Source organism: Pongo abelii, chromosome 5 (assembly GCF_028885655.2).
Source record: "Pongo abelii isolate AG06213 chromosome 5, NHGRI_mPonAbe1-v2.0_pri, whole genome shotgun sequence".
Taxonomy (NCBI): domain Eukaryota; kingdom Metazoa; phylum Chordata; class Mammalia; order Primates; family Hominidae; genus Pongo; species Pongo abelii.
The window spans coordinates 58,426,457-58,498,545 of NC_071990.2; the positions used below are offsets into that span (position 1 = coordinate 58,426,457).

The 72,089-nt window shown below is 37.3% G+C and overlaps 1 long non-coding RNA gene across 1 annotated transcript; it reads left to right on the forward strand.

The window, feature by feature from the left end:
• Window positions 1-24,251: 24,251 nt before the first annotated feature.
• LOC129059965 (uncharacterized) lies at window positions 24,252-45,905 on the forward strand. The gene is made up of 4 exons (XR_008526223.2): window positions 24,252-24,364; window positions 29,251-29,343; window positions 36,598-36,698; window positions 45,798-45,905. It is a non-coding gene; the product is annotated as an uncharacterized LOC129059965 (long non-coding RNA).
• Window positions 45,906-72,089: the final 26,184 nt, after the last annotated feature.

Here is a 72,089-nt window from a genome sequence, read left to right on the forward strand (position 1 = left end):
GAAATTTTCCATAGGCATTCATGCCAAGCTTATCACAGTTCCATGATGCTTGGTCAATAATGCAATGAGAATGGATGACACCAGGATGCCATGGCCCTTGGTGTGTGGTGAATTGAAGGAATGTAATTGTATGTGAAATGGACAGAAAAAATGCTTCAAGGGTACACTGGCACCTTAACTTGAAGTAGCAAAGCAGCCCTGTTGAGAGGCAGGAATTCACAGCAATAAGCCTCATATCCTGCCATGGATCAAATTGGAAAAGAGGAAAGGCTAGTTATTTGTAGACTGTGAGATTAATGTGACTCACAAACGATTTCAATCGTGGATGTCCAAACTGCTTGGAAGAACTGCTCAGCCATCCACAATTATAGATTGCTTCTTCTGTGTACAGCACTGTGAAAGCAGCCGAGGAACAAAAAGAAGTATAAAACCTAGGTCCTTTCCGCCAAAGAACTTACAATATATACACATCTACGTGAAAGAAAATAAAATTTAGCAGAGGTAAGTTGAAGGCTCTAAACAAATTGGAAGGGAAGATTCTTCTCTTTAGAGGGGCTGAGACAGCATGAGTGATGGATGGCTGCATGCATTTTTTGATACTTTACTGCTAACTTGGACAGAATTGTCTATCTAATCACTGGAAGAGCTGGACAACCACAGGCCATTCCACAAAGACAGGGCCTTACTGCATGGCAAAGAGCAGAACAAATGCACCCTGTCTGTAGGCAGGCATCTAGGAAAGTGAACATAGAAAGTCCGGTGGACATTAGATTACTTCATGCTGGCTTAGCACTTTCTTCAAAGCTCACCAGTCAGAAAAGCCATTTCTCCTCCCTGGAAATACATCCTCTTCCCATCTGCCTACCTGCTATCATTGCCTGGAGTTTATGCTATTTTTAATTGACTCTGTAAATTGAAAATCTGTGCAAGAAACCAAATGAACAAATAAACACTGCCACCATTATTTATCTTTCTTTAAATCTGTGTTTTTGTGATGACAATGTGTATATATATTGAATGTCTATCTAGTGTTTTCTTCTCATTAAACTAGTTTTTCTGTGTTTGATATAGCATTGTAACGATAAAATAAAGCTTTAGAATAAAGATTGTATGATGTAAAAGTTGTGACCTCTTTCTCTAAGAAATATATTATATCCTTATATTTCATTGTGGTGATTGTCTTGAAGGTCTTAATATAGATGACTGTTGGAAAGCTCCTTTCTCATCAGCCTCATTGAGAACTGTTAAAGAAACACTTATAATAAGACAAGAGAAGGCTCGGGAGAAACAAGAAAACTACAGTGTTTGGACTGTTATGTGGAAGGCAGATAAGATTTACTCTGTGGCCTCGTTTCATGTAACTAAGGGCAAAGACTAGAAGTTATGTGGAGATATTTTACTTACATAGGAGGAAAATTTTTCCAACAATGTGAACCAATTAAATATTGAAAAGGCTTGTCTTGGAAGATTGTGAATTTTCCATGCCTAGAAATGTATCAACCAAATCACTTTTTTTTTTAAAGTTTATTTTAAGCATCAGATTGCTGGTGGCTAGATCAGAAGCTCCTAAAAGCCTCTTCTAAAACTAGTGGCCTCATTGACTGTTAGATTAAACCAGGGAATGTATAAAATATAAAGATTACTGGATAGAGATTATGATCCAGTGAGATTTGGGAGAGCCCCATAATGTGGATCAGTTTCCCAACAGGTATAGTATGCCATGGATGGGCCTGTGTTGAGAGTGATGGAGTTCAGGATACTCTACCCCAAAATGTGATGCCTTGGCATTTGAGAAAACAGTGAAAGCAGGAAAGTCTCTCTGACCTCCTGCCATTCCTCTCTGAAGCAGGCCATAAAACCCCGAAAGGTCATTCACTGGCCTTCTTCCCTTCTCTCCTGAAGACCCTCATGAAAATGTACCCTGCCCTATACCTGGAGGAAAGGAACAAAGACACAGAGATGCCAAGAAGAATCTGAACAGAAGGGCTTTGCTAAATTCTTCCCAGTTTATTACCATTAGATCATACCTCCTTTTGTCCAATCATACTTTTATATAACTGTCTACTCGCCATCAAACCTAAGCATAAAAATACATAGTTTTCTCTGTTTCATGGAACTACCTTTGGGTGTTCAATTCTGAAGGCTCTCGTGTCATGTAAAATTTATACTAAATAAATGTATATGATTTTCTCTTGCTAATCTGACTTTTATTATATGTGCTTCCACCATGAACCTAATAATGAGTGAGGGAAAGATCATTACTTTTTCTCCTCTACAGGTGTCCTCAAGAGCTCTATGACTCACTAGAAGGACCCACAGGACTCAGGAAAGCTCTTAGAATTATGGTTGTGCTTTATTGTGAAAGGATACAAATTAATATCAACAAAGGAAAAAGGACATCAGGTGCAAGCTTCCAGGTGTCCCCTCTCAGTTGAAGTTGCATGGGAATGAATTTAATTCTTCCAGCAACAATGTGTGACAACACGTGCAAAGTATTGCCAACCAGATAAACTCACTCAAGCGTTCGTGTCTAGGGTTTTCACTGGGGGTCAGTCACTTAGGCAATCAGCACCCGAGTGACTGATCTTAGTTATTCAATCTCTAGCACTCCAGAGATCATACAGAGTACATAGCATGGTCCACAGCTTTAGGCACACAAAACAACTGCTCTTATCAGACAGGATATTTTGAGGGCTGAAAGGTTACCACCCAGGAGTCCCAGGAGTCTGTCAAGGGCCAGTCCTTTTTTTTTTGAAAATGCAGTGTTTGAGTAATCGTAGCCTGCTGAATTAACCCTTCAGTGTACACATCGATACAACTGTGGCTGGAGATATTGATCCTGTCCGTTCTCAGTAGGCCAGTGACCCCAGGCCTGGCATCTTAGCCATGAGCAGCCTCTTCTGGGCTTCTTTAGGGTCTGATGTAGGTGGAGTAGGAAAATGTTGGGAAGTACTGACAGATATTTAAATACCTCTCCAGGTGATTCTAATGAACACTGAAGGTTGGGACCTTTGTGAGTAGATAATTTTTAAGAATTTTGAAACTGTTGTTTCTATGAATATTGAAGTTATAATTCCTAGCAGATGTCTTTCACTTTATCTGGATTCTTATTTGCTTAAGTTTAGTTTCTGGCCAAAGATAGTACATTTTGGAGAAGTATTTCAAACAAATGCTACGGCCCCTGTTAAGTTGAAGAGAAAACATTCCAAGTGCATTCCCAGATGAGGAGGCATCAGGAAACCCTCAGGTTAGAGGGCATTTATACTAACAGGGAGATGGGTGGGGTAGGTCCTCTAGTAGGCTTTATAAAGACCTTAGGACAAAAGACTCTTGTCATTGAAAAATGATGTAATGAAAAGATGTGTAACATATGATTGAACGATGGGGTTTTCAATTTTGTGGAATTTCTATTTTGCGGGAACTCTGGCATGTCATGTCTCTCTAGGTCCCATTTTCTTATTAGCTAGTTAGAATTAAATGAAACTACATCTGCGTGATTATAGTGCTAAATGTAAAGAGTATTTCTGAGAAATTTGCAAATGTAAATTTTAAATTAATTACCAGCCTAAAATTTTGTAGTCTCTAAAGTTAGTTTATAGCACATGATATGCCCACTTAGGTTATATGTTCTAAAAATGAATTAATTTGCATTTTGGTATAAGCTTTCTTCTTTGTAATTTGCTTTGAGCACAAACACTAGGTCTCTTTTATTTTCTTCCCTACATATTACTGTGCTCTCTGTGCTTCTAAGATGATTTTCATTCCTCCGTTTCTCTCTCTTCTTTGATGTTCTCTCATTCTCCTTTTTCTTAGAACCTCATTCCTGTCCCTTAAATATAGTTGTGCCCAATTATATTTATAAGGTCCTATTCTCAGTGCTTTATTTACTTATTTTGCTAATTCCTACAGAAAGGTAATTAAATAACAAATGTGTACTGAGTGCCTACTCTGTGCCAAATAATGTACAAGGCACTAGGGGCAGGCAGGGACTTGAAGGTCAAAGAAAGACCCTGGCCTCAAAAGCTCAGACTTTAGCCTCTCACAAATTTGATGAGATTAATAATTTGTATTCAGTTCCCCTCCTCTGCAGTTCCAACCTCAAATTGCAAACAAAACCACTCTTTTTGGAAGTCCTGTTGGCAGTGCATCTCCAATGCAGAAAAATACCAAAGTCACTATTTTTCCCTGTAAACCTACTCCTTTTTTTGTGTGTGTTCCTTTTCTCTATTAGTATTTCTCTATTAGTTCTCCCATATTAGTAAGCTTGTTATCCTCTGTGTAGCTACTCAGTCACTAATTCCAGTTTATTTTGCCTGTGATATGCCTCTCAAGTACATATCCTTTTCTCCATTTCCACTGTCTTAGTATAGGCCCCTATCAGCTCTTGCTGGCACAGGTACAGCAGCCTCCTAATTGTGTTTATGCTTCCAGGTTATCACATGGCCCCAGAATTGTCTTTCTACTCACACACTTTTCTGCATGTTGTTTTTTGCTTACTTTCAGTGTAGCACATAACCCTTCCTGATGTGGTCCTAACTATTCTTTCATCCTCCATCACTTTCACTTGTGCCCTTGTGCCCAGGCAACACTGAACTACACAGAATTCCCTGCACAATCCCATGTCTTTCCATGCCTCAGTGCCTCTGATGACCCATGAGCCTGGATGCCCTTTCTCCCCATCTTTGCTTGATAGACTTCAATGGTCAAGGGCTAGTTCAGGTCCTTCTTCAGTGAAGCTGTCTCCATATTTCCCAGGCAGTTGTTTCCACATCTTCCAGTTATTTGGTTATATTTCTCTTATGACACTTTTCATGCAGTAGTTTGTATTCTCCGGATCTTGTTTCATATCTGGAACAGAATAGATGATCAATTCTTTTTCTTTGTCTTTCTTTTTTTGATGGCTGTTGGATGAGCAAAATAAAATTTGTCATACTTTTCTATCTAAGGTTCGTATCTATGTAATCCTTCACAACTTATTTTAGCCTTAGTAAAAGACTGAGTTGTTGAACAGTAGATATATTTAATTTTTAATATTTAATTAATTAAGTGCCATTGTGAGATGTGAGTTTTGACTTGCTGGGTTTACATTTAGCTGAGAATTACATCTTAGTACAAAAATAGAATTCTTTTTTTTATATCTCTAACTTTCCTTTCTTAAAATATATTCCAATAGAGGAGTTGTACCTGAAAAATTAAGATAGTCCACTTTGCCTAACATATTTTCGGCAGGTAGTTTGAAGGAACTGAAAACATTCTGAGATTTTGCAAAGCATAATTGCTTTCGATTCTATGCCTATATAGTTCTTAATATTGTACTTTACACTTTAATGAAGTGTAAAGTACTGAATAATAATATGACTTCTTTTTCTTCCTTCATGGGTTAGTAGGGATATAAATGATAGGAAGGCATATAGTTAATTCCATTTATTCTATTTATTCATTCATAAATGGGTCATGTACCTATTATCACCATTTTCCATGGTAGGATTATTGAGTCCAGTTATTATGTGAATCTTTGGGTTTTCCTTTCAATTCCAGGTATTGTAACCTGATATGTGATAAGTTTATTATTGTTGCAGTGTGCTCCAGGAATACATTCCTACTAATCTGATTGTCTCCACAGGGTAGATTTTGCAGATACACTTCAACTCATTTACAGTTCAGGACAGCATGAGAGCAGGGGGATAATAAAGATTTAGTAATGTTATTGGTGTATTTGGCAGCATATGGATATTTGTATTTTTCCAGATTCTTCTTGGATTTAGTGTTATTTCTGAGGGATTTTTCTTTTCAGTGAGTTTCATCTGAGATTGTTAAGAAGCATAGAAAGAATAGACAAGGTTCTCCTTGACTAAACATTTAAACATAAAAGCACTCAGGATACAGTATAGAATGGAAATAAAAATTGGGGAAAATGTTAAACTGACCCCAAACATTAACTGTTTATAGTGGATTGAGTGATTCCAAGGTGTAGAGGGACCTATCCAAAATGGTACAATTAAAACAAAAATGAATTTTAAATACTCATTCCCCCAATTAAGTGTGTGCTGTTATGACACTTCAGCTATTACTCATTAATTACTGCATAATTTCTGAGGCAAATTAAACAGATCTATAGCCATTGGATAAATGATCCACTCTCCAGCAGCTTGCAACTGTCTGTGGTTCCTTGCACATACTAGGTATTTTTATTCCTGTTTTGTCTTTACTGATTCAGTCCCATCTGCTGGAGTGTACATAACTTCTGCTCAGTTGTTAAGGCTCATAGCAGGTGACACTGATTGCAGGATGTTTTCTTGTTACTCTCAAGCTGGGATAGGTGCCTCTATTTTACATATGTCTATCACTGTATTTTTCCATCCCATTTTTACAATTACCTTTTCACATGTCAGTTTCTACTATTAGACTATGAGGTCCTTGAAAGTAGAGGTTGTTCTTTATTCAACAATGCTTCACTCTATGTTTTCAGTCTAGTAGTAAATACTGTACAAGTGTTTGTAGAGGGAATACATGAAGCCAACTCTCAAAAACTAGAATTTTCATTGCTGTGAAGCACTATTGAAAACTCTTATTTTGAAAGCTGAATTAAACATATTATCACCTACATTTTATGGACACATCTGAATCCCTCCATTAAATTACTGCGTTTAATTTAGTTCTAAAATAAAAGGAATATCTTTGTCCTCTAGTTTTTTAAGGGATATATTTTTAAAACAGAAAGGGAAAAGTCGTAAGTGTAAATTGCTTCCCAATATAATCTCTTGAGCTCATATTTAATAAAGATAAGTTAATCAACAATTATTCCATTTGTGAGGGTATTTGTACATAAATCACTTAGTCTGGCTTGGATTTAACATTGATAGGACATAATTGATCTTTAAAAGTTTTATGAAGAATCACAGACTGTGAAATTAAAGGCGGTTGAATCATTTAACTTTGCCTTTCCATCAAGCAGACACCTGTTTTCTTGGTAGTGGAAACCTTGTTTTATATGTATTATTGACCAGTCCATTAATTAACTGTCTCACAATAATTAACATCATGTTACCATTTAGTTTATATCAGGAAAACCTACCAGAGTTTTCTAATCTGATAAACTGCTGATAAACTGCCAGCTAGAGTTTTTTCCCACTCCCCGAAAATGTTTAAAGGTGTCGTGAATGAGGTATATTATGTTTTCTGGCTCATGATTTGGCAATCCAGTTTGTCGTTACATATTACACAGAGTTGTCATGGATAAGAAGAGGTGGAAAATGTCCAGTAAGCCAGTTTTACTCTGCTTCTGTCAATTTATAACAAGCTGCCCCTTGAAATTTACTTTCTGATTATTCATAAGTATTGTCACTGTTCTTGGAAAAGGGAAAATGAAAAGTGCACAATAGGCCAGGCATGGTGGCTCACACCTGTAATTCCAGCACTTTGGAAGGCCAAGGCGGGTGGATCACCTGAGGTCAGGAGTTCAAGACCAGCCTGACCAACATGGTGAAACTGTGTCTCTACTAAAAATACAAAAAATTAGTCAGGCAAGGTGGTGGGTGCCTGTAATCCCAAGCTACTTGGGAGGCCGAGGCAGGAGAATTGCTTGAACCCAGGAGGCGGTGGTTGCAGTGAGCTGAGATTGCACCACTGCACTCCAGCCTGGGTGACAAAACAAAACTCCATCTCAAAAAAAAAAAAAAAAAAAAGAAAGAAAAGAAAAATACACAACAGTCAAAGTTTGTCACTGAAATCTTTGGAAAGTATTGCATGTTTATCTATTTTTCTCATCCCCAAAATTAATGGTTCATTAGGTCACCTAGATTACTTTCCTATTGCTACTATAAGAAATTACCACAGTCCAGGAGCAGTGGCTCATGCCCATAGTCCCAGCACTTTGGGAGGCCAAGGCAGGAGGATCATTTGAGTCCAGGAATTTGTGACCAGCTTGGGTTACATAGTGATATCTCATCTCCACAAAAAATTAAAAAATCAGTGGAGTGTGGTGGCACGCATCTGTAATCCTAACTACTCAGGAGGTTCATGCGGGAAGATCGCTTGAGCCCAGGAGTTAGAGGTTGCAGTGAACTATTATTGCACTGCTGCACTCCAGCCTGAGTGATAGAACAAATCCTGTTGCTAAGAAAAATAAAAAAGAAAGAAATTACCACAAACTTAGTGTCTTAAAATACCACAAATTTACTAGCTTACCTCAGTCCAAAATGGGTTTCACTAAGCTATAATCATAGTGTCAGCAGGATTCATTCTGTAGGCTTGAGCAAAGAATCTATCTTCTTAGCTTTTCCAGCTTATAGAGGCCACCTGCAACCCTTGGCTCATGACATAGTCCTCCATCTTCAAAATCAGCAACCACATCACTCCGACCTTTACTTTGATTACATTGGGCTGCCCACATAATCCAAGATAATCTCTCCATCTCAAGGCATTTAATCATGTCTGCAAAATCCCTTTTGCTCTGTGTGTTAGGGATCCCCAAGAACACTCCCAAGTTTAATTCTTGTTTTCTTTTTTAATTATACTTTAAGTTCTAGGGTACATGTGCACAACGTGCAGGTTTGTTACATATGTATACATGTGCCATGTTGGTGTGCTGCACCCATTAACTCGTCATTTACATTAGGTATATCTCCTAATGCTATCCCTCCCCCATCCCCCCACCCCATGGCAGGTGCCAGTGTGTGGTATTCCCCACCCTGTGTGCAAGTGTTCTCATTGTTCAATTCCCACCTATGAGTGAGAACATGCAGTGTTTGGTTTTCTGTCCTTGCGATAGTTTGCTCAGAATGATTGTTTCCAGCTTCATCCATGTCCCTACAAAGGACATGAACTCATTCTTTTTTATGGCTGCATAGTATTCCATGGTGAATATGTGCCACATTTTCTTAATCCAGTCTATCATTGTTGGACATTTGGGTTGGTTCCAAGTCTTTGCTATTGTGAATAGTGCCACAATAAACACACATGTGCATGTGTCTTTATAGCAGCATGATTTATAATCCTTTGGGTATATACCCAGTAATGGGATGGCTGGGTCAAATGATATTTGTAGTTCTAGATCCTTGAGGAATCGCCACACTGTCTTCCACAATTGTTGAACTAGTTTACAGTCCCACCAACAGTGTAAGAGGAACACTCCCAAGTTTAATTCTTTGCTAGGAGGACTCACAGGATTCAGCATATAGTCATACTCACAGCTATGATTTATTATGGCAGAAAACACCCAAAACAAATCAAAGCCAGTCAAGAGAAAGGCTCTTGGGCAAAGTTGAAGAAATTGCGCACAAAGTTTCCAGGGTTCTCTCTCGATGGAGTCACCAAGGATGTGCTTAATTCTCCCAGCAATGGGTTGTGACAACACATGTAAAATGTTACTAACTGAAGCAAGTCATTAGAGACAGTGTCTACAGTTTTTACTGGGGCTGGTCATATAGGCAACTTCTACCTATCACGTTCTAAAATTCCAGACTCCCAAAAGCAAAGGAGGCATTCAGCATAAACTATATTGTTTGCCAAAACATTTTAGGCACAGCGAGCAACCCTTATCAGTTAACAGTGAGAACCCTCTAAAGTCTAAATTCCCAGATACTATCTAAGGGCCAATCCTAGAGGTAGGCCTTTTCAAGAATAGCAATTTAAAACTGCTGTGTTAACTGGTTTCTTCACACCATATAAGGTAATTTATTTGCAGGTTTCAGGGATTAGGGTGCAGACATTTTGTTTTTTTATTATTATACTTTATGTTCTGGGTTACATGTGCAGAACGTGCAGTTTTGTTACGCAGGTATATACATGTCATTGTGGTTTGCTGCACCCATCAATCCGTCACCTACATTAGGTATTTCTCCTAATGTTATCCCTCCCCTAGCCCCCAACCCCACACAGGCCCCGGTGTGTGATGATCCCCTCCCTGTGTCCATGTGTTCTCATTATTCAGCTCTCACTTATGAGTGAGAACATGCGGTGTTTCATTTTCTGATCTTGTGATAGTTTGCTGAGAATGATGGTTTCCAGCGTCATCCATGTCCCTGCAAAGGACATGAACTCATCTTTTTTATGGCTGTATAGTATTCCATGGTATATATGTGCCACATTTTCTTAACCCAGTCTATCACTGATTGGACATTTAGGTTATGGCTGCATAGTATTCCATGGTATATATGTGCCACATTTTCTTATTCCAGTCTATCATTGGTGGACATTTGGGTTGGTTCCAAGACTTTGCTATTGTGAACAGTGCCACAATAAACATATGTGTGCATGTGTCTTTATTGTAGAATGATTTATAATCCTGTGGGTATATGGCCAGTAATGGGATGGCTGGGTCAAATGGTATTTCTGGTTCTAGATCCTTGAGGAATCACCACACTGTCTTCCACAATTGTTGAACTAATTTACACTCCCAACAGTATAAAAGCATTCCTATTTTTCCACAACCTCTCCAGGATCTGTTGTTTCCTGACTTTTTAATGACCACCATTCTAACTGGCATGAGATGGTATCACATTGTGGTTTTGATTTGCATTTCTCTAATGAGCAGTGATGATGAGCATATTTTCATATGTCTCTTGGTTGCATAAATGTCTTCTTTTGAGAAGTGTCTGTTCATATCCCTTGCCCATTTTTTGATGAGGTTGTTTGCTTTATTCTTGTAAATTTAAGTTCCTTGTAGATTCTGGATGTTAGCCCTTTGTCAGATGGATAGATTGCACAAATCTTCTCCCATTCTGTAGGTTGTCTGTTCACTCTGATGATAGTTTCTTTTGCTTTTCAGAAGCTCTTTAGTTTAATTAGATCCCATTTGTGAATTTTGGCTTTTGTTGCCATTGCTTTTGGTGTTTTAGACATGAAGTCTTTGCCCATGCCTATGTCCTGAATGGTATTGTCCAGGTTTTCTTTTAGGATTTTAATGGTCCTAGGTCTCATGTTTAAGTCTTTGATCATCTTGAATTGATTTTTGTATAAGGTGTAAGGAAGGGGTCCAGTTTCAGTTTTCTAGGGTGCAGACATGTTTTAAGGGGAGACATTATTCTGCCTACAATGTCCTTATTTTTTTGTATACTCACACCTCTTGCCCAGTGTCTTGCATTTAGTGAGTGCATGGGAAGTTTTCCTGTGGACCATGATTTGGCATATTCCCCTGTGGCCTGGGCTTAGCAAATGTCATTAACATCCACCCAGTACCTGAATAGAAAAATCTACTTTGGTCCCTTCCTTTTTTCTGTCCTTCATATTCAATCAATCACAAAGTCCCACTGATTCCACTCTCTAAGCATTTTTTTTATTTCCTTTGGATTCACAACTATACTACCACTGTAGTTCAGGCCACCATAACTTCTTGACTATCTTTGTCTATAAACTCTGGGCTGGTTTCAAGCTCCAGTTTTGCTTTCCTCCAATCCTTCCTCCAGGCAGAAACAAGTGTGTTCTTTTAGAACACAAATCAAATAGTGTTATTGCCCTATTAATAACCCTTCAGTGGTCTCTGTACTTCTCCAAGCTCAATTTTTACCCTCTTGCCTTGCACACTATACAGTTTCCAGTCACATTGAATTTCTCTTGGTTTCTCAAACAGACAGGCTCCCTCAGGTCTTACATGAGTTTGTTCCTTTGTACTAAACACTTCCCCCTTTCTTTGCCAAGTTAATTCTGCTTATCCCTTTACTTGGGTCTCAGCGTAAACATTTCTTTGTCAGGGAGATCTCACCAGGCGTCTAAATAGATTAGGTCCCTTTACTACCTACTCCTCGGTACCTGAACTTTCCCTATCATTCCACTCATCCACAAAGTTATGATTTTTTCTATCTTTCTACTAGGTGATACTCTCCACTATGGTAGAGTCTCTGCTTTGTTTTCTTTTATTTCACTAATAGCTAGTACACGAAATTGGGCATACTAGGTTTTCAATAAATATTTCCTAAATTAGTGAATGGATTACTACCTAAAGCTTTTACGAGTGATTGTATGGCAGCTTTGGAAAACAGCCTGGTAGTTCCTCAAATGGTCAAACATAGAGTTACTCTATGACCTAGCAATTTCACCTCCATGTATGTATTCAAGAGAAATGAAAACATACATTAGTGATTTTCCAGAGTTGAGGAAGTTGGAAAGAAATGGGGAGTGACTGCTGAGTATGGGGGTTTCATTCTGAGGTAATGACAATGTTATAAAGCTGATTATTATAATGGTTGCACAATTCTGTGAATATATTAAAAACTATTAAATGGTGCACAATTTGTATATTGTACAGTATATGTGTTCTATGTCAATAAAGCTGTTATTAAAAAAGAATGACTGAAAACCAGCCAATGTATCATTCAACTTTGAAAGACAGCTGATGTCTAATATAGATTAAGAAGAACATTAAGTTCAAGAAATACTAATTGAATGAGTAAATAGCCTATTATCTTTCCAAGACTACTGCATTCTGTGTTGACTAAAATGTCCGGTCAGCTAGTTCACTTCACAACTCAAGCACTCACATACATGCTTGTCCTTGGGTTGACTGTTGTACTTTGGTAAGAAGCAGAAGGGCTTTATGTATATTACACAAAATATTTTAAAAAGGAATGAATTCAAGGGTTGGGATTTAATAAAATTAATACTTTTAAGTGATTCATCAAGAACACCCTTAACTAACACTGGCTCCCCCTCATCCTTTGCCCCAGCCACTGCTAGTGTGTGGTACAGGATAATGAATGCAATGACTGATTCAGGTTTAGGTGCCAGCAGGTGTCCTCATTATTGCTTTTGCAATAGTGTAATATCACCTTAGTGAAGAAGGCAAATAGCTTCTTAGCATGAAATTAGTTTTGACCAAATGATTGTCCTGAAAGGATCTCAAGGAATCCATGCAGTTCTGTAGACCACAGTGTGAGCACTGCTGTCCTAAGTGATATAAAATCACAGAAGCCTTATAACAAAGGTTCAGAATGTGTTTACAGATCTCCCTGGTATTCGATATTAGGTTATGCCCAAGTGGTCCTTGCTTTTAGGATTGATAATCATTGCAATCAAGGTGGAAATTATTTCGTCAAATTTCTTTTCTTTTTCTTTTTTTTTTTTAAGACAGGGTCTCACTCTGTTATCCAAGCTGGAGTGTAGTGGCACAGTCACAGCTCACTGCAGCCTCAACCTCTGGGCTCAAGCAATCCTCCCATCTTAGCTTACTGAGTAGCTGGGGTAACAGAAGTGTGTCACCATGCCCAGCATATTTTAAAATTTTTTTGTAGAAATAGGGTCTCACTATGTTGCCCGGGCTGGTCTCAAACTCCTAGGCTCAAGCAATCCACCTGCCTTGGCCTCCCAGAGTTCTGGGATTGTGGACATGAGCCACTGTGCCAAGTTTCTCCTTAATGTGTTATACTTCTAATTAAGGAGACAGCACTGCTAATTGTTAAATAATTAGCATTTCTCTGCTTTTCACTGTCAGTGGATATATTAACAGCAATCACTTCAACCTTTGTTATCTCTGGTCTTAATGTTTTTTTTCCTCTTCTGTTCTCTTCTCTCTTATCTAGAATAGTGAAATAAGGTGGCCAAGGAGGTAGAGATGGAGTCAAGGACTCTGTGGTAAGTAACCTTTCATGGTCTAAGAAGTTCATACCACTGCTCTGAACATCTTTTCTTAGAAGCTTTCTGAATGACTTATGGTAATAGATTGGAGATGGATTGAAACATTCTGGCTGCTCCACATCTGGGTACTGAGAAGCCTGCCACCAAATTATTGATTTGAGTTAAAAGATGCCATTCAGGATGCAGTTTCAGGCATAGTTAGGCTCAGCCCATGAATAATTTTCCAAGCAATGATATAAGAGAAAAATTGCCAAAGTATTCTGTGATTTACAATTAGATTTTAAGATATAGCTACCATAATTTGTGATAACACTGAAGGATAATGTACCAGTGGCAGTGTAGAGTTTTGCAATGTGTTAATGAAGGTTGTCTTTGTTTAGCTTTTTCTACGCATTTCTTTAGGGAACACTAAAATACTTCTTTGTGTTGCAGAAGATTTCTCAGCACGGCCAGGTGGCATTTAAAGGGCCTAATGAGAAAGATGACTTGGCTCCAAGTGGCAATGTCAAAAGATACATTGCAGCTGCCCTGTCTCAGAGGGCCTGGAACAAAACCAACATTCTCAATTACTGGCCAGTGTTAGCGCATCACTACTCCTTCTCAGCATCCGTCTTCTTCCAGCAGTATTCATGCCCTCTCTTCATCTGTTCAAATGGGTGCTTTGGCATGAAGGAAGCTGTGCTTTGTCTCCCAAATGCATCTTGCTGTCTTTGGCATGTTTGTTGTTTGTTGGTGGTGGTGCCAGGACTCAGCTTTTTCATGACAGGCTTTGAGAGAGTCAATCGTTATTGTTTTTCTTTTTGAAATACCCATCAGACTTTGTGATTCCCCTTTAAAAATGAAGGCTGCTTCATGTCACTATCAGGAAAAAGAAAAATAAGTCACAGAAAATTTATATCATTTTCACATTTGATTATATTTGGTAACTGGTCAGAAGAAAACTAAGCCTTGATTTTTCACAATGTTCATCTAGGTGAGAACAAATTCTAGATTTCTCAGAAATGTCATTTTATAGAAATATAGCATTAGGAGTATACTGATTTGGCCTTGGCTTTTAAAATTCCTTAGAAAGATAGACAGAGAGAGAGAGAGAGCAAGAAGAAAAAGAAAGAAAGGGAGAGACAGAGAAAGAAAGAAGGAAAGAAAGAAAGAGAAAGACAAAGAAAGAGTGAGACTTTATTATTTCCAGCTTTTCACTGTCCCAGGAGGGCAGGAACCCTCTAAGAAGTACTTTGTGAGAATCCAGGAGATTGCTTCTCACTTGAATGGTATTTGAAATTTCCTGTGGACTGTGGATCTGAAATCTTAGGGTCATGATGAAGGATTTGTGATCTAAGGCTTCTTGATCCTACCTCCTAAAAAAACACAAATTAATATTGGTAGAACTCATCACCACAGGGTTACTATCCAGCTGCATCAAATCCAGATAAAACTGAATAATAAATTCACAAAGTTGAATGTTCTTTGTTTTTGAAGAATCAAGTTAAACCTTTTATGTCTGATGCTGTTATTCAAAACCTAAACTGGTTCTAAGTTTAAAAACCATTGTAAGAAAACTTCAACTTTTTAAGGCTTTTAGAATGATATTTAAAATTTGGCTGAACCTAATTTATGGCTTAAAAAAAGAGGAAAGCCAGAACATATTCATGCCCTACCTTTGTATATGGTTCACATTCTGTGAAATAGTTTCCACAGCATTGCGCTAACAAGGGATACTGAAAAAAGAAGCTTCTTGAGGTCAGTGTCTCCTCTCGTTTTTACTAGCAATCAGCTAGTTTTGCCAGTTATGTGACCTTGAACAAAATCACCTTTCCACGCCTTAGTTTTCTCAACTGTGATATGGGAATAATAATAGTGATATCTTATAGAGTTGCATAAGGATTAAAATAATAAATACAATAAAGCACTAGAACAGTGCCAGATACAAAATAAGCACTACATTAGGTGTTGTAGTTATAACTGAGATGATGCTAATTGTACAAGAAAAAAGATGAATAAAGAGAATGCAAGAGAGAGGAGAGAGAGAGAGAGACAGACAGACGATCTTCTTCCTGACAAGGAAGGGGAAAGGAGTTAGTGGTGACAGCTGTTGTGTTTCTTGGCATTCTTGGCATTCTTTTTTGGAAACTAACTTTCTAAATGGGTGGAGAGTTTTCTTGAAGAAGACAGCATGGTCCATGGAGGAAGGCTTCCCTTTGGGCACGGGGTCTTTTCAGCCTTGCCAAAGATTCCCACATCCCTGGGATCTGCAGAGCCCTGGACATGAGGACTAATCTCAGTCATGACTATGATAATCTCAACAGTGATTAGTGAAGACCCATGAGTCTGGATTGGGGGTAGGGTGGGATGAGTCTGTTCTTCTCTACCTTTGGTGCTGTAACACACACAATCTCTGTGCATTCTTAAGGGAAGAAAAACTTAGTAGGCTGGGTACTTGGAGTTGAATTTAGGTTTGTTTAAAGGTAATAAAAAAATTCAATATTTTTTGTGTACCTGGATTGTAGACTAAGATTTATACCCACTGCGTTAATTGGCTTTTGTAGTTATTGTTTATAGATGTGTTTTGGATGTTTCACATATGTATGTCCCATTTTTCAAAATATATCTTTGATAGTAGGGACCATTTAAAAATATCTGTCATAATCCTCCACTGTGCCAAAATATCACAAATATCACTCTGTGCACACAGCGAGTGTTTAGTCAATATTGATATTCTGTACAGGGTCCCAGCATATGGTTCATAACCGGCTTACTGGGGTACAGAGGTATAACCATATCCCTTCACCAAGTCATATGATACAAAACTTTTATCAATATGTAACAGTTTTTTTCTTTGCACCAACTGAATACTGTCACTCAGAACTCTGTAAAATATGACATAGATTAAATGGATTGTGTGATGCAGTTTAGTTAATATAAAACTATCATTAAAGAAAGAGCATGTGAGAACGTTTGTACCAGGAGAGTATAAGCAGCTAAGATCAGGGCAGAAGACAGCTCTATTGAAACAGCCACACAGTGCAGAAAGGCTGCAAGGGAATGCATGAAGCCATAACTAGGGAAGCTTTTATGGAAATTGTGAGATGTTACATGATTTTCATGTTATTGTTAATGGCTTTGATGATGATTTTGGTATTTAGTCTCTTTCAAGTACACTGCCAAAATTCTAGAATTCAAAAAAGTGTGACAAATACTGCAAAGTTAAGAATTACTGTTTTGGAATAATTATATCTTTTAAAAAATAGTTTGAGACACTTGACTATTAGGAAGTTGATTCTTTCAACGGCATCTTTTTGGGCCAAAAAGAGTTATTTCAGCTGGATTGCCTCCTGCCTATTGTCCAGTGGTCAAGGAGATTTTAAGCAGCAAGGACAATGAGATCTTCTGGTATGACTTCTAGCGCTTCCATGCATGTCTTTGGAAAAGAAACAATTAGTCCAAATGTCTTTAGACAGTTTATGCAGGGGCTTAATGTTTGCATCAGTTTCCCTTGTTCTGTAAGTCACAAAGGGTTGATGCACACATGGGCCCAGGAAAATACTGTAAACATAGGATATGTGTCACTGCTGAGAAACCCTGAGTTTAGAAAACCCTCAAGCTGGTAAGGGGCTGCTGGTAAACCTGTCCAATCTTTGCTCTCTAGGAAAACATTATCTTTATTACCTTGGAATGTAAGCAAATACCCATGAAGAAGGCAGGGAGACTTTATTATCCTGAAGTGACTAAATAAATCTGCTCTCTGACCAGGAGAGTGACATTCTTTCTAGCTTCCATAGCTGTCTGCTATGCAAATATCCTTGAACAAAATTGTTATTGAGCAATCATTGATGTATAATGCACTGGGTTTAACACTGAGGAAGAAATGATATAGACCATCAGATCTGAATTTGAATCTGAGTTTTGCTGCATACTAATTGGGTCATCTTGGGTGAGTTATTTAACTATTATTCCCTGTAAAGTGGAGAATAATATTTTCCTCTTCATAGAGCTATTGAAATAATTAAGTTACATAGTGTACTTCAAGCACCTGGCACTAAACAGAAATAATCACTTTGTAAAAGTTAGGATGGCATTAGGCTGAGAGTGCCAGAAAACTTGGCTATCAGTAGCTTAAAAGAAGACTTTTTTTTTCCCGCTTGCATAAGTACAAGGCCAGAAGTGGATACCCAAGAGACGGTTTGGTTGCTTGCTAATGCTGCCAGAGATAGGCTTGCTCTGCCTTCGTTAACATGTGGCTCTTGTCATTATAGTTGCAAATGGTTGCTGTTCCTCTAGGCCTAAATCTACTTTCCAGGAAGGAAGAGAGTGGAAGGACCCAAAAGCCTTCTACTTGCAAGCTTTGTATTTTTATTTTGGAGTGAAAGCCCTTCTCAGGGACTTCATTCACATACTAACTGGCAAATTCTGAGTTACGTAGCTACTTTTAGCTGGGAGACTGGACATTTTTAGTTAGGTACACAGTTTCCCCAAACAAAATCAAAATTCTGCTAAAAAGGAAGAAGGTGGAATAGACCCTGGCTAGTTGACTGGCAGTGTCTGCCACAGACATTATACGTGTTCAGGCTGTTCATGTTCTAATATGGTACTTCTGTGAGCAATAAAAACTTTCTGTCCTGGCAGTAACAGACTCTAGTTGGTGTTCACTTTTTATTAGACATTTATATTTAAACTTAAAAAGGTTAATACTACTTGATCCAGTGGTCAAAGGACAGATACATTCTCAGCTTTCAGATTTCAGACAATGTGAATAGCATATTTAGTGAACTCTAAAATAGAACAGAATTAACATGTTGTAGTTAATAGGCCTACTGGAAAGCCTTATCAGCCCTAACATAGGTAGCCTAATTACCACATATTTTAATTTCTTCTTCTTCATTAACAGGTACTATGGGGGGCATTTTCAATGAATTGGCTCTCAGTATTTTGGCTTTAAGCTTCTGTTTCCATCTTTATATTATCAAGAATTGGTCAGTTGGGTATCAAGTCATTCTATGGAGCCTAGTTTCTTGGATGCGAATTAACCTGTAAGTTTAGGAATATTTATTTCAGTCCCTTTTTGTGGCATAAATGCTACTAAAATGTATTTCTCATTCCTTAATAGGAGAAAACTGAAAACAATTTTTCCTAATTTTGGTGATTCAGAATCCCCTGTTAAGCATCAGTTATTATGAAATTTTATAGCCATAGCTATTGACATAAAACTTCTAGAGTCAACGTATTCTTTGTTTATTTGCTTCTTTTTCATAAAATGAAGCTGATTTGTGAGACCCTTTGGGCCAGTGTAATAGGCCACCCTCAAGAGTCATCATCATTCTTAAAGAAGTTTTCAATGCATTCACTGTTTCTCTTGTCCTTGATTTTTCACCCCCATTTAAATAATTATTTTTGGTATCTGTAACATCCATAGTTGGATCACAAGTACCAACCTATGAACTTACACCCACTTTCCCTTCTCATCTGTACAAATTTCATTAACAAAGTAGAAGGGGATTCTCCCTCACCCTTTCAAAGAATTTTGAATGTATTTTGTGTGGGCTTATTCCAAAGCGGAACTCAGTGAACATTTTCTGTAAAGCGAAGACAGTAAATATTTTAGTCTTTGTGGACCACATACAGTCTCTGTTATATATACTTTTTTTTTCTTTCTTTCTTTTTTTTTTCATTTGCAGCTTGAAGGGCCATACATAGATAGGTCAGATTTGGCCTGTAGGCGAAGTTCACTGACTCTTGTTCCAAAGCATATGGTTCTTTATCACTACAGTAGTGGTCTCCAAAATTTTTTAAAAGTGTATCCCTCTTAAAAAAGCTTCAAGAATGTACTCACAACCTAGATACCGACATGTTTATTTTTATTTATAAAACATTACATGTTTTTATCAAACTAATAAATTATGTACATTATAAAACATGCTAAAAAATATAAATTTAAAAAGCATGAGATGAAATGTGAATGTAAATAGAAGTTCTAAAAGTTCTTTCTGTGCCCCAGGAGATCATCTTGCCTACTTTTTGGGCAATCTGCATTTCATCTTGGAATTCTCCCTGTTGGAGGAAAAAGATGATGCTTGTTATATGACACTGGCCCACAATTTTCTAGAAGATCTTAATATCAGCCTTTATCTTGAGCCTACTTAAACCCAAGGGAACTTGATTCATTTGGACCTGCCAAAATAAAGGTTGAAAAACATTACAAGAATAGACTTAAAAAAATTAGTTCTCAAAGCTATTCAGAAAATAGACTGTGATAGAAAATAAGCTCTTCAAGATTATAAAAGTCTCCTTCAGGATCACAATTTATCAACCATTTCATTTTTTTCACTGGTGAATGTACAGTCTTTTAATGTGATATCTCACTTGAAATGCCAAGGCTACCTTTTGGGAAACGGCATGGAATCCAGGTAAATGCATTTACTTATGAAACTGGACTGTTAAGTGACCAGTACCTAGAACTCAGGGCACTCTCAAATTGTTTTCTAAGAACCATTATTGAAGTGCCCTGCATCGGACCCAGCATGGTAGGTACCATGCTAAGTGCTTTACACACATTTCCTCATTCCTCCTCAATCTTAAGAGAGAAGTGCCACCACCCTTTTAGGTTAATTTTCTAAATGGTATAGAAAAACAGCACATAACAGAGCTGCTTTTAGGTACCAATCATAGGCAAAACCAACTTGAACAAGCATGAGGGGAAAAGAAAGTACGTTTGATTCATACCAGCAACCTGTGTTCACAAAGGGTGAAGGGGCAGCTGTTTCAGGGCAACTGGAAATAGGACTGGGAAGTTGGAGAACTCTGCTACTTCTCTCTGCTTTTCTCACTATGTGGGCTCCACTCCCTCTTCCTGCAGTGTCTTCCTCCTCATTGTGGGAAACAGGGCTGCCAGCAGCTGCTAGCTCCTGTGTCCCAACTTCACCACCTGAGAGAGAGACCCTCTTCATAAACCTGGTCCACTTCGCTGGCCAGGGTGTGCTGCCCTGACTGGCTCAACCCTGTAGGTGTCTCTAACCTCTGCATCAATCATGGTCTGAAGGGCAGGAGATCAAACTAAGATTCTTAGTTTTGGATTCATGGAGTTTATAGTTAGCTACAGATGAATTTTGGTGTACCAATGAATACATTACAATTTTTATGTATAGTGTATGTATGAAATAGGTGCATATTTCTGGGGGTATGTCCATAATGTCTATTTAGGAGATAGAATTCTCTTTTTGCTTGTTCAGTTACGTTGTTAACAATTGATCTTAGTTAACAATTCTTTATATTAAATTATTTCTGAAAAAATAGCTGGTGTGACTTCTAAGTGGCCACAGAGGTAGCATTTGCAGGAAGCTACTGCTACTCCCAGAGTTGAAGAAACAAAAAAAGGGGGTCTGGAATAATTACAAGTTAAAAATGTGGGGAGGGGGCCCCGTAGACCTGAAACTCAGCTCTCTAAGGAACCCCTGCTCATGTGGTGCTGAGACCTCTAAGAAAGAACGCCAGGCAGCTGGTGCGAGGGTCTCTGAGGGGACGTGATGGTGCTTGTCCTGAGTGCTGGAATCTCTTCACATTGGACTCAACTGAAGCCTCCAAAACAGACTGGCATTTTGAGGATGGAAGTACAGGAGCCACAGCAGACAGTTCGCCTACAGGAAGAAACAGGACCCTTCCTCCTCCAGTCTTGCCATTACCCCAAAGAGCCACCTCTTGATGAACCCTAACAGGTGACAGCTAGTGAAGCAGAAGTGTGATTTGCAGCATCACAAAACTAGGGGTTTTAAAGTTCAGAGATAATAGTTCAATCACTGGCCAAGTGGCCCATTCAAATTCTTGAAGAGAACTGGGACCCCAAAGGTTAAAACCTCTACCTTATATTTCCTAATATTTGGGGAAAAGGATTGTTTTATGCATGGAGGCACTGCTTCACAGGTGAAGATAAATCAAAATCTGAACTGTTTTATTTTCTGGGTTCTGGTATCACATAGAACAGATTAATCTCTTATGGATGTTCTGGAACTAAACTTATGCAGTTAGGCAGTGAGGTTCTATTTTTTTCCCTTGAATGTTCTGCTTCTTCCCTTTTGCTTTGCCTGGAAGGAGATTTCATTTCTTAGGATGGTGTATTGCACACCATCTGTGGTGGTCTAGAGCACCAAGATCACCCAGGGGGCCTGTGTGTGCTTCTCTCTTGCCCTTCAGGCCAGAGATTAGAGACATCTAAAGGGTCGAGCCAATCAGGGCAGAATATCCTGGCCAGTGAAGTGGTCTAGGTTTAGGAAGAGAGTATCTCTCTCAGGTGGTGAAGTTGGGACACGTGAGCTAGCAGCTGCTGGCAGCTCTGTTTCCCACCATGAGGAGAAAGCCACTTTGAAGAAAGAGGGTGCAGAGCCCACATAGTGAGAAGAGCAGAGAGAAGTGGCAGAGTTCTCCAACTTCCAAGTCCTATTTCCAGTTGCCCTGAAACAGCTGCACCATCACCCTGTGTGAACACAGGTTCCTTGTATGAATCAAATGTACTTTCTTTTCCCTTCATGTTTGTTCAAGTTGGTTTTGCCTATGATTGGTACCTAAAAGTAGCTCTGTTGTGTGCTCTTTTTCTACACCATTTAGAAAATTAACCTAAAAGGGTGGTGGTACTTATAAGATTGAGGATGAATGAGGAAATGTGTGTAAAGCACTTAGCTACCTACCGTAAAGTACCTACCATATATTACATATCACAAAAAATTGTCATGGGCCCAATATTGGATCGTTAATAGCCTAGCTTGTCACTAATCTGTGTTGTGTATAGCAACTTCTCTCTGACCCTCTTTTACTACTTTACTATGCCATTTGTTTTTCCCTTTTTCTGATACCCTGATACTGTCAAAACCCAACAAGGCATAGGGAGGTAGCTATTAACCCACAATGGCAGTGCATCACTTCTTCAAAGACATTACCTTAGTGCAGGTGTCTGTGGGGGAAGGTGTCCATTTAGACTTAAAAGTGATTTGATTTTCTCTTCATCTTCTGTTAGGCACCCTTGCTGTTCTTCTCCACTATCACTATCTGTTGTTGAATCTGTGTCCTTATTTCTAATTGGTGATGTGGAAGCTACACATTTGAGTCTATCTTCTCTCAGTTTTTTCTTTTCATTATGTTTCTTCCAAATCTTACTATATCTCTTTTGCATGTTGGCTTCTCATGTGAAAAGTGTGGTTATTTATTTATTTATTATATTTCAGAAGATCAGTGTAATAATTTTCAGTGACGATTATAACTCCCCTGCAGGCCAGTGTATTCTTTTGAGGCATGAGATAGGAAGCTAAATTACAATCAGAAGGTGTCCTGGGCTGGGCACAGTAGCTCATGCCTGTAACCCCAGCACTTTGGGAGGCAGAGACGGGCAGATCACGAGGTCAGGAGATTGAGACCATCCTGGCTAACAGGGTGAAACCCCATCTCTACTAAAAATACAAAAAAAATTAGCCGGGCATGGTGGCAGGCGCCTGTAATCCCAGCTACTCGGAAGGCTGAGCCAGGAGAATGGCGGAACCCGGGAGGCAAAGCTTACAGTGAGTCGAGATAGCGCCGCTCCACTCCAGCCTGGGCAACAGAGCGAGACCCTATCTCAAAAAAAAAAACAACAACAAAAAACCAAAATATTAGCTGGGCGTGCTGGCACGCGTGCCTGTAGTCCCAGCTGCTTGGGAGGCTGAGGCAGGAGAATCGCTGGAACCCGGGAGGCAGAGGTTGCAGTGACCCGATACTGCACCCCTGCACTCCAGCCTGGTGACCCCGGTGACAGAGCGAGACTCCGTCTCAAAAAAAAAAAAAAAAGAGAAAAGAAAAAAAAAGGTGCCTTGGAGATCTACCAGTCAATGTAAGAGGACACCCTTTCTCCAGGTTGTTTGATTTAGCCATCAGTGCTGCAGACTTAAGAGGATAAAAGTACTTGGTTCTTCAGACATTATTTTCAATTATCAAACCAGACAGCTAATGATTATGCAATTGCTATTTCAAATGAACAATTTAAAAATAAAAATAGAACATAATTGTTTTATGTGTCTAAACAACTATCTCTGCCTCATAAATACAAAGATATGGGGATGTACTCAGTTATCAAAAACAAAAGAGAACAAAACAAAAACCAAAAAAGCATGTGGGAGCCAGTAATGTCAAGAAAGATTTCCTACAATAATCAATGGAAAAATTGTTATTAGGGAGGCAAATGGATTCATATGAGTTTTGCCAAGCTTGGTCAAGTGTAGCATTATCAATTTGATACTTTCAGCCACACAGGCTACTAATTTAAATGAGTTGATTTAAACTGACCTTCTAAGTGACTGAAATAACTATGTTGATTGTTCAGCTATTTGTATCACACATGCACTGTTTGAGACAAATTTCAAGCTGCATCAGTGCAGTGAGACAGAGTGATATAATAATGATACGTCCACATTTCTATCTTGTGCCCCACCCCTCCTCTGCCTTCTTGGCTTATCCATCCAACTGGCCACTGGACAGTCCACATGAATAGCCACCTGATATGGTTTGGCTGTGTGTCCCCACGCAAATCGCATCTTGAATTGTACTTCCTTAATTCTCACGTGTTGAGGGAGAAACCTTGTGGGAGATAAATGAATCATGGGAGCGGGTTCCCCTATACTGTTCTCGTGGTAGTAAATAAATCTCGCGAGATCTGATGGTTTTATCAGTGGTTTCCGCTTTTCCGTCTTCCTCATTCTCTCTTTGCCCGCTGCCATCCATGTAAGTTGGGATTTGCTTTTCCTTACCCTCCTCCATGATTGTGAGGCTTCCCCAGCCACGTAGAACTGTAAGTCCAAGTAAACGTTTTTCTTTTGTAAATTGCCCAGTCTCGGGTATGTCTTTATTGGCAGCGTGAAAATGGACTAATACACCACCTTAACACATTCAAAACAATTCTCAACTTCCTTCTGAAAAATCTGCTACTCTCTCTCTTCTGTTGGGCCAAATGATCCCCATTGTGCAACCTTTTCTCAGGTCAAAATCCTAAATTATTCTTGGCTTCTTTCTTTTGCTCACATTCCATAGATGCTTCATCAGCTGTACCTTCAAACAATGCTCCAGTTCTAGATATGTCATATTTTAGCACCCATAGTGCTCCTATCTGGTCCAAGCCTCCCTCATTTCTCTCCTGGATCTGCAGTAGCCCCCTAACTCGTTCTCTCTGCCTCTCAGGCTCTTCACCATTCTCCACAGAGCAGCCACCGGGTGGTTTAAAAAGATAAATCACATCACATCTTTTGCATATACAAAATGCTCAATAGGTATCCAATACACTCAAAATAACATCCAGGTGATTTTTGTTTTCTTATTTATATTTCCTATAATTACCATGTATAATTTTTATAACCTAAAAAACAATTTTTTTACATTTTTACTTTTATAAAGGTTGTACCATTTTAAATGAAAGAAAGTGTTTCTTGGTACAGGTTTGCTTCCTTTAATCACTTTTTTTTTTTTTTTGGAAACAGTCTCACTCTGATTCCCACGCTAAATGCAGTGACACAATCATAGCTCACTGCGACCTTGACCTTCCAGGTTCAAGCTATCTTCCCACTTCTGTCTTTGGAGTAGCTGGGATCACAGGTGTGCACCACCACACCCAGCTATTTTCTTTATTTTTATGTTTTGTAGAGACAGGGTCTCACTGTGTTGCCCAGGTTGATCTCAAACAGGAGTTTTGTCTCAAGCAATCCTCCCACCTTGGCTTCCCAAAGTGCTTGGATTACAGATGTGAGCTGCCACACCTGGCTGAATCATTTGGTTTGATACACTTACCCTGATGCTGACTTCAGAGGCTTCCTTTTGTTGTGACTATTTTTATTGCCAATTAGATAAAAGATAGTACTCAGTGACACTGGAAGACAGCATATTACAGTGGAAAAGTTACAGGTTTTAAGCCAAAAGACGTAGGATTTAGTTTATTTGTCAGTGGAATTGCCACATGGCTTTAGCCAGTTGACTTAAACTTTCTGTCCCTCATCTAAAAAAAGGGAGACTAATAATATCTGGCTTACCTACCACATAGGATTTTTTTAAAGATCAAATCAATATTAGAAAGTGTTTGGTAAAGTATAAAACACTCAATGAATGCTAGTTAAAAACAACAGAATTACTCAATAGTCAAATAGTGGGTTGTAAAATCTGCAGATGGTGTAATGAATTACCTTAAACACTTATTAAAGTAAGCATTCAAATGAGTATTGCATTTCTTACGTGTAATAATAACCCAATATCCATATGCATAAAGGATGATTAGATTAGTAGATGTCAGACGCTAACTGAATAAAAATTAGAATGACAGATGTAGAGTTGGAGTAGCTCTGCTCATTAGAGGAGAACTGTTCATAACTCAGAGAAAAACTTTGCCTTGTTAAGTGAATAGGCTGTCTTAAATACTGTGAGGGAGCAGTTAAGAGCATAGACTGGGCTGTGAGTGGAAATAGTGCTCTGTTCTGAGTGGGGAGAGAGGTAACTGGTAGTTTTTCCACAGAAGCCATAGGCTGATCTTGAGAAAAGTGGTCCTCTTGTCAGGTGGTTCTAGGAGAAACTTTGTTTTGCTAGTCTTGGAAGCACCATAGATACTAGAAATGAGGCCTCAGGAAAAAAGCTCTTTGCCCACTGGGAAAATTTAGAGTTGGAGCCTTAGAAGAATGAACAAGAAAGGTTTTGAGATGCTTATTCAGTTTAAAGCAACCCAACATTTACTGAATACCAGACATTGCTAGATCTATTTATATATTATCATATTTGATTGTTACCATGCATTTTTAGGTAGATGCAATTATCACTTTACAGATGGGAAAACTCTAGACTCAGAGGAGTTACGGAAGTTGTTCAAGATCGCCCAACTAGTAAATGAGCAATTTGGGATAGAAATCCAGTTCTGTTGCCTCTTTACGCTATATCCTCTTAAATATCAATGAACTTCTGTGTAGTAGAAGCCTTGTATTTGTTCATATTAAAGATTTTCAGTGAGATCGATATGAGGATTTTTTTAGGGATATTAGCAGTCTTTGATACTAGGGTGTGATGCTATTGGAAGAAACAAACCCCAGTAATGTGTGAAGCTGCTTCTTTAACAAAGGAGGAAAATTAGAATTATGGCTCAGCCTCTGAAAGAGTATCATGATTTTTTTTCCAGTCAGATATTTTCTTGGCAAAAAACTATTTTGCTGTTTTGAATATAGCCTTTAAAATATCCAAAAGAATCTTATCAAATCAGTGTGTATTATGTAAGGAACCAAGGATTTTTCTGCACTAAAAGCTCTGGATGGTTTCATTCAGGTGTAGGCAAACGGCATAGCTGCCTGTAATTCATAACCTGCTTCATGGAGTCAGGGACATTATTTGACAAGGACACTGCTTCATTTACATTTTTCTGCTCCACATAACAGAACAGAATACATGATTTCAAAGAGAGCTTTTCAGTCATGTGGGCTTCTTTTCAAATACTTCAAGACAAGATTTTTGCATTGGGGCAAATCCAAGATTTAGTAAAATCCAGCCTTCTTTTCACAAAGATTCACATTTTCTAATGTATTACGGACATACATTAGGTGCTCCTTTGAATTTTGTTGGCCCCATATTTTTATTAGAATAAAAGTCTCTTAACACCAAAATAACTGAGACTTTTTTTCAATTTATGTTGAACTATGTAAGTAAAATCTAAGGGTATGGAAATTTTATACTTTATTTTTCCGGCAATTTACAGCTAGAGTCTGTAACATAAATTTGTAAAAATCATCTGTCCATAAATATAATGATAGTTTAGGTTCTATTTATGTATTTATTTATATGAGACAGAGTCTCGCTTTGTCAGCCAGGCTGGAGTGCAGTGATGCATCTCGGCTCACTGCAAGCTCCGCCTCCCGGGTTCACGCCATTCTCCTTCCTCAGCCTCCTGAGAAGCTGGGACTACAGGCACCTGCCACCATGCCTAATTTTTTGTATTTTTTAGTAGAGACGGGGTTTCACCGTGTTAGCCAGGATGTTCTCGATCTTCTGACCTCGTGATCTGCCCACCTCGGCATCCTAAAGTGCTGGGATTACAGGTGTGAGCCACCGTGCCCGGCCCTCTTTAGTTATTTTAAAATAAAAATTAGTCTAGCTATCTTAGCATGGAAACAATGATGGATTGTGTATGAACTGACCATGTATAGTACAAATAGTGTACTGACATTCTAAGTTATCTAGAGTTAACAATACTTTAACTTAATGTCTTGTAAATGAAATACTTATTACAAAGTTATGTTTTAAACTATTCAGAAAAAATTAAAGACAAAATAGGCATCTTTTTCATGTGGCCCCTGAAATCAATCAATGGACCTCAAACTACAGTTTAAGAAATGATGTTTTAGAGAAAGTCCAAGCATTAGTTAGCCGTAGTATAAGAATGATAATTTCCATATCTGTAAAATTCAGTCCTTCTATTGTAAGAATCATTAATTGTATGATTCAATTACATGTCAATGGCTTTATCTGATTGAAATCAAGGATATCAGATACCCTATTGTCTGACAGAATCAAAATGCCCTTTATTTTAGAAACACTTTACAGTTTTTCAAGTTTCCAGGTAAAGTATTTTGTATGTGATAGGGTTGCATTTCAGTTATCTATTTTGTGTCCAGCTACCTCCAAATTTAGGGTCTTCAAACAACATTGATTCTTTCTTGTGGTTCTGCAGTGATTCTTTTATCACACATAGGGTTGACTGGGATCACTCATGCAGCCGTATTCATCTGAGAGCTTGATTGGGACATCTTGGTTTGTCACATGGCCTCTTTCTTTAGCAGGATAGCTAGTACCTCCTTACAGATGGCAGTAAGACTCTTAAGAGGGAGTGAGCTGATGTATAAGCCTCTGCTTGTATCATGTTTGCAAATATTCCATTGATCAAGGCAAATATATGGCCAAGCCCACATGGGAGGGAACTTTAATTGGGTGTGAATATTGGGAGGTGTGGTTAATTGGGGGCTATCAGTATATCTCCCACAGGCTGCTACTTCTCTCTTAATATCTCTTGTCCTCTTCCCGTTTTCCTTGGTAATAAAAGTCCTTATTTTTAACAGGATGCATGGTCACCTAGAATAAAGACTACTTTTCCTATTCTATTAATAACATTTATCAAATTGTGGCTGGGAAGCTACATCTTTGAGCAATAGCATTCAAGCAGAAGTGTTGTATGGGACTTCTGAATAGTGTCTTTATTATGCGTGTATTGCTGTTGGACAAACTTTCACCAAATGTGGCAGCTTAAAACAAAAAAAAAATCTTTATTTTCTCACACAGTTTTCAAGAGTCAGGTTTTGGGAGTATCTAAGCTGGGTGACTTTGGTTTAGCGTCTTGTGTGATTGCAGTCAAGATATCCAGAAGGGCTGTAGTTATTGAGATGTTGACTGGGGCTAGAGGATCAATTGCATGGTGGCTCGCTTGCATGGCTGTTGGCTGGAGGTCTTAGTGCCTCACTGGCTGTTGGGAGGAAGCCTCAGTCCCTTAAATGTTGATCTCTCCATAGGGCTGCTTGAGAGGCAGCTAGCCTCATGCCATGGCAGCTAGCTTCTCCCAGAGTGAGTGAGTTAAGAGAAGGAAAAAGAGAAAGGAACCAAAATGTGTTTTATGACCTAGCCTTTGAAGTTGCATATTATAACTTCTGTATTCCTTTGGTCACACAGATCAACCCTGAGGATTGGGAAGGAACTATACATACCAGGAAGCAAGGAGCACTGGGGGCCCCCCTGGGACTGCCTAACACAGCATCCTTAAAGGTAAAGTGTAGATGTTTCTTCTTAGTTTGAGTTTTGAATAATTTTCAATATTCTAAGCAGTTATGTGAGACAAAACTGAGCAAACCAAATTCTATATAAAAGGTTCTCCACAGTGTAGCTAAGCTCCAACTTTTTGTATGCTTCCTTCTTATGATAGGGAAACAGAAAAAAAAACGTTTCTTAAACGTGAAAAACTGTTATGACAATATTAACTGACAATTCTCTTCTCTAACCTAGTAGAAATGTTTTTGGATTGTTTGAAAACACTTAAGAAAACATGGCCTACAATAGAAACATTGCTGTCTTATTCATATTCACTGCAGAAATATTACAGATTATTGTTGGCAAACTCATCTTTTTAAAAAAACTATAAATGGGGCAGTATAAACTGTGTGTAGCATGAAAATGAATTTTAATATTGACTACTTTGTCTATTGCTTCCTGCTGTATTCATAGCAGAGCTCTTGGTTAAATCCTATCTTTAACACATCCAAGAAAATACTGAAACTGTTTACATAATTATTAAAGAGAAGGTCACATCTTATCTGTTTGGCACAATGGAAATTTTGATAATTTAATTCTATCAGTGGATCAAAGCATTTACTTTGTGTCAGGGATTCATGGTTTTAGATTCCAGTTTGTCCTTTCCTTAGCTATGTGTCCTTCATATGCTCTAAGAGGCAGTTCCCTCATCTGTAAAATGGGAGTAGTATCAAATTCACAGGGTGCTGTTATGTATAAGATAAGATACATAAGGCTCATTGTAAGCACTTGATAAATGGAATTGTTGTTAGCTAAATATATTCTTTAAATCTTTATTAGGATTAGTGTCTTTGGTGAATGCTAAGCATATTGTCTAACAAGACCTTCCCTTTAAGACAATTTACTCTGTGTGTCTGTGTGTGTGTGCGTGCACGTGTGTGTGTGTGTGTGTGTGTGTATTTAAAAAGAAGAGATTAAGCCACTGAGGCGCTAGAACTAAGAAAGTATATTTCCATTTTGAAAGCCTCTTCTATTGTAAAATTTCTTTTAGCAACTTGAGTTGTGTTAATATAGACAAATAACTAGAAACCATCCATTCATCCATATATCTAGCCAATTATTTATCCAACATTTATAAAGTCTTCGTTACATGGTGAGCAATAAAAATGCAAAGAATAAGATCTTACCCTACCTTTAAGGGTTTCACAACCTAATAAAGATTTATATCAAAGAGACATATAAATATAATTAAAGCAGTGTTTCAGTTGCTATATTTGTAATGTATCAGTTATTAGCTGCTTACGACACTAGATGCTTGCACAGGAAGAAGCGCTTAACTGATCAGGAGAGGATCCCTAAGGGGTTGATACTTCATCTAGGCCTTGAAAAGTGAATCGTTTCTTAGATGGCCAAGGAAAGAACTGGGGGTATCATAAGGAAAGAGGACTTTCTGGGCAGAGGCTGTGCCTGTGAGAAGATAAAAAGGATCAGAAGAACATGATGTATTCTGAGGAACCTCTATAGTTTCAAATGTCATGACGGTGGAGTGCTTAAGGGTGGCAGTCAGGGCAAGGCTAGAAAGGTAGGAAGGGCCAGATTATGAATGAGCTTGTATGGCATGATAAAGAATGTAGACTTTACCCTGTAGATGTTGGTGAACCATTACAGGATTTTTAAGAGAGAAACAAGCAAATTAGCACTTCCACTCTGGTGGCAGTGTGGAATATAGACTAGAGGGCTTGGGAAGGGAGGCTAAGAGACCTGGAGGGAGGCTACTGCAAGCATCTAGAGAGGCATGGTGAGAGACTGAGCTAAGGCAGTGGTGGTGGATTTGGGGGAAAGAAAATGTGTCTGACTGGCCTGTGTGTGGGGTGAGGGGTGGGGAGGGGATAAGTGGTGAGAAAAACTCTTCCACTAATAGGAAGAACTAGTAGTGGAGTTCTAGGAAGAACTCTAGAAAGACCCTTTTGGGTTTTGATTTGGGTGACAGAGGAGGTAATGTATATCATTTTGGACATGACAAGTCTGTTGTGCCAGGGGTAATCCTAGTGGAGGCAACCTGTACCTGTTGGATGAATGTAGTTCAGGGATGGAGGGTACTGGAGAGGCTCTAAGTCCAATCCCTTTTCATCAAGCAGCTGCATGTACACAGCAATGAATTTGTCTCTTAGAGTGGAGCCTGCTGTAGATGTACTCTGAGGTAGATGCCTTCTACCACCTCCTCACCTTTTGGAATACATTATTGGCTGCTACTTTTATCTGACCCGTGTCTACCTTTTTACCCTACTTTCTACAATTTTTTTGTATTTATCTTTTATCCTGGTTACTCCAGACAACATGCAGTTTTATGGATAGTTTTATACTATTTTATGAATCCATCATGCTATTCCAAGTTCAGTGTGTTCACAACTGTCTTCTACTTTAAATTCTCTTCCTACTTTTTACATTTCATTGAAATTTCACTTAATAACTACTTTCTCTAGGAAGCCTGCCTGGATTCCCTGTCTTTTTAAGATAACTTTTTGTGCATAGTTCTTAAGTTCACAGCATGTTGGACTTTATATCATTCCAGGACAGTATTTATAAATATTACATATCATAAGTTTAATATTTTATATAAATGAAATTATCTATTGATTATTTGCAATATCCCATGTCAATGATTTATCGGATTTACCTGTACATATGAATGGGAGTATACTATACTTGCTTCTTAGACCACTTTCTGCAACAAACAATATATCATAAACAATTTTCATGTTAGTAAATATATGGCTTCACTGTCTTTTATAGTTATATGGTATTTTAAGATTGTATGCATTTATTATATTAATGATTTTTAAAATAGCACTATTTCCCTATCTCTCAGTTTTGAAATTTAGTTGTCTATCTTTTCCTGCAGATTGTAAGGCCCTTGCTAGTAGGAGCTAAGTTTTGTTGGAAGGCAATTCTCTGGATTGCTTGTTTCCTGCACATATTGAGAACAGAGACTGATAGTCTTTGTTCTGGACTATTTTTTTAAGGATGTTTATATAGTAAATAGCCCTAGAAGTTATAGTGTCTTCCTCTGAAGCAGAGAGCATGCATGATTACTAATTAGTATAATAAGGATAATGTTCACCTTCAGAACAAATGTTGGGCCAGTTTGCTTGCAGCCCATTATATAAGATTTGAGTGTCCTAGGCTCAAAGTGCCTTAACTGTGACCCAACCCTTGTGGGACTTTGGGGGATAAATGGAACTTTGCTCATGCTACTGTCCCTTCTCTAACAAAGCCCATTGTCTGACTTAATAGTCTAGTGACTTTTCCCAGCTTCCCTGAAACTGTGACAGGCTCCCTTGTCAGCTTGCAAGTAGGGTTGAATCTCACACTTTTCAGTGTATATCTCAGTACTTATTGTTACTATTTATTATTATTGTTTTAAAAAGCTAGCATTTACTAAGTGCTTACTATGGGCTAAATTTTACATGCTTTTTTTTTTTTAGTTGTCACATAACCATGAGTAGAATGTTATTTCCTCATTTTATAGATAAGCAAATTTTATGGAGATGTGAATAACTTGTCAAGATCATGTCATTAGGAAGTGATGGAGTTGAGAATCAAATCCAGGCCTTGACGTCCCAAACTATTATTTTGCGTATCACTACAGAAGAGCTAAGTGGAGAAATCATCCCAGGGATTGTTAATACTATAATTGGGCTAATTTCTTAATCTAAATGAGTGAATTCTTTGGTTTAAAGAAAATAAACACAGGGTAGAGGGACCTTTGTGCACCAGGAGGCCTTTCCCACCCTCCTCAGATAAGATGACAGGAGATAAATTCTACATATATATATATATATATATGTATATAATATATATATGTATATATGTATGTATATATGCAAATATGTATATATGTATGTATATATGCAAATATGTATATATGTGTATATATATGTATATATGTATATATGTGTATATATATGTATATATGTATATATGTATATATATATACTCAGCCTAGCTGAAGGGAACAGGATATACATGTTGGACATAATCCTTGCTCTCGGGGATCTTGTAGTCTTGTTTGGGAGGTTAAATTTACAGGTAGTAAGCAATTAGAAGAAAGTAAGATAGTATTCAATTAAGTTCCACATTGAATGGTTCAAGCAATAAGTAAGTTACTAGTAGAGAGAGAGCTATGAACAATTAGGGCTGTATCCATTGGAAAAGATTTGTGGAGGAGGCAGGGATTGAGGAGATCCTGGAGAAGGGAAAGTCAGTTCCATGTGGAGTCAAAAAGCCTAAAAATTCTAGGAGAAAATAACACACTTGTTTTCTGTTCCAGGAAAAAATACTTCTCATGCCTGATTTAATCCTTATATGGAAAGAACAGTTTTGCAGTTTTGTGTCCTTTAAAAAATCACAACATACAGTTACACACACGCGCGCGGGTGCGCACACACACACACACAACATACGCAAAGAAATGAAACCCACCATGCTATTTTCTTATTTGCACTTAACTCGAGAGGTTACGAGTCTTTTTTCCTGGTGTGGATGTTGCCACAGGCTCCTGATATTCTTAACTTGATTGGATCCCTGCAGTGCAGTCTACTTCAGACTACCTTTCTTAGACCTCTTGAAAGTTTTTCGATTTATTCAGCAGAATATATCAGCCTGTCAGCTTTGGAGAGCTAGTGCCTGCAGAAGATATATCTTTCCTCTGCAGGTGGCACTGTCTGCCAATTTTTCTTTGGGGTGAGCTCTTGTTCGGAAGCAGCGCTCTGTGGTTTCAGTACCAGTCACATTGCAGTTGATCTCCTTTTCTGTCTACTGCTTTATCTGGATAACGGCTATACCTGCTGTGTGTGAGTGGAGAGAGGAGCCTATTGTATTATTTCTTTACTTTGTGATTAGCAAATTACTTTTTGCTTAAACTGGGTCATCCCATCTCTTTTTTCTTGCCTGAGCTATTTATCTGCCTCTATCATTTCCTAGATGTTGATATCAATGTCACTTTGCCTTAGATGGTATCCCCTGCGTCCTTAGAGTTCCCACTGTCTTCTCTTTGATTATTTGACATCCACTCTGCAGAATGGCTTCACTGTCCTCCTGCTGTCCATCCTCATCACATAAGCAATATGGTTCAGCTGAACTTCCATGAGCCTTTCCCACTGGGCTTCAGAGAGGAAGCAGAAAAATTTCCTATGGGATTGTCAGAGACCTTTAGAAGGTACCTCCATTTACTCCTGATAGCACAAGACAGAGCCTCAAGGCAAAACATACTTATTGCTGTCAGTTTTACTAAGTGGATTTTATGAGATGACATTGACTTCAAAAGTAATCATGAAAGAGGGAAAAGACTTCCTTTTTTTCTGGAGTTTTCTTCCACTTTCTCTGTTCTTTGTGAATGTGAATTTCCTTCTTCTGCACAGCAAATTACCAGGGGATTAATTTTAAAAATTTAACCAAATTAATTATAATTCCAGGCTGTGTCTTAAGGCATACTAAGCTCTAGTAATTGAAAAATCCAGAAGAGGCCATTGAGCTCCTTTTTCTTCGCTGTGGGAGGGAGGACCCTTGAGCATCCCAGACAGAACAGATGGGTTTTAAGGGTATTTATGGGTATCTTGTAAAACAGGGAGTGGGAGGAGATGTGGCTTATGGTAGATGGGTCTGTTTTTAACACGTAACAGTTAGTAGTAATGAAGATTGTACACTATTAATAAAACAGCTAAGAAAAGGACTGGAGAATTATGGTAGCTAATGGTCTGAAGAACATTTACTATAAACCTGATTTTATGATACATTTTAGAAGAGCAGTTTGATCATCAGTATTCACTCTTTCGTGACATGTTGCACATAAAGTCTGATCCCAGGAACATCTTTAAAATACCTTCTAAAATTATAGAAGACAAGAAAAGATAGCTTTCACATGCTAGGGAACTTCTCTGAGGCTTTTTGCCACTCTTGAAGTAGGAGTCGTCCATCAGATTATTTCCACTAAAGATTTACCCTTAGGGAAAACTCATAAAAAAGTGAACAGGTCAGCTCACAGAATATTTAAACTTCTGTAAAAGAATGAGATATTCAATCAGGTGGTAGGTGGCTCACGGGTGTCTTGGTTTTGAATTTCATGATAATCTCGAGTTTTTGTTAACAGTAGAGTTACAGTGTTTGGTCTTTTAGTTACATCTTTAACTTATGAAGAAAGTTCTCTCTTTTCTGCTCACAGGTGACGGCAACTATCAGTTGAATCTTCCTTTGAGGTGCTATTGTTAGTGAAAATTCTTTCACCCCACCACAGGCACTGTGGGCAGAGCTGTGATTTCAAGCATGGCTAGTAAAATTAGTACAGAGATATTTTCCTTCCGTTATGTCCCTGGTTTCTCAGGACATATTTTAGTTTGGAATAAATAGCCCTAGCTTCCCTTAAACCAGAAACAGATAGAAGAACTTCATTGTATTACAACTCAAATTGCTGTTTTTTTCTAGCTCTCAGGAGCAATTACTAATTCAGTCTGAACTGAACAATGAAGAAATGTGTTAAAGAAGGAAAGATAAAAAGGGTATTTAAGAACTTCTAAGTTTTCTCTAAATCAAATCTTCAATATGGGATTTTGTTATTAATTTTTGCTTTGTGTATACTCCCAAAGCATAAACCACACTTGTATTCAGAATAATTATGAAAACAAGAAAACACATCCCAATGGTATATATACTTTATTTGTGGGTTACTTGAGGTTTTCTACCATCTCTCTTCTTTCTGCCACTTGTTAGGTTAATGATCTATAAACTATTTTATCAACTCATGTGTTGGTAAAATACTTTGAGCATGCACTCCCCAAATATCTTTATATATATTATATATATGTATTTATACATTAAATATACTTACCATTATGCTAATATATGTACATTAAAAATATGTACAATAATTTAAAAAGAAGCTAAATGTATTTTAAATATTTTGCCCATGTATATGTGTGTGTGTGTATTTTTTTTTTAAGGGATGGAGTCTACCTGTGTTACCCAAGCTAGAGTGCAGTGGCACAATCGTAGCTCACTGCAGCCTTGAACTGCAGGCCTCAAGCGATCCTCCTGCTTTGGCCTCTCAAAGCACTGGGATTACAGGCATGAGCCAGTGCACCTGGCCTTGTTTCAAATATCTTGATAGTATCATTTGTTAATAGCTTATGGTGTGACAAACAGTTAAGACAAAGGTAATTGTTAACCATAGTAAATGTAAATTCATATTTTATTTTTTCCTTTAAAAATGGTTTGTAGGGATGGGGAGGAGCCAAGATGGCCGAATAGGAACAGCTCCGGTCTACAGCTCCCAGCGCGAGCCACGCAGAAGATGGGTGATTTCTGCATTTCCATCTGAGGTACCGTGTTCATCTCACTAGGGAGTGCCAGACAGTGGGTGCAGATCAGTGGGTGAGTGCACCGTGTGCCAGCCGAAGAAGGGGCGAGGCATTGCCTCACTCGGGAAGCGCAAGGGGTCAGGGAGTTCCCCTTCCAGGGGTGACAGGCAGCACCTGGAAAATCGGGCTACTCCCACCCGAATACTGTGCTTTTCCGACGGGCTTAGGAAACGGTGCCCCAGGAGAGTATAGCCCGCACCTGGCTCAGAGGGTCCTACGCCCACGGAGTCACGCTGATTGCTAGCACAGCAGTCTGAGATCAAACAGCAAGTCGGCAGCGAGGCTGGGGGAGGGGCGCCCGCCATTGCCCAGGCTCACTTAGGTAAACAAAGCAGCCTGGAAGCTTGAACTGGGTGGAGCCCACCACAGCTCAAGGAGGCCTGCCTGCCTCTGTAGGCTCCACCTCTGGGGGCAGGGCACAGACAAACAAAAAGACAGCAGTAACCTCTGCAGACTTAAATGTCCCTGTCTGACAGCTTTGAGGAGAGCAGTGGTTCTCCCAGCACGCAGCTGGAGATCTGAGAACGGGCTGACTGCCTCCTCAAGTGGGTCCCTGACCCCTGAACCCCGAGCAGCCTAACTGGGAGGCACCCCCCAGCAGGGGCAGACTGACACCTCACACGGCCGGCCAGGTACTCCAACAGACCTGCAGCTGAGGGTTCTGTCTCTTAGAAGGAAAACTAACAGAAAGGACATCCACACCAAAAACCCATCTGTACATCACCATCATCAAAGACCAAAAGTAGATAAAACCACAAAGATGGGGAAAAAACAGAGCAGAAAAACTGGAAACTCTAAAAACCAGAGTACCTCTCCTCCTCCAAAGGAACGCAGTTCCTCACCAGCAACGGAACAAAGCTGGACGGAGAATGACTTTGACGAGCTGAGAGAAGAAGGCTTCAGACGATCAAATTACACCGAGCTACGGGAGGATATTCAAACCAAAGGCAAAGAAGTTGAAAACTTTGAAAAAAATTTAGAAGAATGTATAACTAGAATAACCAATACAGAGAAGTGCTTAAAGGAGTTGATGGAGCTGAAAACCAAGGCTCGAGAACTACGTGAAGAATGCAGAAGCCTCAGGAGCCGATGCAATCAAATGGAAGAAAGGGTATCAGCCCTGGAAGATGAAATGAATGAAATGAAGAGAGAAGGGAAGTTTAGAGAAAAAAGAATAAAAAGAAATGAGCAAAGCCTCCAAGAAATGTGGGACTATGTGAAAAGACCAAATCTACGTCTGATTGGTGTACCTGAAAGTGATGGGGAGAATGGAACCAAGTTGGAAAACACTCTGCAGGATATTATCCAGGAGAACTTCCCCAGTCTAGCAAGGCAGGCCAACATTCAGATTCAGGAAATACAGAGAACACCACAAAGATACTCCTCGAGAAGAGCAACTCCAAGACACATAATTGTCAGATTCACCAAAGTTGAAATGAAGGAAAAAATGTTAAGGGCAACCAGAGAGAAAGGACGGGTTACCCTCAAAGGGAAACCCATCAGACTAACAGCAGATCTCTCGGCAGAAACCCTACAAGCCAGAAGAGAGTGGGGGCCAATATTCAACATTCTTAAAGAAAAGAATTTTCAACCCAGAATTTCATATCCTGCCAAACTAAGCTTCATAAGTGAAGGAGAAATAAACTACTTTACAGACAAGCAAATGCTGAGAGATTTTGTCACCACCAGGCCTGCCCTAAAAGAGCTCTTGAAGGAAGCGCTAAACATGGAAAGGCACAACCGGTACCAGCCACTGCAAAATCATACCGAAATGTAAAGACCATTGAGACTAGGAAGAGACTGCATCAACTAACGAGCAAAATATCCAGCTAACATCATAATGACAGGATCAAATTCACACATAACAATATTAACTTTAAATGTAAATGGACTAAATGCTCCAATTAAAAGACACAGACTGGCAAATTGCATAAAGAGTCAAGACACATCAGTGTGCTGTATTCAGGAAACCCATCTCACGTGCAGGGACACACATAGGCTCAAAATAAAAGGATGGAGGAAGATCTACCAAGCAAATGGAAAACAAAAAAAGGCAGGGGTTGCAATCCTAGTCTCTGATAAAACAGACTTTAAACCAGCAAAGATCAAAAGACACAAAGAAGGCCATTACATAATGGTAAAGGGATTAATTCAACAAGAAGAGCTAACTATCCTAAATATATATGCACCCAATACAGGAGCACCCAGATTCATAAAGCAAGTCCTCAGTGACCTACAAAGAGACTTAGACTCCCACACATTAATAATGGGAGACTTTAACACCCCACTGTCAACATTAGACAGATCAACGAGACAGAAAGTCAACAAGGATACCCAGGAATTGAACTCAGTTCTGCACCAAGCGGACCTAATAGACATCTACAGAACTCTCCACCCCAAATCAACAGAATATACATTTTTTTCAGCACCACACCACACCTATTCCAAAATTGACCACGTACTTGGAAGTAAAGCTCTCCTCAATAAATGTAAAAGAACAGAAATTGTAACAAACTGTCTCTCAGATCACAGTGCAATCAAGCTAGAACTCAGGATTAAGAATCTCACTCAAAACTGCTCAACTACATGGAAACTGAACAACCTGCTCCTGAATGACTACTGGGTACATAACGAAATGAAGGCAGAAATAAAGATGTTCTTTGAAACCAACGAGAACCAAGACACAACATACAAGAATCTCTGTGATGCATTCAAAGCAGTGTGTAGAGGGAAATTTATAGCACTAAATGCCCACAAGAGAAAGCAGGAAAGATCCAAAATTGACACCCTAACATCACAATTAAAAGAACTAGAAAAGCAAGAGCAAACACATTCAAAAGCTAGCAGAAGGCAAGAAATAACTAAAATCAGAGCAGAACTGAAGGAAATAGAGACACAAAAAACCCTTCAAAAAATAAATGAATCCAGGAGCTGGTTTTTTTAAAGGATCAACAAAATTGATAGACCACTAGCAAGATTAATAAAGAAAAAAAGAGAGAAGAATCAAATAGATGCAATAAAAAATGATAAAGGGGATATCACCACTGATCCCACAGAAATACAAACTACCATCAGAGAATATTACAAACACCTCTATGCAAATAAACTAGAAAATCTGGAAGAATTGGATAAATTCCTCAACACATACACCCTCCCAAGACTAAACCAAGAAGAAGTTGAATCTCTGAATAGACCAATAACAGCAGCTGAAATTGTAGCAATAATCAATAGCTTACCAACCAAAAAAAGTCCAGGACCAGATGGGTTCACAGCCGAATTCTACCAGAGGTACAAGGAGGAGCTGGTACCATTCCTTCTGAAACTATTCCAATCAATAGAAAAAGAGGGAATCCTCCCTAACTCATTTTATGAGGCCAGCATCATCCTGATACCAAAGCCTGGCAGAGACACAACAAAAAAAGAGAATATTAGACCAATATCCTTGATGAACATTGATGCAAAAATCCTCAATAAAATACTGGCAAACCGAATCCAGCAGCACATCAAAAAGCTTATCCACCATGATCAAGTGGGCTTCATCCCTGGGATGCAAGGCTGGTTCAATATACGCAAATCAATAAATGTAATCCAGCATATAAACAGAACCAAAGACAAAAATCACACTCTGGGGACTGTTGTGGGGTGGCGGGAGGGGGGAGGGATAGCATTGGGAGATATACCTAATGCTAGATGACGAGTTGGTGGGTGCAGCGCACCAGCATGGCACATGTATACATATGTAACTTACCTGCACGTTGCGCACATGTACCATAAAACCTAAAGTATTATAATAATAATAATAATAATAATAATAAAAGAAAAAAAATAAAAAATAAAAAATAAAAAATAAAAAAAAAAACCACATGATTATCTCAATAGATGCAGAAAAGGCCTTTGACAAAATTCAACAACCCTTCATGCTAAAAACTCTCAATAAATTAGGAATTGATGGGACATATCTCAAAATAATAAGAGCTGTTTATGACAAACCCACAGCCAATATCATACTGAATGGGCAAAAACTGGAAGCATTCCCTTTGAAAACTGGCACAAGACAGGGATGCCCTCTCTCGCCACTTCTATTCAACATAGTGTTGGAAGTTCTGGCCAGGGCAATTAGGCAGGAGAAGGAAATCAAGGGTATTCAATTAGGAAAAGAGGAAGTCAAATTGTCCCTGTTTGCAGATGACATGATAGTATATCTAGAAAACCCCATTGTCTCAGCCCAAAATCTCCTTAAGCTGATAAGCAACTTCAGCAAAGTCTCAGGATACAAAATCAATGTGCAAAAATCACAAGCATTCTTATACATCAATAACAGACAAACAGAGAGCCTAATCATGGGTGAACTCCCATTCACAATTGCTTCAAAGAGAATAAAATACCTAGGAATCCAACTTACAAGGGATGTGAAAGACCTCTTCAAGGAGAACTACAAACCACTGCTCAAGGAAATAAAAGAGGATACAAACAAATGGAAGAACATTCCATGCTCATGGGTAGGAAGAATCAATATCATGAAAATGGCCATCCTTCCCAAGCTAATTTACAGATTCAATGCCATCCCCATCAAGCTACCAATGACTTTCTTCACAGAATTGGAAAAAACTACTTTAAAGTTCATATGGAACCAAAAAAGAGCCCGCATCACCAAGTGAATCCTAAGCCAAAAGAACAAAGCTGGAGGCATCACGCTACCTGACTTCAAACTATACTACAAGGCTACAGTAACCAAAACAGCATGGTACTGGTACCAAAACAGAGATATAGATCAATGGAACAGAACAGAGCCGTCAGAAATAATGCCACATATCTACAACCATCTGATCTTTGACAAACCTGAGAAAAACAAGAAATGGGGAAAGGATTCCCTATTTAATAAATGGTGCTGGGAAAACTGGCTAGCCATATGGAGAAAGCTGAAACTGGATCCCTTCCTTACACCTTAAACAAAAATCAATTCAAGATGGATTAAAGACTTAAATGTTAGACCTAAAACCATAAAAACCCTAGAAGAAAACCTAGGCAATACCATTCAGGACATAGGCATGGGCAAGGACTTCATGTCTAAAACACCAAAAGCAATGGCAACAAAAGCCAAAATTGACAAATGGGATCTAATTAAACTAAAGAGCTTCTGCACAGCAAAGGAAACTACCATCAGAGTGAACAGGCAACCTACAAAATGGGAGAAAATTTTCGCAACCTACTCATCTGACAAAGGGCTAATATCCAGAATCTACAATGAACTCAAACAAATTTACAAGAAAAAAACAAACAACCCCATCAAAAAGTGGGCGAAGGACATGAACAGACACTTCTCAAAAGAAGACATTTATGCAGCCAAAAAACACATGAAAAAATGCTCACCATCACTGGCCATCAGAGAAATGCAAATCAAAACGACAATGAGATACCATCTCACACCAGTTAGAATGGCAATCATTAAAAAGTCAGGAAACAACAGGTGCTGGAGAGGATGTGGAGAAATAGGAACACTTTTACACTGTTGGTGGGACTGTAAACTAGTTCAACCCTTGTGGAAGTCAGTGTGGCGATTCCTCAGGGATCTAGAACTAGAAATTCCATTCGACCTAGCCATCCCATTACTGGGTATATACCCAAAGGACTATAAATCGTGCTGCTATAAAGACACATGCACACGTATGTTTATTGCGGCATTATTCACAATAGCAAAGACTTGGAACCAACCCAAATGTCCAACAATGATAGACTGGATTAAGAAAATGTGGCACATATACACCATGGAATACTATGCAGCCATAAAAAATGATGAGTTCATGTCCTTTGTAGGGACATGGATGAAAGTGGAAATCATCATTCTCAGTAAACTGTCGCAAAAACAAAAAACCAAACACCGCATATTCTCACGCATAGGTGGGAATTGAACAATGAGAACACATGGACACAGGAAGGGGAACATCACACTTCGGGGACTGTTGTGGGTTGGGGGGAGGGGGGAGGGATAGCATTGGGAGATATACCTAATGCTAGATGACGAGTTGGTGGGTGCAGCGCACCAGCATGGCACATGTATACATATGTAACTTACCTGCACATTGGGCACATGTACCATAAAACCTAAAGTATAATAATAATAATAATAATAATAATAAAAGAAAAAATAATAAAAAAAATAAAAAAAAATGGTTTGTCATTGACACATAATAATTATACATATTTATGGGGTACATAGTGATGTTTCAATACATGCAATGTATAGTAATCATATCAGAATAATTAGCATATCCATCCTCTCAAACATTTGCTACTTCTTTATGTTGGAAATATTTAGTATCTTTCTTCTAGCTGTTTGAAAGTATATATTATTAACTATAGTCATCCTACAGTGCTATAGAACACTAGAACTTATTCCTCCTTTCTAGCTGTACTTTTGTATCTTTGAAAAGTCTCTCCCTATTCCCCACACTCTTCTCAGCCTCTAGTATACTCTATTCCACTTTTACTTCTATGAGTTCAACTTTTTTAATGTTTTATATTTTTTTATCGATATATAATGTACATATTTTCTGAGTACATGTGATAATTTTATACATGCATATAATGTGTAAAGATCAAATCATGGAGACTGGGATATCCAATTTTTTGATATTTAAATGAAATATTTATCTTTGCTTTATGCTAGGAACATTCAAATTATTCTCTTCTATTTTGAAATATTCCATAGATTATTGTCAACTATATTCACTTTACTGTTCTACCGAACACTAAGCATTATTTCTTCTATCTAACTATATATTTGCACTCCTTAATCAGCCTTTTTAAATAGTTTCCTCTCCCTACCCCTCCTGGTCTTTGATAACCACCAATCTTTCACTGTCTTCATGAGATTCACTTTTTAAATTTCCACATGTGAGTTAGAACAATGCAATATTTGTCTTTCTTTGCTTGACTTATTTTACTTAATATAATGTTTTCTAGTTCCATCTGTTTTACAGCCAATGACAGAGTTTCATTCTTTTTGATGGCTGCATAATATTCCATTGGGTATATATACCACATTTTCTTTTCTTTTCTTTTTTTTTTTTTTTGAGACAAGGTCTCACTCTATCACCCAGCCTGGAGTGCAGTGGTCAATCTTGGCTCACTGCAACCTCTGCTTCCCAGGTTGCAATTCTCCCACCTCAGCCTCTCCTGAGTAGCAAGGACTACAGGCACACACCACTGTGTCTGGCTAATTTTTGTATTTTTTGGTAGAGACAGGGTTTTACCATGTTAGTCAGGCTGGTCTCAAACTCCTGACCTCAAGTGATCTGCCCACCTTGGCTTCCAGAAGTGCTGAGATTACAAGTATGAGCCAATGTGCCTGGCCTCACATATTCTTTACCTGTTCATCTGTTGTTGGACACTTGGGTTGATTCCTATCTTGGCTATTGTGAATAGTGCTGCAATAAACACGGGGATGTAGACGTCTCTTTGAAATACTAATTTCCTTTCCTTTGAATAAGTACCCAGTAATGGGATTGTAGTTTTCTGAGGAACCTCCATACTGCTCTCTGTATTTGTTTACATTCCCACCAACAGTGTACAAGCACTTTCTTTTCTCCACATCCTTCCCAGCATTTGTTATTCTTTGTCTTTTTGATAATAGTCATTCTGAGGTGAGATGATATCTCCTTGTGGTTTTGATTTGCATTTCCCTGAGGATTAGTGATGTTAAATGTTTTCTCATATACTTGTTGGCTATTTGTATGTCTTCTTTTGAAAAATGTTTGTTCAGATCATTTGCCCATGTTTTTAAACTGGCTTTTTTTTTTTTTTTTTTTGGTTGTTGAGATGTTTGAGTTCCTTTATATTCTGGATATTAATCTCTTGTAAAATGAATAGTTTCCAAATATTTTCTCATTCTGTAGGTTATCTTTCCACTCTGTTGATTTCTTTGCAGTGCAGAAATTTTTTAGTTTGATATAATCCCATTTGTTTACTTTTGGTTTTTCTTTTGCTTATGTGTTTGGGTCTTATTCATAAAATCTTTCCCCACACCTATGTCCTGAAGAGTTTCTCCTGTGTTTTCTTCTTGCAGTTTTATAGTTTCCGTCTTACATTTAGGTCTTTAATCTATTTTGAGTTTATTTTTGTATAGGGTAAGAGGTGGAGGCCCAACGTTATTCTTCTGTATAGGAATATCCAGTTTTCCTAGCATCATTTATTGAAGTGACTGTCCTTTCCTCAATGAATGTTGTTGTTGCCTTTGTAAAAAATTTGTTGGCTGTAGGTGTGTGTATTAATGTCTAGGTTCTCTATTCTGTTCCATTGGTCTATGTGCCTGTTTTTATGCTAGTAGCATGCTGTTTTTGTTACTGTAGCTTAGTAGTATATTTTAAAGTCTGGTAGTGTGATGCCTCCAGCTTTGTTCTTTTTGCTTAGGCTTGTTTTAGCTCTTTGGGTTTTTTGTGGTTCCATGCAAATGTTAGTATTTTTTTTTCTATTTCAATGAAGAAAGTCATTGGTATTTTGGTAGGTATTGCATTGAATCTGTAGATTGCTTTGGGCAGTAGGGCCATTTTAACAGTTAAATTCCTATTTTAAATAATCCTCTTGATACATTGAAATTATTTTTGGCCACCAAATTACTATTTACAAGGAAAATTTTATGTAAAGAGAACTGTCAGCTTTGTCATTTATTGTTAATTCATGTTTACATTATAAGTATCATATTTAATCTGTGGTCTTTGGAGGAGTGTTTTTAAACTACTTGTCTAGTTTAGGAGAGTCCTTTAGCTAATACTAGAAAATTATCTATAAATCTGAATAGCCAGTCACATTTTAAGTACAATATGTCTACTACTACACTAAAAGGAAATGCACAAGTGAGGCATGACTTTTAACTCCTCCGTATTGTGGAGCAACTTTTTCCCCCAGTACACCTCATCTCCTATATGTGATGGTGACCATGTGATACACAGATGGGCAAGGATGTGAGTGTTCATCTGAATATTAAATGCTAGAAAATTGATAAAGCTTAATTGTCTTTTTTTGAAGATAAAATGAATAAAAATTTAAATATTTTCTTTTCAGCTCATATGGACTGTCTTGTGTACCCCTGAGACAGAGATTGCCATCTTGGAGACAACTCTTTTTAATAGTATGAATTAATAATCTGAAAAATCTATGTATCTATTTAAGGTGAATACTATTTTATTTGATGGTAATAGATATAAAGACAAAGTGTCATAGTCAAGAAATCCTAATAAGTCTTCAATTAAATAAGGTATCTATGATTCCCAATGACTTTTCAGAATCACTTCATTTAACTCTGCTACTCTGTATGAATTCCATTAAGGACTACTTTTTAGGGAAGAGTTCAGCAATTAAGTTCTAATTAAGCTGTTTAAAGTATAGGTTAACTAAAATATGCATTTACTGAGGTATAGTGTTAAACCCATTAGGTAACATTTATGAGAAATTCTGTCAGTCTCTTGTGGATCTAATGAATTCTGATAAAATACCTCAGAACTTAGCTTGTGAACTGCGAAATGGTTCTAATGAAGATACAGCTACAAATGCTCCGGGCTGTTGGAAAGTGGAAGTGTTTACTAATGTAATTGATCTTAGAAAAAAACTGATTCAAGAAAAATGGGCATAAAAGAGATTAGGGATGTTATTTTGGAGAGTGAGAACATCTAAAACAAAACTTATGATTACTTCTCCTTTATTTTAGATAATTAAAAAGATTTGTTTGTTACATAAATTTGGAAATCACTATTCTACATAGTTATAGGATTAGAATTAATTTTTTTGTAAGTACGTTCTTAAGACCTTAGGGTATAATATATTTAACTCTGGGAAAGATAGCAATGGTTTCCCCCAATCCAGGAATAAATATGAAACAGTTTGTTTTCTCTATTTTTTTCTCTAAATATTTTGTACTTGCCTTCTAACTTTTGAAGCCATATGCCATGGTAGAAGCAGTGGCTGTATGTTTTAGAGACACCAAAGGGCCCCCTGATGTTATTTGCAGGAGCAATTGATCTTTAGGATAGGATTTATGAATTTTTTGAAATGTATCTGAGCTATTCAAGTTTATTTTTACAAAGGCTAGTATCAGTAGGTGTGACTTCTTAAGATAGAAGTCTGTTAAAATTTTTATCCTAAGTCTCTTTTTGTGTCATTGTATAAAATCAGCAAGTGTATTTGGGAATAGGTACAATAAAGACTCTTTCTTATCCTCAAAAGCTTCTTGATAATAACATTTTCTTCTTTCCAACTTATGTTGTGAGGAACAGTATGTCTATATAGACATTTAAAATGTTGGATGTATTCCATTCACATATTATATATCCTTTGGACATCAAGCAGATTTTGAATTCTCTTGTAGTGTGAGCATCACATCTTTTTTTTTTTTTTGTCAAAGTGCTATTCAGCTTTTGTTCCTTTAGCATTAAAAAAAGATATCAAAATCTATTAATGCTTTCTATGACCTTTTATAGATGAAGACAAGGCAAAAAAAATTTTTCCCAAAAAATCAATTTAAATTATTACTATAAAATTTCTGAATGATCTGCTGTGCAATAAGGGCATATATTTGACTTTCCTAAAATTAAGACTTAAATAATAGGTTTATATTGACTGTCGATCGGTAGCAAAACTTTAGAGATGTCCATGAATCCTCATATTCTGGAAGTTGCTAGAAATATAGAGGAAATTAAAATTAACAGTCTCATACCAGATTCTTATTGCCTATACTTCATATTTCTCTGTATTTGTAGCTTGTAGTCTCTGCAGAGTCTTTTCAATTTGAGTGGTAAAGAATAATGGCTGCCAAACATAGCTAACCATTAAAATCATGGTTGTTAGGAAGCAAGATCTCCAGCCCCATAACTGATTCAATGATCTGGGGGCAGATGGTGAGGGTGGGGGAAAGGGGCATGCAGAAATCAGCATTTTAAAACCTCCCCATGTGGTTCTGATAACAAACCAGATTTGGCTTAAGTATCGAAGTGGTCATATTTCTTATTACAGCAATTAGAAGGAAAAGAAAAACCTCATGGTTTTAAAAGGGCAGAATTTCAAGCAATCACAGTGTCAGTGCACGTAATAGAAGACATTTACTTCAATAAGTTTGCTGCTTATTGCAATATCCCTGTCAGAAACAATGTGACTTTGTTCCCGGGTCACAAAGCCTGGCATACTTAATGAGAGGGTGTAATGAGAAGGCAGACATAGCCCCTTGGGAAGAGGACTAGAGGAAAGCCATCCTTTCTGATTCTGATAGATTGTGGACAGAAAGAAGGAGAAGGGAGAGTCAGTCAACAGTATGTCTAATTCCTTTCCTCCCGTTAAGCTCTGATGTGGAAGAGAGTTACTTGGGTTTATGTGAATAATTGTGGGAAGCAGCCCAGATTTATTGGCCGGCTTCCCAGGACTTATAAGGAAACAATTGCAGATACTTAGAGGAAAAGTAACCTTTAGCTCAGTGCCACAGCCTAGCATAACATAATTGAGATGGCGTAAATCATAGAGAAGGACAAACAGGAAGTAAAATTCAAGTTTTGGGAATCACACCAGTAAAAATTATTATACTATATCTGAAATTTAAAAGTAAGATGCTAGATTACCATATACAGAATTTACAAAATAAATGGAAAATATCAAATTTAACACCTCATGAGCCCCTCATGTAGGGGGTCTCACATTCACATCAAGACTGTGAAAAGGTGGTGAAAATGGACCTAGGGAGACTGTTAAAGACAGGGGAGAAGGTGAAGAGGATGTGTGTATGTATGTGTGGATGGGGAGTAAGAGAGTTTCTATCTCCTTCACTTCAAGCTCAGTTTGGGAGGAGGCTTCAATGGGATCACTCAGTTTGAAATGTATTCTCTACACTTGGGTAACACAGAGAACAATGCCTGTCTGCAACAGAAGGGTAAAGGTGGCAGTGTGAGGACAGGCTAACACTTACAAGCTTGTTGGAACTAAGGATGTATGAGCATTTCCCATGTTGGGGACGTGGAAGAGAGATCTTTCTGAGTTGGGAGTATGAGGAGTCTTTTAACAGTGAAAGTCCAAAATTGAGTGGGGCACTATAAAAGCCAGAGGCTCAGGAAGGGCAGGTGTCCACATGTCAATGTGGCCAGAAATGGAGGTTTCCAATGAGAACACTCTCTAAGGAACCCATAAAACCTCTATGAAGAGTCAATATTAAACACACACTCCAGAAGGCCCCCTTATCACACAACAATAGAACTTGCCACAGTCCATGGCCTTTTCTTAATGCACTCTCCATGTGGGACAAATCCTGGGAAGTTCTGCATCTTGCTGATCAAGCTGGTGGAAGAAGAGTAGGATTAGCCTAGTAAGAGAGGCTAATCCTTTCCCACTGTAAGTTGTCAGCTTAGGCCCCAGCAAGTGAGAGCAGAGGGGATACTAGTTAAAGTTGTGTTTAGAGTTTTGATTATCACATGAACCAGCTTAATTTAGCAAATCAGAATTTTTTTTGAGTTGTAATGACTGAAGGATTGATTATATGCGTGAAAGTTTTGCATCTATGGGGAGGGGGTGGAAAGAGATTTTATTAATCTTAAAAGTGTTTAAAAGAAGGGAAATAAAAATGAAAATTGTGTTTTAATCACACTGGGTTAGCTTAATACAACCATTTCAGGTAGGCTGGTTGGTAAAGGGATGTGGAAATGTCTGTGTGCCCTGGGGAGGGATGTGGAGGTGCAGAGAGTGCTGGGTGAGTGGTGGAGTCACAAGGCAGCAGTATTCTGTACTATAAGACTAGGGGTAAGGAGTAACTTCAAGGACTTCACTTTTAAGAACCAGCAAGACATCTTCCTCTCACCAAAAATAGAAAAATAAGTGTAACAAAAATATTGACCTAGTGTAAGTGTAGCACAAGAAGACCAGACCAGTTGCTCTGCAGAGATGACCCGTAGATTCAGGTCCGTTTTCCCAAATTCTGCTGCCTTATATGTCATACGCTACTCCCTTCACTTGGTACCATCTTGAAGAGGAGGAGAAGATGGGTGCAATGGAACTGGACAATTTATTGAAGTCATATAAGCAGAGACTGAGTTACCTAAAGAGGCAGCTTAAATTATTAGGTCAAATAAAAGATACTGCAATGAACTAAATTTTAGTTTTTCCATGCTAAATAATTACTGACAGTAATGGTGGTTGTAACAATGGTAGTGAAGGGTAGTAGTTATAAACAAAGGTCAGAACAAGTTAGAAAAAAAATTATAGCATAGTATGAGGGAATTATTTACTTTTCTCCATTAGTGGTCATTTTTTCTTGTAGTATTTCATTGGAGGAGGAAGATAAATCAGGTAGCTGCTGTGTAGTACAAGCTCAATGCTTATTTCTTTCACTTATTTTAGGGCAGTATTAGGGATCATACATTACTCTGTTTCTTGGGCTGGTGAAGAGAGAATCTGGTGTGGGAGAGAAGAAAGACTGCACTGGATGAGAGTGGAGAAGTCATAGAATGGCTTATATTTTAACACCAAGTGGTCAAAAATAGCGAGTGGCTTCTTCACATTAGTTCTGTTTTGAATGGGTCAAGAGCCACGTGTGTTTAGCTTTTGCCACCACATACTTTCTCAAAGAGAAGGAGGTGGGGGAAGGGAAGAGGTTGATTTATTATTGTAGGGGATTTCTCCTTGATTTTCTTTTACTTGATTTTATTTCCAGAATGGAGCTAATGGTATTGAAGATATGCAAAACTAGGTGGTATTGTTCAAGTATACTGATTTAACACTTCCATTTTACAGCTTTTATTTTAAAAAGGGAGAGTGAGAAAATTTATTTTACAAAAAAAAGTGAGGCTACTGAACTTCTTGATTTCTTAAGAGGACCACAAGGATTCAATAACCTTAGAAGTACAAGCTACCTTGTAGATGGCTGCAGGATGGCAGAATGTCTAGAAGAGTCATGGATATGGATTCTTTTAAGAAATCAATCATCTTGGGTAGTCAGACCGTGTTACAACAGACAAGGCATGACCTTTTTCCTGGTTAACCTATTTATTTTTCCTCTTGTGTTTATTAAAGAGTCTGTTTTCAAGGTGGGGAGGATAATATAGGCATATTATTTAGACCTAATAAATGATTGGTAACATGGCTTTTTTTTTTTGAGAGTGCTTTGATGGAATTTTGTTTGTTTTAACTTTGAGGGTTAGTATTATTTTTAAAAAAAGAAGAAAAAGAAAAGGGAAAAAATTGTGAACTTTTTGGGATTTCATGATCTTGCATCAGCATGTATTTAAAAGCCATTAAGCATCTTGATTAGTTTGGAACATGGTATAAAGACTGTTACATTACTGGTTGCTGCAGCTGAATACTGGATGCAATATTTGTCACAGTAAAATACACCCATCAGAAAATGTGGGAAAATTATTATACACTTCAGTGGTTGATTTGGCCTAGGTATTGGACATAATAAGAGTCATTTAAAGGAAAGTATTCAAAGGGATAGATACTATAGAAGGGATAGCAGTTCAGCTGTGGTAGATATGACCACGAAATAAAGCATGGAATTTCTTAGGCCACACATAGAGATAATTTTCCTTATTGAATGATCACACTTTGCATATGTTAATTACTTTTCCTTACATCTTTAGGTTGAGCGATCACTCTTAATGAGTTATTATTATTTTTTTTACAAAAAACCCCAGCCAGGCATGGTGGCTCATGCCTATAATCCCAGCACTTTGGGAAGCTGAGGCAGGCAAATCACCAGAGGTCAAGAGTTCGAGACCAGCCTCGCCAACATGGTGAAACCCCATTTCTACTAAAAATACAAAAATTAAGCAGGCATAGTGGCACATGGCTGTAATCCCAGCTACTCAGGAGGCTGAGTCAGGACAGTTGCTTGAACCCGCGAGGCAGAGGTTGCAGTGAGCCAAGACCATGCCACTGCACTTCAGCCTGGGGGACAGAGCAAGACTCCATCTCAAAAAAAAAAAAACCCCAAACCCCTGAACTTTTCCTCAGTATACTAATTGACATTGTACATACTAATGACATTGTACATCTACTTTAATTGGAAGGTTTATGTTCACATTTAATATGCCAATTCATTATGTTCTGAAATAAGGATAACATGACATCACTAAAGTCAGAATGCATATGTGTGACTTCAGATCTTATTTAAAAAGTCAAAGTGGGCTTTCATTGCAAACCCTGATTTTTCTGGACATGGATCCTATAGAACATGCTCTGTTATGCAACAGCTGCTTATTCAGCCTGATTTTCTACTTGCTTACTTTTCTCCATGGCATCCTTAGGAAGCCTGTTAAGAGGATTTCTGACAACAAAAAAAAAAGACTCAGAGATCCAGCTATCAAAACATGTATCATCCAACCACGCACTGGAGTCAGCAGAGGTTGTTGGGAGGCAGGGCTGGAAAAGACAATGACAGGTTTCGGAATGAGCTCACATGCTCTGCTCACTCTCCCAGAGGACTTGATTTTTGAATTGAGCAGGATTAAGTGGCTTTGGGAGGACAGAAGCTAGTATTATCTGGGGAGTAATAACAAGGCTCAGCCACTTTGTTACCCTGAAAGGAATGTGAGAACTGTTGTGTTTTTCTATTTGATGTTTTGTTTCTTAAGTTTTGGGAGCAAAAGAAGGCTAGGACTGCCCTGAGTTCCGCAGGTTAAAAGTATGAACAATGTGTTAGGAGCTCTTTAAATTTAAAAGGAGGCTCTTTTCAAAGTTTTACCTGAGCAAAGGGTAGATAGGCATCAATCTTCCCAGATACTAGTAACATATAGTGGGAATATGTTTGTTGTAGAATATATTTGATTTAAGCATGCAGATATTTTACTATCTTAAAATTATATGTATTATTTATAAAAATATATGACATTATTTTATAAAGAAAATTATTAAAAGCTCCTAAATTTCCATCTCAACTTATAACATACAGGAAATGTGCCAAGTATATTAGGATGAAGATACACTGTGATATTGATAATTGAACTATGATGTAATTCCAAAAGAGTGGCCCAACCATACAAGAATATCTTGGTGGAATTTTAGTTATGGTATTAGAAATGTAAACTTGAAGGTGAAGTGAGGTTTTCTCTGGGGATGGAAATTAGGGAGCATAAAAAATGAAGCCAATGAACTCAAGGAAAAACGTGTCCATTTAATCAGCATTTGTTGTACTTTTAAAAAATGGCTTATTTAAAACAGGTTTTTTAGGTTAGCTAAAAAAAAATTTTTTTTAAGTATACAAAAAGTTACATATTTCTTCCTCTATCTTCCTCTTACCCATCTCACACTCTGTTCATCCACTCCTGCTGGTAAGCACTGCTATACATTTCTTATATGTTCTTGCTGTGGCAGATTGTGTTTCCAAAGACGGCCATCCCACCTGCTCTTTTGCAATGTGACTTTGCCACTTCCCCCGTTAAGAGATAGAATCTGTTTTCCCTCCTCTTGAATCTGGGCTGCTCAGTGTTCTAAGCTCTGTATAGGAATTAACTCATTCGAGCCTTACAAGAGCCATATAAGGAGATACCATTATTATCCCTGTTCTATAAATGAGGAAACAATAAAGGTAATAAGCCTAAGGTTACTTAAGAACAACATTCAGAGAGTAGAAATTATAGTATATACAAGAAGAAATAGAAACTTTAATTCATCCACAGAAAGCACTCAGGAAATGTTGGTTATTATTAACAGCATTTCAAATATGTTATTTCTATGTTAATTTTGTATAATTTCTTTTTTATTTCACATTTTTCTAATTTTCTAACATATTATTTTCATTGTTTCAAAATAATCTTCCATTCCCTTCTTTATTGTTTTACTATTATTCACTTTTCTTTTCAAGTCCTTAATTCTGTTTCTAAACCTTAATCCCATATAATTTTCCATTTTTAAACTCAAATTTTAAAAAATTCATTACCTCTTTTGCATTCCTGTTTTTAGTTTTAAAAATTCTATTGTTACGGAGACTTCTCAACTTAAATCTCATCTCGTATTTCATTATTTTTAACTCATTAGTTAATTCTTATTTGGAAATTAGTTTTTTCTTAGTTTTTAAAAATTAATTGTTCCTTTTTATTGTATTTTATTCTTAGTATATTTTGAATCTTTTAAGTTTCTTCTAGTCTTTCATGGTGAGAGTTTCTGATAATCTTCGTAATTTGTCTCTCTCACAGGTAACATCATCTAGTATATGAGACTCTAGAAGCCTGTAATCTTCTACCTTGAACTGGATGATCTGGGACAGGTTTCTACACTTTGAGTAGTGAATGTGATGGTTTAAGCCACCCTTAGTTGTACCTTTTGAGATCCATTATTTTCTCTATATTATGGAATGTGGCCAGTTGGGGTCATTAAACAAAGGACACTGATGTAGTAGCTTTACTTGTTTTTTTATACATACACCTGCAAGAGAAGTCAAAATACTCACTTTGCCATATTCATGTTTTAGGTTTTTTTTTTTTTATTGTTCCTGATAATTGGTTAAAAAGGTTGGCTGAGATTAGGTTTAGGCTTGCTGTTGAGTTCCTTGATCATATGGCAAGGATTTTTCTTAACAGTGAACCATTATAGTCAAGGTAGACTCTGTATTCTGGACACAGGCTGGTTCTCTTTTTGGTGATACTTTAGTTTCTATTTATTCTACACACACTGTAATTGAGCTTATTATTGTTGGTCACTGATGACCAGAACTGATTTCAAATTCAAGGATGCATTTTCTGGAGTGATTGCAGTAGTTCCTATCTCTGTGAGCCTTCTCCCTTCAAGGAAGATGCATTAACATTAGTGAAGACTTCAGGCACATTTCTTCTCTGGGGACCAGCAATCTAGACCACTGAATATTAAGCCTTCTTTGCTTATACCATCTCAAGATAGATGCCTTGAACTAAATATTTTTATCTTTGGAAAAAAAGTAAACCATAGCCAATACTACCCATAGTGAGAATAAAGAGATTAGAGGACAGAGAAGACTATGATGACCAAAGGGACTTTAAGATATATTGGTTTTCGGTTGTGGTCACAACTTACGATGGTAGCTTAAAAGGAGATTTCACCTCTTATTTCCTCTTAACAGTTTTGATAACTTAAAAATGGTTTGATACATGTGGTATCCTAGAAAATGTAGAAATCACCTTCTAATGCTTGGTTTGACAAAGCCTTTTAGGTAGCAAAGAAAACAAAACACTACAAAACAAAACAAAACAAAATTAAACAACAAAAAGAGACTAGTTAGTGCTTGACATATGAAACAAAAATAAAAAATTTCCACCTGCGATTTTTACCACATTTAAACTATAGGGACCAAAAGGAAAGTTCCCGTTGGCCCTCTGATGATTCATTGAAAAATCTACTCAAAAAAGGCATATTAATTGAGAAAAGGCATCCAAATTCATTTAATGTATACACGTAGAAGACTTCAGAATGAAGACCCAAACATACAGGGAAAATTGTCCATTTTTATGCTTAGGTTCAACAAAATATGGACATCCATGTAGAAATATAATTGAACAAAATGTGTATGATCTAATGCTAATATACTGAGTGGGGAAACCCAGCAAGGCCTGTCTGTCTAGATTGTTCTTGGCCTCTCTGAACATGCACTTTTTCCTCTGAGTGTAGATCTGAACCTCTCTGAGTGGGAGGGTCTTATGACCTACAGTCAAACAAGGTAGGTCAGATAAATTTTTATGACCAGTTTTTACACAGCAAGGTAGAGGGAAAGTTAGAAAAATATTTTTAGGTTTTCTGGCTGGCTTTGGGGAAAAGGGATTCTGTTTTCTGTAACCCACCTTGGGGAGGAAGGATTCTAATTTCCATGTCTAGCTTTTGGGGGAGAATGGGACTTAGAGACAGGAGGGCAGGGGAAGGTCAGGGAAAAATAATTTTTCTTTGAGGCTGATTTTGAGGCCTTCATTTCGGGGTATTGCTTTCTGAGTCCTAGGATTACCCAGTCTGAAACTTCTCCAATAAACTTACAGTCCAGAAATTGAGTTGGTGGACCGTCTTATAAGCAGCTGAACCAATCTTTTCAATCCCATGAATAGGCCAGTCCAATTAAACAGTTAACATCTGTGTTTCATTTCAGGCAGTGATGTTGTAGATGGCCATCCACCAAAGTAAGGCCTCTATATGATCTGAGCAACCAGATATTTATTAAGAGATGTTTCTATGGAAATAAAAGAAAAACAAATGTTAGTGGTTAGAACAAACTATAAACTCATTTTTTTTGAGTCCAGATGGCAGCCAATCATGAAGGTTTTTAGATGTTGGGCTTGAAGCATCTTCAGGAAATGAGGGCAGATAGTGGCAACCTGACACATTTTTCGTGGTTTGTAGTTTGCCTCAGGTGTTCCAGTGAGCTTTCTGAGCAGTCTATTTATCAACAGGCACAGAGTCTGTTCATATATTAAGTTGCTGTGATGATTTTTTTCCAAGTTTATATCAAATTTTCTGGCTTCAGCTTCCCGGGCTTCAGGAAAAAGTGTTTTTAATTTTAGTGATTCCAAGTCAGAAAAATGGAAAGAAATTTGGAAATATTAGTAATATTAGTTTAAATACTTGTAGACATGAAAGAATTCAAGGTCTACTCCAGATTTGTAGGGAAATAATAAATATTAAGAAGCAATGGACAAAGCTAGAGTCTAATAACAGGTATACTATAGTTTTCTGCTGAAAACATAAATTTTCTCTCTCTAGTCCCCCATTTCTAACAAAGACGAATAGTAGGACTAATTTATTTGGAAAATAAGTTTTAGTCATATATTTGGCTTGATTATATATGTGAAGTTCACTGAGAATAGTGATTAGACAATATAGGCTCTTTTTAAGTTGGCTTTACTGGAACTTTTTCAAAAGAAATCTCAGATTAGTCTTTTACAGGCCTCAAGGCTAAAAAGGCAAGCCAAGGATTTGCCAGACTGTACCTATAATACTGATATAAATTGGCTGAATTCCTCTCTCTCAGGGTGCCAAAATAACTTGAGCCTGTCAGAAAGTGACATTCCTTACTTACCTTGTAAAGAAACCAGGTAGACAAGGTACCAGAACAGTCTTTCCAAGGAACTTTTTATTGACCCTATAAAGTCAACATCAATTTCTCAAAGCAGTCTGAGCATATCTGAAAATATGCCATTTTAGTTATGCACTGGTGAAATAACCAGTGTCTCCATTTGTATCTTGTTATAAAACAGATAGTTATTGATAATAATTATTGATAATTATTGCCATAATTTTTATTTTTTTGAGATGGAGTCTCGTTCTTGTTGTCTAGGCTGGAGTACAATGGCGCAATCTCGGCTCACTGCAACCTTCCCCTCCTGAGGTGATTCTTCTGCCTCAGCATCCTGAGTAGCTGGTATTATAGGCACCCGCCACCATGCCCAGCTAATTTTTGTACCTTTTTAGTAGAGATGGGGTTTCACCATGTTGACCAGGCTGGTCTCGATCTCCTGACCTTAGATGACCCACTCGCCTTGGCCTCCCAAAGTGCGGGGATTACAGGCGTGAGCCACTGTGCCCAGCCAATAAATTAAGAATATTTACAAATAGTTTCCAAATTCTGGAGAAATAAGGTAGAGAGAAAGATAAATCCTTCAGATTTTGCTTACAAAAGTATACTTTACCCAATTGGTTGTAAGCTATAAACAGTTCAAAAGGAAAAAAGAAAGTTTTCTTGACTGTGTTAAACAAAGCATGAAAAGAATCAGCAATGTTTCAAACAAAAAGTTCACAAAAAATTATTTCAGTCCTCTATCAGTTCAGTCCCAGGTAATTAACTCTTGTCAGCTTGATGTTGGGTTAGCAATCCTCATGAATGCATCAGCTTTTCAACTAGAATCCTGGAAGTTTTTTGCTAGTCCAATGGTATGATCTCCAAGATTATCAGAAAGGACTCCTAAGAGTCCTTTTCATGAATTTCCTTAAAAAAAGAAGCAAGTTTTGGTCTGTATCTGATTATAAACTACTTTTTGAGGATAATTCAAATAAAACAATAATTGTCTGTGGATGACAGAAGTCTTAGAATAAGTGTAGTTTAAAACACAATTGACAAGAAAATTTGGTTATTTTTGTGGCATACAACAATTTAATATAACAATTATTATTGATAACATATATTAAGGCATATTATCAGAATTTTAGGAATCACATACAATTTTAGAATACATATTGAGAACATATTTATACAAATATAACCTCCCCAAAAGTTAGACACTATTTATTTGACATTCCTATATGATTTTTAACATATCAAATCTTGTATTATCTCTTGGACTTCCAGGGGCCGTAATATCCAGAAAATTAGCTTAAGGTCAAAAAGACTGTATTTAGAAATCGAAATTTTGATTTTACCAATTCAAATATCAAATATTTAAGACAGTTGCTCAATATAGAATCACAGGTCACTCTGTAAAATAAGGCATTCGTTTAGCCAAAGCAGTAACTCAAAGATTTCAAAAAACAACAATCTTTAGTCTTTGATAGAAGACTCAGTTTCCTAAACAATCACAAGACCTAATAAAGATACCATGAGGCAAACACTGAATCTATCTCTCTTTCTTGCCCCTTTTTTTGTAGTTTATTCAAAAGGTAAACAAATATCTTTTAATACCTCTTATTAATGCTACCAAAAAATCTTGTTCAAAAAACAAAAAGTTTACCTTTGCATCAGCGTATTATTAATGTTAAGCTAATTTTAACAAAATCTTATAAACAAATCATCTAATCCCAATCAGCTTTGACCACATAAAATAAGATTTTTATAAGCCTTTTATAACCTCTTATAATTTTTCTCACTTTTAATTTCCTGAACTTTTAATATATATTTAGTTTTATTTTTCTATTTTTATTTAATTTAAAACAATTAAAACATTTTTTAATTAGATAAAATTATTTTTCTTTTAACAAAAACTACATTCTTACGTCTTCTTATAACTTTTTATTTTACCAAAAACACATCCAACTTTTAAAATACACTTACATGTAGAATTATTTCTCTCTTATCAAGTAGGTTTAATTACATATATGAATTACAATGTTAGCTCTTGGTAACCCTTATTTTCATTGAAAAATCTAGGAAGTAAGCAGTTTTAATTATGTGTATCAGATACATAACCCAGGACAAAGGACAATGCTCAGGGGATCTAATTTATTCCAGCATGTCAGGAAGCACAGCCAGACCAGAGGACTGGCTAGGTGTTGTCCCTAGGCCTCACCATGACCCATGGTTGAAATCCAAAAATACAAGTTCACAGATTTTAAAAAAATGTAATTTATTATTTATATATATAATAGAAGCAACAGTTTTATTACTGTAAAATATCTAGTAGAGATAGCATAAACCTGTCTAACCAATAGATTCAAGCAAAAATGTCTATATTAGATTCTTTTTTTTGTTTTTTTTTGAGACGGAGTCTCGCTCTGTCACCCAGGCTGGAGTGTGGTGGCGCAATCTCGGCTCACTGCAAGCTTGGCCTCCTGGGTTCACACCATTCTCCTGCCTCAGCCTCCCAAGTAGCTGGGACAACAGGTGCCTGCTACCACACCCGGCTAATTTTTTGTATTTTCTTTCTTAGTAGAGATGGGATTTCACTGTGTTAACCAGGATAGTCTCGATCTCCTGCCCTCGTGATCCACCCGCCTTTGCCTCCCAAAGTGCTAGGATTACAGGCATGCGCCACTGTGCCCGGCCTAGATTCTTAAGATGCTTTTGTTTTACCAACAAATTAAAAATTATGTTTATTTACCAAAGATTAGTAAAGTCACATGAACTTGAAAATGTAACTAATACTTTTACTTAGTTTATGATAGCTTGTTTATTTATAAGTCAATTTAATATCACATAGACAGTATATAGACAGACATATACCCATGTACACACAGATATAGACAAACACAAACAAAGATATTATAGTTTTGCTTTTAAAATTTCAGCCAAGAGACAGGTAAAACTCACCAGTTTAAAAGGACAGTGGGATTAAATGGTGCCTCTGTAAATCAACAAGTTATGGCTGAAGACCGTAACAAGTTTAGAGTGAAGGGGCAGTAAATTTACATCTCAAGGCAAAGAGAGAGAATTTGAGCTTTTTCAAGAAAGTGTTTAGTTGTGTTAGTTCGAGGAAGATTAAAAATGAATGCCAAAGTAACACAAAATCATAGGAATTTACCAGAGGTTTGCATAAAGAGACCAATTTCATTTAGATAGGTAGCTTTTAATTTAATATTTTTCAACTAAACCACTGAACTCAGGGCTGAGCCCATTAAGAAACAGGGCAAACAAAGTATTTGCAGTTTTTAGGACCTAATAATTTAAATATGTGAAAAGCAGGCATAATTGGAAAGCAGAAAATCTAAACTTTAAAAATCAAGAATTTCACTTTTACATTGAATCCCAGAACTCCCCAAAGAGGGAAGTGCCACGTGACCCAGCTGTACAAGGCTTTCACAGTGTACTTGGCTACAAAGACATTTCTCTAAGTGTTTAAACTGCATCCTTTCTTATCTAAGTGTGCAAAGATAAGAGTAACCCCAGTAGTAGAAACTATTGACTATAAACAACTGTAGTTCTTACCAGTGACCTGCCAGCCACCACACACACAAAGGTCAAGGTTTATTTTTTTTCACAGTACAAAGTAATTTTCTGATACTCTCCATAGTAAAAGAGATCAGATAATGCAGTGCAAAAGAGCAGAGTTTTAGACCTGGCAGGAGACTGTCCATGACTTCTGAAACTCTATAAGGAAAGTAGAAGAGCCCTCGAAAGGGGCTGGGTGGTGCTTTTTTCTGAGCTCCTTAAGGAGTCTGAGTCATTAGAATTCTTCTCTGGATCTTTTCATTTGTACCAAAGGTGGCAAAGAGAAAGGAGGAGTAAGAAGGAGGAAGAACAATTTTTAAGAAAGGAAGCAAACAGAGGGACCAAGCACATAATTAAGAAAAAAAAAAAGGTTTTAGTCCACTGAAAATAAAATTTCCAAAAACAGAATTCAAGGAGAAAGAACAGAAAGGCCTTGTATGTATATATGCATGTGTATATGTGTATATATTTATGTATGTATATTTATGTGTGCATATACATTATGTGTATTTGTATATATATGTTGAATGTTAGGTTTTCATTCAATTAACTTTTAATTGTAGAGCTCTTATAAAATCCTTTTAAGTCTCTTATTGTCAGATTTTATACAGGACAAACTACTGACATTTCTGGCTTATGAACTTTTTTTTTTTTTAAAACCAAAGGTGCCTTTTAATGTCAAGCCTTAACTATCCAGAATCATCCTAAAGACAGCTCAAAGATAGGAAACTTTCTCTAGAATACTTTTTAGGGTCTCAGCTTCTCAGCTGCCTATCTACACAAAAAAGGCCAAAAAACCTTGCGTGCCTTTCACAGATAGAAAAATACATAAAATCAAAAGCTGTCCATGGATGGGAAAAGGATCAATAACAAATAGGTACCCTGAAAAGTTAAAAGCCACACAAATATCAAAAATCAAGAGGGAATGGTTTCCTGAACAGGAATTGAACCCAGGCCATGGCAGTGAAAGCACAGAATTTTAACTATTATGTCACAAGGTGGAGTGGCCTTTATTGTTACTCCCACGGGGAAACTAAAGCAGGTGGTTTGAGAATACAAAGGATTTTAACTTTGTTTTAGGTCAGATTTTTGCTCTTTAATTTAGTCAAGAGAATTTCAAAGGCTAGCCATTGTACTATTACGTGTCTTTCTTCTAATTTAATCTTCCCATCAATTGTTTAGAATAAGCGATCTCTAAAATTCTTCTTCTTCTTTTTTTTTTTTTTTTTAATTCAGGAAGCTTTCTAATTTAAAGGATCCATCTTTTGTCCACTGATTAATTAGAATTTCCAACAGTGCGCTTATTCCAATAATGACTCAATCCAATAGCCTCTTCAGTGAAGAAGCAATTTCAAAGATTCCCCCAAATAGGCTAAGATAGACAAACTCTCCTAAGAGCTTGACACACTTGGAACAAAAAGTCTTGGTTTCTGGGCCATTCTCAGACTGGCCACCTAACGTGACCTGAAAATGACACTGCTTGGATGGCAAGACCAAGAGAGAGTGCTCCCACAAGGTCACAAGTCAAGCTCTCAAAAATGTAAAATACGATGAGAGGGAGCCTCATTTGGTACCTCTCTATGACAGAACAACAGGAATAACAAATACAATCAGTATTTCTGGGAGGAAAAGGATCAAACAATACAAATATTAATGTTGCAAAGTACCAAAAAGTACATCAGTATCGCTACACCAAGACTAGTTACACAAATTTTTTTCTCTCATTAATCAAAATTTTGCAGAGGAAAGGTGATTTTCACCATCCTCTCAGCTGGATTACATAGAGAGGATGAGAGCCTGTCTGGTAAGAAATTCCTACCCTTATGCTAACTTACTGGGTCCTGGATTCTCTTCACTGAGGCTTCCGGAAGAGCAGAGCTTTGGTCATCTTGTTCACAATGTCAAATAGTTGGGGCAAAGGGAAAATTTCCCCTTCACCCTCTGAAGATTCACTGAAACTCCCAAAAAGGCAGAGACTCCAATTAATCTCCTTCTTTATAACATGTACCATAGCTTGATAGCCTTTTTGTGAGTTGATTTTTCAGTGAACCTTCAGAGAACAAAGGGGAAATATTCCCTAGGCCCCCAAAAACATTATCAGTGTTTTTTTAAAAAGTAGTAAAATAAAACTATGTGGAAAGCTCCAACAAACTAGTAAGAATAGATTTTGAGATACAATTACTTGAAGTACGATTTTGGAAAGTGAGGAAGAGGACTGGTTATTTATATATCCTAGCTTTACAAAAAAATAATTTGCTCTGAATTTTATAATGAATTGCTTCCCTATGCTTCCTTGTCTTCTGTCATTGACTTAAGAGTTTAAGATATTTGTGGACAGATTTATCTTTTGAATTTTTCAATCTTCACATGGTGTGTTACAATTTCTTTCAATTTCTTTGTTAATTAATGCCACATTTACCCTTAAATATAGTCCATCTTTTCTTTTTTAAAGGAAAAATTACAGATCTATTAGAGTATAATACAATAAATTCCTTTTGCAATACCGACCATGTTCTTCTTGGTGAATTGCAAATTTGATTTTTTATGTTAATGTCCCCCCCTACCAAACAGGCAAGATTTAAGCATCGCTATTCCATTATTGACTTATCATATTCTGTCACCTCGTAGAAACCTGTCTTCACAGCAGTGTGAACTTGTTTGCAATTTTGACAATGTAGAGAAGAATTGATTGACCTTAAATTTGTAAGCAGAACTTAATTATAGCAGAACTAAATTTGCATTCCCCAGTTATTCATGTTTGTATTAAATTGTGCCTTAAATATTATGGGGAGAGCTGGGGTTATTAGTAATGATCTTTTGATCTTTTGATTGATCAGATAACAATTGTTTTTGTGCAAGAAGGACAGAGTTCTGATTCTCCTTTTTTATCACTTGTACCATTGCTTAATAGCTGTTTTTGATTAGCTGCAAGCATACTTCCCACATAAGATAATAAGTATATTTTTAGATGTGATGATGGTGGTGATGATATGATTTTTTTTCTTATTGAAGGAAATTAATGAAATCATACTTTTGTACATGCTTAACTAATTATTACCTAAGCTAGGGTAGTAACAATTTTCTAAAGTCTTACAATACTACAATAACACAATAAACTAGCATTTTTTGAATGCTTGATGCTTGATGTGTGCCAGGTACTTTCCCTAGGACTTCACCTGTATGATCACATTTAATTCACACAATAACCCTTTTAGGTAAATACTATTATTCTTATCTGCATTTTTAAAATGAGGAAACACAGGTAGAGACGGATCAATTTCCCTGATGTCACACGGTAAGTGGCAGTAATTAGAATTCAAAATCCAGTTTGACACCAGAAAGCAAATATACATTATATGATAGAAAGTTAAAGATTTGCTAACTGCCTGGTGTGGTGGCTCACACCTATAATCCTAGCACTTTGGGAGGCCGAGGCAGGCAGATTGCTTGAGGCCAGGAGTTCAAGACCAGCCTGAGCAACATAGGGAAACCCCATCTCTATTAATTTTTTTTTTTTTTTTTTTTTTTTTGCTAAGAGCTTAGTGGAAAGTTAACTTACTTCAAATAAAAATCTGTGATAATATCATTAAGAAATCTTCCTTCATTTAGGAAGTGTAGGTCCTCTTTAGTAACAGATGTCTCCCTTAGCTGGAGGTGGTAAATATACTATGAAATATTTTTATAGGATTAATGGAAATGGCCTGGCTCTCTCATTGATTTCTCATTATCAAAACAGTGGATTTTCATTTGTTTCAAAGAGGTATTTTAGATTCAAAGTACACATTTCAAATTTTTGTTTTGCATATGCCTTCCTTTGATGCTTCCTTCACAGGCAACACATCTGCTACTGGCTTATTCAAAGAGAATTTTCCCAGAGAAATTAAAAATATTCTTCATTACACTAATGTTAGTAATACTTTCAAATACTATATTTGCTACAGGGTTAAAGCTAGTTTGAAAAATTAAAATAATATTTCGTTCTTCCTGAATTGTTAACCTATTTATTTCTTTGCAATTATTCTAAACTCTATCTATCCCTATTCATTTGCAGACTTAGTCCCAGCCTTTGAAAAACTGCTGGTACCATCTGCAGAAACACTACCGGTAATTTTCAGACATTACATCATTCACATTTAGTTTGGCCAGAGGCATTTAAAGTAATATCTGCAGGATCATTTTTTGGTTCTTCTAGCTGTATCCTGATAAAGTCTAAACAAAAAAAATTATAGACTCTATAATAGAAGAATGTTCCTGCTAGTGTACTTCCGCAGTTTAAAATGACACCTTCGAAGGAACTTCTGGATCAACTAAAATTTCTGGAGAAATCACTTTATGACCTTTTAGATGTGTGTTGGCAGTAGAATTGGCAGACTGGTCATGTAATTCTTGATTTCCCGTGAAATGTAACCGCTTTAACTCTGAATCTCAGGGAATGCTTTATGCTCTACTTTGCAGGTGTTTTTAGTTAGTACTGCTTCTACTTTTCCAGAGAATGGTGCTAGGGAAGAACATGCTAAATTATCTGGGTTAGGAGATATCCTTTCTCTGTTAGTCCTGTTACTATTGTTGTCCTCATTGTGGTCATTGTTATCATCATCATCATCACCACTGAACACACTGGTTGCCTTATTTCACTCCAACAGACTTTTGAAACAGGAGACAAAGGAGACACAGGAGAAGTAGACTAATGTGTACTACAGCGACGTTTCTGTTCCACTTTCCTCTTAATTTCAGGGTCCAGTTTGTGATTCAGACTTTTGTTTTCGTTATTATGCATTGAACACCTTGAGGCCAGTTTAATCTTAAAGGGTTAATTTCAATTGTTTAGACATGAGATGGTTATTCTTTTCTTTGGGCTGCTGTTTTTACTATTCTTATCTGTGCCTTAGCGTGATAAAAACACCTACTATGAAGTTTCCAGAAAGTAATTATGCATTTTGTGTATTTTCACTTAGTTTCTAATTGTTGCTCAACATGTTAAATCCAATTTTGTGGCTTTCCAAAGTTTAAAACGTCCAGCCTTGCTTCTTTTTACACTTCAAGACAAAATCACCAGAATCCCTAACAATTTTGGATCTACAATTTAATGTTCAGAGACGTCATTTCCCCAGCGTCTTCCTCGCGCCGCAGGCAGCCATCTTCCGTACTCCCCCGCAGCCTCGAGTTATTAATCTGTGGCCCACATGGCCAGTGGCTCCCCAGGATGCGGGGCCACTCCGCAGGAGGGAGGCTGCCACAGCCTTGTGGGCTTCAGGCAGGTGCTCCCACATCCAAACGTCCTACACCAAGGCAGGACCGAAGCCCCCGGGCTTGACCGTGTCCGTGGTTCGGGGGAGCAGAGAATGGCGGCCTGAGGCGCTCCTCAGGGCCCTGCAGGGCGCGAAGAACAGTGACAGCTACTGCTCCTCGCAGGCCCCATTCCACTCTGCCCCTGACACCCCATCCACTCCTTACTGCGGAGAAGGTTCCCCTAGCCGCGGGAATCTTCACTATGAATTGCGAATCTTTTATGAGAATAGAGAATATAAGGTTTGCCTGTTCTATTATAGAGAATATAATGTTTATGAAAAGCATATTTTAAAATAAAAATAAAGCTACTTTAAAGTAGCAATGTGGTTTTATTAAATATAAATTAGGTATTATTGCCTATAACCATATATCACTTAATTTTTAGATACAAATGTAATATATCTATCATATATTATCCTTTTTTGTGTACTCTTAATTAACTGCAGTTTTCAAAATTAGATACCCTTGTCTAACAAAAGAAGTTTTATATTTGGAAGACATTTTTGCAATTATAATGTTAAGACCATTAGGATTTCAACAATACAACATGTAAAACTAAAATAGGTATACATTGAATCAAAACTGGAAAAGAACTATTCCCACAACTCTAATAGTTAATATGTACGAGTAATGGAATTGTAGTTTGTTTATTCACTTTTCGAAATTTGATTTGCTGTCATCTTACTGTTTTGTGAATAGGAATAACAACAACAATATTAATAAATCATGTAATTTTGGAAAATGTAGGAGAGATAAAATAGGTAGAGTCAGTAGCACAGTTTAAAATATTCCCAAATTCATCTACCTCAAAACAAAAACTGGATGTACAGTTTGAAAATGTTTTAATCAATGCAATAATGCAGGAAACAGAAATGAATGATATAATTATCAAATAGGTAAATCCTTATTTTAAATGTTTCAGAAGGTCTAGCCAATACGACAAAGCAGGAAACTCACTTTTGAAAAAGATAAAATCTGTTTTAAAGTATTTTTGTACTTCATCTGGATAATAAGTATATGAAGATTAAATGAAAGATCATTGGAATCCAGAATAAATTACTAATCCCCAAAAAACGAAATCCAACAGCTTTCATATACATTCTTGCAGTAACCAACTAGAAAACCAAATAGAAGATCCTACCAACAGAATGGAATAAAAAATTAGCAATAAATCTCTAGGACAAATAAAAAACTATAAAACCTTATGTGTAGAGAGAGATAAGATGAGCAAATGAACAGATATAGGTATGTTCTTTAATGAAAGTGCAAATATTGCAAATATTTCAAAACTCCCTAAATTAATGTATAAACTTAGAACTTAACAAAATAATGTTGAAGGTTATCAGAAAGATTATATGACCCAGAAAAAAAATGCTCAAGAACAATTTGAATACAAAAATAATGAGAAAAAATGTTAACTACCAGATATTAAAATATAAGATTAAGAGTAAATTAATTAAATAACCTAGTAGATTCTCAATTTCCTATCACTGGAAGTATTCAACTGAAAGATGTAATAGAAAGAGTATAATGGAGTCTTCTTACTGGCCATAAGCTGTCCTACATAATTTCCAAGGTTCCTGAAACTCTAAACTTCTCCCTTTATGTGTTAACAAAGGTGATACATCAGATATCCTCTGCAAAACATATTGTTTTACAGTGAGACCTTCACATTTTGCCTCAAATCATAATAGACAGACACCTGCTAAGGCTGCCAGCCTGTAACTAGGGCACCCCAACATAGCACATGTTGCAACCTACACATCCCCAGAGGGTGTGTAGCCTTCAGTTTATCCCCTAGATATATTTGGGGATAGAAGCCAGTACCCAGAGCCTTGGGTCCAGATGCCTTCTAGTATTTTGCATCTAGGGGCTACAAAACCTCACTTCCCCTAACTTGCCAAGTAAACTACACTTCATTCTAGGTCTGGAAACTGCTTTCTCCCAAGACAGTCAGGGTTTCTCCATTTATGTGATTGCAAGGTATCCTCCAGCCATCATCTTAAAAGAGACAGTGCTCCATAATCATAATAGAATTTCAGGTTCCCAACTTTACTGTGACAAACAGGAAACTTTCCTCACGAAGAAAATAAAACTAACATAAAGTTAATCTCTGGAGGATTTTCATTCTCATTTTCTACCAAATCTCACCCACTTCAGGGGACCTTTTTATAATTCTCCTAAATCAGATCTGCTGAATCAAACTTTCGAGGAGTTCAGGAATAGCTATTTCTTATAACAACTCTCCAGGAAACACTTAGATATTAAAGTTTGAGAATCACTGCCCGAGGCTTTAATCACTTTACCATTGTCTCTTTTCCCATTTCATCAACATAAAACAATATTACATTATCACAATTATGCTTTCTATTTCTGTGGCTTCAGCAAGAATTTCTTATGCAATTTGAAAGAAGAGGAAGAATAGACAAGCAGCAGAAATCATGGCGTGGTGGTGGGATAGCTATCAGAAACAGCAACAGCAAATTATAGACTTTTTTGCAAAAAAAGAAGGTTAGCAGCAAGGAGAAGGAAAGGTGTAGATTCATAAACTGCAGAGTGGAGGCAAACTACCATCTTGTCGATAGTCCCTTCACCCCTGCAAGCACATACACAGAAGAAAACCTTTGCATATCTTGCTCCTACTTCCGTGCATGCTCTCTTTATTAATTCATTAGAAGGTTATGCCAGGCACTGTGTCAGGTTCTGCATATTCAACGATGAACAAAACAGATATGATCACTATCATTATGGAACTCACTATCTGGTAAGAGAGATAAGCACTAATCAAGCAAAACTCAAAATTGTAAAAGTGCAATAAGTTCTAAAAGATATGCATGAGTGATGAGAGAGAATAATGGGAAGGTGAAAGAGAAGGCCTCAATGAAAAAGCAACACTTAAACACTTGCTAGATTAGCATGAAGTAGGTAGAGAGTAAGGAGAGAAGAGCTCAGGGTGTTGGGGAAAATAGCTGTAGGCACAACAGAAAGCAAGTGCAAAGGCTGTGAGGTGGAAACAAGATTAGTGCCTTACTGTCTGAGAGATACAGTAGTTATAGGAAATGAACAAGGAGAAGGATGGAAAGATATTATGTTGAATATTCAGAGATCAAATCACACAGAACCTTAAGAACATTGTCAAGATTTTGGGCTTTAAGTGTCATGGGAAGTCAAAAAAGGTTTTAAGCCAAGACAGTTAATCTCTTTCTTTTTAAAAAAATCACTCTGGGTATTATGTGGAAAATGGATGGAGGTAGTCAAGAAAGGAAATAAGGTGAGTATTCTAGGCAAGGGATGATATAGTTTATATAAAAGTGTTTGCTTGTGTGAGAAGCTCAGTAGAAAGAGAACACCAGTTACTAAATGAAAATAATAGGGGTAGAGCAGGTTTGTAGGATGAAACTCAGAAATTTAACCTTGGACACATTCACATTATATTTGAGATTCTTTTGACAAATATGGAAAATATAGGTAGCATAATATAGGTATCAAGAGCAAAGAACTGTGGACTGATCTGGAGATATGAATTTGAGTTATTTGCCTAAAAGTGCTACTGAAAGCCACAGGATTACATGAGATTATCAAAAGGCGGTGTGCTCCTAAAGAAAAGGAAATCTAAGATGAATCCTTGATAATTCTAACATTAGAAGTTTATGGGAAAAAAGCCACTTCTATGTAACTAATCCCAAGAAACTTAACATCAGTGAGCTATGCCAAGAAGTCAATCAACAGATGAGATGACTGAGATTTGCCATTGTAGGACAAACTGTAAACCATCTAGTGTTGTGTTCCATCATGTCAACAGATATATTTATATCTCTATGTGCATCATAGCCCAATAAATGCAGTTCAAGGAGGAGTTGCCAGTTATTGACTGATTATTATATCTCAGAGATTATAAAATAATCTATGTACTTTGTATGTATTAGGAGATACTGGACTTTGGAGAACAATGGCTAAGCATAGGGTCCAAAGCTTTTTAGAAAGATCTACAGCCTTGGTGCCAGGCAGCAGTGTCAATAACACTCCAACAGAAAGAAACAAGGTCAGCAGGTGTGTCACACTCAGTATCTCTCCATTCAGCATGTAGAAGATTGATTGCTTCTGTCTCCCGCTTTGAACTAAATAAGATTCCAGGCCTCTTTGCCAATTCTGGGAAGCGGGAGCCTTGAGAAGAAGATGCTAGGTTTTGTCTCATAGGGCAGAAGGGTGCTCAAGTGAAATGTGATCATAAGTGTATCCAAAGCTGATAGAATGGATCATATGGGTTAAATATATAACTAGTATATTAAATTAGCTTACTCAGTAGGATACAATCTAAAAATACTTCTTTGTTCTTACTGTTATCTTTCCAGTCTGCTCTATTGTATCTCACATTTCTTTGGTGGCTTGCAATGGGGGCATGCTCCTATTTCACAAACAGTAGAACCAGAGTGTCTCCTAATAACAAGAGCTGGGCTCTGGAGCATGGGCAAATAAAAGGAGCATGGGCAAAACCATCTTAATAGGTGAGGCCATAGCATCAGGAAGAAGCTGTATGGGGTCACGCCTTCCAGGCTAAAAAATCCCTTCAAATAAATCCTCTTTCTTGTCAGAGTAACTCGTGGATGCTCTCTTGTGTGTGGCCTTTTATGTCTCAAGTAGCTTTGGCTAGTTAGCAAGTCATTCCATTTAGAATGTTTGGGATCTTGTCATCTGTTGTGTTCAGCATTGAGTGTCCATCCAGAACTCCTAGACAACAAGATGGTAGCCCATTAAATAAACTCTTGGTCGTAGAAGATACTATCTCCATCTTCCAAAGGAGAAAACTGAGGTTCAGAGAGAGAGTAAGTGACTTTCTGCAGGTACAGGTGTAACAAATGACAGTGAAAGATTTTCACCATGTTCTGTTGAACCTCTAAATTGTTTCAGTTGCACTGCAGTAATCTGTGTTTAAGAAATCAAGCCAGATAGACTATCATTTAGAAACTACCCACCTAACTAATTAATTTGTTAATTTGCATGTAACAGATTAAAGCAGTGATTTTTTTCAACCAGGGATATAGAGCGGAATCACTTTTTAAAACTATAGATCTCAAAACTCCAATTTTGGAATTCTGATTCAAAAGTCTGAGACAAGGTTTGTTAATCTTTATATTAGTTTTTAATGAGGGAAACTCCTGGGTTAAACTTTCAACTTTTCTTTAGTATGTTATTTGAGGTTGTCTTGTCTACTCAAGCTTTTAGTGAATAAGCATATTTAAAAATCTGCAAACTTAGGAGTGGAAGTAGATTAAAGGATATTTGTTTAAGGTAAAATGGGAGCGGGAAATTATATTGTTGGAGTATCAGTCACTTAGGCACACAAAGAATAAGGAAGGTTCTTTCTGTAAGCAAATTACAAAACCAGCACAAAGGCAAGTAAAGCAGTGATTGTGGACTTCAACTAACCTTACCTTTGCCTGGATCCTGTCTAAATTTTGTCAAAATATAGCATAGGTACATTTATAGTATACCTTACTCACGTCTTCATCACTTCAAAAGCAAGTGAAGAGCCAACAAGATTTCTTATTTAAAATGGCACTTGTTTACATTTCTTGCCTTTCCTATCTTTTAACTAAAATGCTTATACAAACATAGGAAAAGTTGAAAATATACCACCACCTAAAATTAAGATCTAGGGACAGCCTCAGGAGGCTGAGTCAGGAGAATGGTATGAACCTGGGAGGTGGAGCTTGCAGTGAGCCAAGGTCGTGCCACTGCACTCCAGCCTGGGTGACAGAGCAAGACTCCAGCTCAAAAAAAAAAAAAAATTCTAGGGACAACTTAAAGCAAACATCTGGAAAGAATCCCCACAAAGCACAAGACAGATGAATTCAGTTTGCCTTCAAATGGAACCCTGAGTACATTTTTTTCTCAACCTGACTTCCAAGTATAAATCTGAGAAGTGGATTCAGTCATGACTCAAATGGAAAAAGAGACTGAAAAAAGACAATCTAACATCTTGCCTAAGGAAAAATACAGTTTAGGCAGATAGACTCTTGTTCAAAAATTAGTACAGAGAAAAAAGACAATTTAACATCTTGCCTATGGAAAAATACAGTTTAGGCAGATAGAATCTCTTTCAAAAATTAGTACAGAGAAAAGAGCCAACATGAAACACATAAAATATTTCTTTTTTTTCTTGTCACTGACAAAGATCAGGAAAATATTTCTTAATAAACTTAAGAATATAGATATTTTTCTAAATACCACTTCATCTATATCTCACGTTTTGATATGTATTTTTTATTAGTGTTCAACTCTAAGTTTGCAACCTATGAGTTATTTGAGAATATGTTTTTAGTTTCAAACATACTTTATTTATTCTATTTTCATTTCACTATTAGTTCTCTAGTAATGTTTTAAGACAAATTTGTTGTAAGATAATACAATTGCTTCTAATAATTTTGTTTTCTAATAAAATTGTTTAAAGAGAGGAAAAATGTTCCATATGTCTGTTTTTTTGAAATTTGTTGAGATTACTTGTGAGC